At 38.4% G+C, this 60,948-nt stretch overlaps 3 protein-coding genes across 17 annotated transcripts; 2 read left to right on the forward strand and 1 right to left on the reverse strand.

The window, feature by feature from the left end:
- The first annotated feature begins 4,041 nt into the window (after nt 1-4,041).
- On the forward strand, nt 4,042-18,587 carry CCT8 (chaperonin containing TCP1 subunit 8). 2 transcript variants are annotated; one of them, XM_047721384.1, is made up of 16 exons: nt 4,042-4,199; nt 6,854-6,944; nt 7,825-7,904; nt 9,178-9,327; nt 9,758-9,938; nt 10,047-10,108; nt 11,209-11,346; nt 12,210-12,388; nt 13,328-13,394; nt 13,474-13,561; nt 13,643-13,758; nt 14,464-14,535; nt 14,613-14,777; nt 15,088-15,207; nt 17,950-18,054; nt 18,362-18,587. In XM_047721384.1, exons 1-15 carry the CDS (start codon nt 4,140-4,142, stop codon nt 18,040-18,042), a joined length of 1,662 nt encoding a protein of 553 aa, XP_047577340.1. In that variant the 5' UTR covers nt 4,042-4,139; the 3' UTR covers nt 18,043-18,054; nt 18,362-18,587. The 2 variants fall into 2 exon arrangements, with proteins under 2 accessions (XP_047577340.1, XP_047577350.1); XM_047721394.1 differs by lacking the exon at nt 17,950-18,054.
- A 1,103-nt stretch (nt 18,588-19,690) lies between these two features.
- Nucleotides 19,691-49,845, reverse strand: USP16 (ubiquitin specific peptidase 16). Of its 13 annotated transcripts, XM_047721305.1 has the most exons (19): nt 46,427-46,545; nt 45,492-45,534; nt 43,376-43,477; nt 41,480-41,658; nt 37,469-37,572; nt 36,604-36,707; nt 35,494-35,678; nt 34,824-34,919; nt 34,101-34,231; nt 33,700-33,787; nt 32,545-32,623; nt 30,662-30,753; nt 30,262-30,318; nt 28,938-29,114; nt 26,364-27,024; nt 25,202-25,296; nt 23,924-24,010; nt 20,227-20,383; nt 19,691-20,130 (listed from the first exon to the last, which is right to left on the reverse strand). In XM_047721305.1, exons 3-19 carry the CDS (start codon nt 43,434-43,436, stop codon nt 20,006-20,008), a joined length of 2,478 nt encoding a protein of 825 aa, XP_047577261.1. In that variant the 5' UTR covers nt 43,437-43,477; nt 45,492-45,534; nt 46,427-46,545; the 3' UTR covers nt 19,691-20,005. The 13 variants fall into 13 exon arrangements, with proteins under 13 accessions (XP_047577261.1, XP_047577270.1, XP_047577285.1 ...); XM_047721314.1 differs by lacking the exons at nt 45,492-45,534; nt 46,427-46,545 and adding an exon at nt 49,701-49,839; XM_047721329.1 differs by lacking the exon at nt 45,492-45,534 and having other exon boundaries at nt 35,494-35,675; nt 46,427-46,563.
- Nucleotides 49,846-49,939: 94 nt separating this feature from the next.
- RWDD2B (RWD domain containing 2B) lies at nt 49,940-60,524 on the forward strand. 2 transcript variants are annotated; one of them, XM_047721409.1, is made up of 6 exons: nt 49,940-50,091; nt 55,009-55,185; nt 58,426-58,652; nt 58,751-58,818; nt 58,942-59,304; nt 59,916-60,524. In XM_047721409.1, exons 3-6 carry the CDS (start codon nt 58,446-58,448, stop codon nt 60,148-60,150), a joined length of 873 nt encoding a protein of 290 aa, XP_047577365.1. In that variant the 5' UTR covers nt 49,940-50,091; nt 55,009-55,185; nt 58,426-58,445; the 3' UTR covers nt 60,151-60,524. The 2 variants fall into 2 exon arrangements, with proteins under 2 accessions (XP_047577365.1, XP_047577374.1); XM_047721418.1 differs by lacking the exon at nt 49,940-50,091 and adding an exon at nt 50,808-50,915.
- The last annotated feature ends 424 nt before the right edge of the window (nt 60,525-60,948 follow it).

Consider the following 60,948-nt stretch of genomic DNA (forward strand, 5'->3'; position numbering starts at 1 on the left):
ATGCATGCTTGACAGAAACTTGTAACGCTGTGAAACAGACATGGTAGTCTGAGGCTCAATGTTCCACAGCCTCACCCCTACTCCATAGATAACAGGCTAAGAATGGGAGGTTTAGAGGGAAATAAAGACATAAAAGTCACCTATAAGCAGGTGGGTGCTTCTTTGCACTGCCCTGGTTCTCCCCAGTCATCCTGGCCTGCTGCTTCACTTCTTATTCCCCCTGATTGGAAGGAATGATCTGGTTTGCTGGGTGACTGACATGGTACCAGCTTTCTTGATTACATGGAATTAATCCATTAAAAGTCTATCACCCTTTTTTCTGTTTATCTACTGCAATTCAGTGCGAAGCACCAATCATGGACAAGCATGTCTGGGCGTTCAAACAAAGCCACAGCCTCCAAAGTCCAGTGATACTCTGAATCCCAGCTGCCTGACTCCCGTGGAATTGTTTCCAAACATGGAAAGGGAGCACAGGTTCCTTAAACCCAACAAGATTTGATTAACACAGAAAACAAAGAGACACATTTAAATGTATAAAGGGAAATTAAGAGATTTTAACAAGAAAATTGAAGTAAAATAATAAGCCCAAACAAAATAAATCATAAAATCCAAACCCAGGGAAACCTGGGTGGTGCAGTCAGTTGAGTGTCCAACTCTTGGTTTCTGCTTAAGCCATGATATTGGGGTCCTGAGATTGAGCCATGGGCCAGGCCCTCTGCTCAGTGCAGAATCTGCTTGAGATATTCTCTCTCTCTCCCTCTTCCTGCCCTTCCCACTTGCTCTTGTTCTCTCTCTCTTTCTCAAATAAATAAGTCTTTTTAAAAATCCAGACCAAATAAAAAGAATTAAACTTTAAAGGAAAATAGTGAAAAGTAAGATACAGGGACATGAAATAAATAATACAAATAGAAAAATAAAAATTAAAAAAAAAATAGAAATAGTCACAGGAAACAATTGGTGACCTGAGTCCTTATCAAAATTCTGAGTTGGCTTAGAGGTCTCCAGCCAGTAGTGGACCTGTGGGGGCAGTTCAGAGGGAGGCACCACTGATCTTCCAGGCCTTTAGATGGTGGAAGCTATGTTTTCAGTTGGCACTTAACAAGAGGGACCTGAGTTCTTAAATCAAAGTAACAGAAACCTACAGTCTCCTTGGCCTTTTGCAAACTCATGGGCAGACCCTTTTGATTGCTCTGTTTTGTTCTCTGGTTTTACAGCATGTACGTCTAGATGGGAAGAACAGAGACCACATCTCCCAATTCTTGGCTCTTCTATTCTGCACACGCATTTGGTCATCCATTAAGTCTCTACTCCATGCCCATTAATAGGTGCTGGTGACACAGCACCCACCTATTGGTTAGGAAAGATTTTAACTAATTTTGTCATTACAGTTGTGACAAATGGTATGAAGGGGAAACACAGAAGCTATTAAAGTAACCAGTGGGAACTGTCTTGAGACTCATCAAAGTCTTTCTAAGGAAAGTTATCTGTTTACTGAAGTACAATTAACTCAGCCAAAGGGAGTAGAAGACCATTCTAGGTAGAGAGAACAGTAGAGGCTAATACCCTGAGGCAGAAGAGTAAAGCAGACAGGATGAACTACTATTATGGCCGAGAGAGAAAGCCAAGAAGAAGACACATGTGAGATAACCAGGGACCAGGACCTAGGGCTTGAAGCCATATTAAGAATTTGTTATTTTCTATTCCAAGTGAAGAATATTTGACCTACTATTAGGATCCAGCAGAAATTTTGTCCTTCAGGTTTTGATTCCATAATGACGAATACACAATTTAACCCAATTAATTAAAAAATCAATGAATTTTTTCATCTAAAAAGCATTTTCCTTAGCAATTAAATCAATTTAATTCTTTGGTAAATTACCATACAGAAGATTTTAATTGATTTCAATTCTTTCCATTTCCTTTCAATTTGCTAAAATTAATGAGATTGATTTTTTACTGTAAACTTTCCATGGAAACTTGATTCATCAATAGTTGTTGTCAAGTTTAATTTTCCATAGTACTTATCAAATTTGATTTCTTAGTCATTTTTAATAAAATGTCACCAAGTGTCATTTTTAACCCCTTTCAGTTTTATTTTGTGTTGTTATGCTCATAAGTAATGCTCTGAGTCAGATGAATGAAACTTTTTATTTCTTAGCCAATCCATAAGAAAATCTCCAGTTAAAAAAAGAAAAGAAAAGAAAGTTTTGAGTTGTTCTGTTATTCCAGACTGATCTATTGCAATGGTTCTCTAACCTTTCAGTCTTGGGATTCCTTTACTCTTAAAAATTGAGGTTCTCAAAGAGCTTTTGTTTATGTGGGTTAAAGCTATCAATATTTGTTGTATTATAAATTAAAAACTGGCTTAAACAAAAATATTTTTTATAATTTTTTTAAGATTTTATTTATTTATTTGACAGAGATCACAAGTAGGCAGAGAGGCAGGCAGAGAGAGAGGAGGAAGCAGGCTCCCTGCTGAGCAGAGAATGCGGGACTCTATTACAGGACCCTCAGATCATGACCTGAGCCGAAGGCAGAGGCTTTAACCCACTGAGCCACCCAGGCGCCCCTATTTTTATTTTTATTAATTAAAAAACTAAACAAAAAAACTGGCTTCTCATGCCCTTTACATTCAAACTATTTTAATCACACACATAGTGAATTTCTGGAAAACTCCCCAACTAAAAAAGCACATGTCTTAGTCTTATAAAAATCGTTTTCTGCTGAGGACCCTAAGGTCTTGGCAAGCCTCAGACCACACTTCGAGAATCCCTGATCTCTTACAATGTTTCCCAACAAGTGGTTAACACACATCAGTTGATTTGATATGGCGAAAAAGTTTTTATTTCAATAATTATGTATTTTAAGTGCTTATTAGACGTTATTACTGATGATACACTTGATGCATCTGAGTATTTCTTAAGGCACAGCAAATCTGTTCCCATTTTAAAAATATACAGTTTGGTAGTGTCCGAGTCAAAGGACAAAAGTCGAGTCAAAACGTTCTGCTTCACGTTTTCTGTATTTTCCATAAGAGTGGGTTACTTTCACAGAGCGAAATTATTTCTAAAAATATTCTATTATCATTCAACCTTTTTGAAATCAGCCATATGGTGATGTGGGAAGACACAGAGATTGGGTTTTAAGATCCTGGGACCATAAAAAAGATTTATATTTCCAGAAGAAGCAGAACAGAGGAATACAGGTAATGGTTAAGAACCCGTATTTTGTAATCAGGGTGTGGAATCCTAAGCTTAACGTTTCTAGCGCTGTGATATTGAACAAACTACCATTTGTAAACGTCGGTTTCCCTGTATCAGACGGAGATGGTCATAGCTAACTCCTAAGAACGACCACTAGCTGAAACACCGCACATCAACAGCCGAGGCTGGCACACCGGAGCATTCGGTGTATAGCTTTTCCTACAGATTTTATTTATCGCCCTCAAGTCACCAGCGCTTCCCACATGCCCAAGACAGAGCCGACGCCCAGCGAGGTATTTCGAGGGGGAGGAGAGCAGGTGCTCTGCCTCGGGAAAAAAAAAGGCACAACTGGAAAAAAAAAAAAAAAAAAAAAAGATTAAAGTACCATCATTAATCCTTTTCACAGTGAGGAAATCATACTGAAAAATTTCACAACGGATATTTATATCAAATCACCACAATGTATATTGCGTATGTCTTGCAATTTATATGTTATACTTCAATAAAGCTAGGGAAAAAAAAAAAAAAAGCACAACTGCCCTGACTTTGGGGGTGGGTCTGGGAGACTTCGTGCAAGTTAATCTTAAAAGGAGTGGGTTCCAGGTCAAATATGGCAAAAACCAAACGTCCCGACCTTGGAGTCTCAGCAAGGGGTTTAACACCCCGAAGCCAGTGCGCTAGCGGACAAATCAATGGTGCGCTCTGCGATCGGCCCAATCGATCGACGTGATCGAGGATCGTCAACTCAGTTCTGGCTGCAGACGCTGTTTTTTCTCGCGAGGCTTCAGATCGGGATGCTAGAGAAGAGGCGGGTCCAGTTGGAGAGAAAGGAGGAGCGTGAGGTCGCCGCACGCTGCGTCCCCAGGAGGCTTTGCGTGCCCCTCTCTTCCTCTGGGATCTTCTGAGCGAGCGCGTGAACGGCTACCTGCAGAGGCCATGGCGCTTCACGTCCCCAAGGCCCCGGGCTTTGCCCAGATGCTCAAGGAGGGGGCGAAGGTAAGGCATGGAGGAAGAGGGAGTGAGGTGGGAGAGTTGCCGTAGCGCTGCGGCGGCCGAAGCGAAGGAGAGGGGCCTGCTAACAGTCTGGGTGTGCTCCCCGAGCACAGCGGTCGGAGAAAAGGAAGATTCCAGAACGGGAGGTGTCCTGGGGGGAGGGGGGAGGCTTGGCCGCCGAGACCCACGGGCATTTTCGTTCCTTCCGTTCCCTGGGAATGGTCGAAGGGGTAGAGGCGGCGAGAGAGAGGCAAGGCCGGAGGATTCGCGTCCTGTGCTTCCTATGCGGGCAAGCGGAAAACCGCTGATGCGTTTTCTTCCATCCCTAAAACGGGGCTCATTCGGGTCTCCGCCCGTAAAGGGTGTTTTGAGGGTGAAGTCGAATAACGTCGGTGAAATGCTTCGGGAACCACGAAGCCGACTGACACAGTTCAGGGAGTGGGATCAGTGATCTGAGGAGAGGACGGGGACCCGGTTCAGTCCTGGACAGTTTTCCTTCCGTGAGGGATAGAGGGAGGGCTCCTCGGTTCGCTTGCAGTAGTTCGTTATGGTAGGAAAAACGTTACTCTCAATCCAGATGGGTTTTGGTCCCAACTTAGATTAGCTGGTTTGATGTAAAACCTGCCCTCAGCTCTTGCTTTCGTCTCTAAATTAAGAAAAGGATGGTGGTACCTTTGAGGTGTAACTCTCTGACTTACTGCAAGTATAACGGTCGCCCTGGACTAATTAAGACTTTTTGTTTTGTGGTCAGATCAGGAACATCATTTCTAGAGCAAAAGTTCTTTAAAATATCTTCAGATACTACCAATAAGTTTGACTCTTGTATTCGAAGTCTTCCCTTTTTTGTCCGCCAAATTTCCTGTACCTGATTAAAGAAATACAGATCATTGTGGTTTAGTTTACAGTAACAGTGTTCGGGAACTAGGTTCCTGATGGCAGAATACACTTGGGATAATATGAGTATATCGAATGTCAGGGTTGGATGTAAATACTAGTAAAACGGCTTTGCTGGTAATGACATTGACTATTCTAAAAAATGAGACTGAAGATTTTTCATAGTTTTTATTCTTTTGAGACTATCAAGTAAGGATAGTTTCAGATACTGATAAAAGAAAGTATTGTAAAAGAAAAAATAGCAATGACAAAAGATTCGTTAGAAAGTACTGTAGTAGGGAATGACAGGAAGTAAGAAAGTCGGCCCTCCCCCCACAAAAAATGAAGGGTCATGGGTAGATAGAACAATTAAATAAGATGTTCAAGGAAGAACTCTTAGCTCGGTACCAAGTGACAGAAGGGACCAGCCAAGATTAAACAGGGCTGTGTACCAGGCTGAGAAACCTGTAGGTACAAAGTCCCTAAAGATGAAGTGACCTGTTGAAAACGGTAAGAAACATGATGGGGTTGAACCTCATTAAGGGAACGCAAGAATGGTGAGAGAGATGAACTTAGAGAACCTGTAGTTCAGGACCAGAACATGTAGGACCTTTTAGCCCGGAGGAAGGGTTTACATTTTATCCTAGGAGTGAGGGGAGACCATTGATGGAATCTGATTTGTGCTCACATGGCTGTTCCTCAGAATGGGTGAGGGGAAGAAGCCAGCAGTTAAGCTGGATCAGACTAAATGCTCTTGGAAGAGTTCAGCTCTTGACTCTGAAGACAGTGCTTCTAAAGCAGTGGTTATTAACCTTGTGCAGATCACATTCCTTTTATGAATATTATAAAAGCTACACCTTGTGCTCCGGAGCACAACTGTCTCCTAGAACTACCCATGATGAAGGAAATATTCTGTATCAGTTCTGTCTGCTTGATCTTAGCCAAAAGGTGAGAAGCAGTGTATCAGTTCTGTCTAATACAGTATCCACTAGCCTCATGTGTCTGCTGGACACCTGAACGGATTGAGAAACTGAATTTTTAATGTTAATTATTTAAACTGCATGTGGTTAATGACTACTAAATTGAGCATAGCAACTCTAGAAAAATGCTCACTGAACAAACAGGAGGCTCATGAAACCCATCTGAGGCCATAAGTAAATCCCAGTTCTAATCGAAATCCAGTGTAAAGTTTGAGAATTTTCACATTGTGAGCAATTCAGCAGTTTTTCAACATGGATGAATTAGAATTGTGTTCCAGTTCACAGAAGCACTCAGAAGTCCATATAAACATTTGGGGGCAGATATGTTAAGTGGAAATTCCCAACAAACGGAAAACTGCTGGTTTTCTAATGCTCAGATTCCTAACACAATCAGAAAAGTATTCATACCATGTTTTCACATTTAGTCAAAAGTAATGATAAGCTCTGAAAAGGCATTTTTACCTGAAATACCCTCATTTGCGTTCACTGATCAGTCACAGCATTCTTTCCTGCACTTTTCACTACATTTTAAAAAAAGAAATCATACATTTTATGTTTTGATGTGTAAGTGGGTACCCGTGGTCCCTAAAAATGTCAGTTTATTCAACCAGTGAGCAAATTTATGAACCATTTATGAATACCAAACACCATGCTTTCCTCACATAAGCCTTGCTTGATTATTCTTTAAGCAGTCCTATATGTAGGTGCTATTATAATTATCCCCATTTTAAGATGAAGAAAAACCTTGTGTTTCACTCTCCTGTCTAATTAGAAGGAGGTTTTGTTCTTGTTTTTGTTCTACAGCATTTTTCTGGATTAGAAGAGGCTGTGTACAGGAACATTCAGGCTTGCAAGGAGCTTGCCCAAACAACTCGTACAGCATATGGACCAAATGGTAATTTCCAAATTCATGTTTTAAAAGATGCAGTAATCAAATTTTGTGTACTTGCTTCTTCAAACTACTTAAGGATATATACATAAAACTGAGTTCTAGCCACCATACAGAAGTAATTTCGTAGTTCATTGCCACCAGTGTAGTGTTTTCAGTTTATAACCAGCAACTCAGATCTCTTTAGAAAAATAGGACTCATTGTTACTTTTTGTCATTAAGATGATAGAAAAATTATGGTGCCTTCACTATTGAGATGATACCTAATGTAAGGAAGAAAGTTCTCTCTTGCCTCCTACCATCAACTGAATTTAATTGATATACCTGTATGGAAAGCAATAAAACTCTATTTTTAAGTAGATTATTTTGGTCTTTGTACATGTTAATGTAATTTACATTTATTAAACAAAAATATGAGAAGATAGCCTCCCTAATAAACAGTAGGAGGTTGGAAAGGACAGGAATGATATGGGAGTACGTTTAGGCTCATAGTTTTTTTTGTTTTAGTTTTTAAAATTTTATTTACTTACTTATTTGACAGAGACAGCAAGAGGGAACACAAGCATGGGGAGTGGGAGAGGGAGAAGCATACTTCATTCTGAGCAGGGAGCCCAATGCGGGGCTTGTTCCCAAGACCCTGGGAACATGACTTAAGACAAAGGCAGACGCTTAATGACTGAGCCACCCAAGTACCCTTAGGCTAACATAGTTTTAAAGAGTAAATAATACGTGTCAAATTTTTATAGTTATTTTAAGAAATAGATACAAGCTTATATTTCTTGACTAGGTTTTTTGGGGTATTGGAGAAAGATTTGAGTGATAATGAATTTCTCTTTCTAAGTTTTTTCATCCCTTTTTCTTTTTTTTTTTCTTTTCTTTCTTTCAGGAATGAACAAAATGGTTATCAACCACCTGGAGAAGTTGTTTGTGACAAATGATGCAGCCACTATTTTAAGAGAGCTAGAAGTAAGTTATTTCTTTGAAGCCAAGAAATGTTTTGGTGATGTCAAAAATTAAGTATAGGAAAAATATCTTAAGGTAATAAGGAACTTTTTTGCCCCAACTTCAAATTTATTATATTGATTTTCTTAATTATGGAGTCTTTTTTAGTTTTAACATCTCACCACTTGATTTTAAAACCTCACAAGTTATTAATTTATGGAGAATTTGTTGTGATAAAAGTATATTTGCTAATAATCATATTAAATTGAGTATGTTGTCTCATTCTATAGAGTAGGACACTGAAGTGAATTATTCCATAATGCAGAAATCGCTAGTACTTAAAACAGTGATTTTAAAAAAAAACACAAACTATTTCTTTGGCTTTGTGAAAATAAAAGTTGGTGGCATTTTGCTTTGTTTACCTACAGTTTTGATGTTAGAGTCTGTAGAATAGGTAACTGCTGGCAGGGTTGTGAGAAAGGTCTGGCACCTGAACATCAGAGAGCCATTCCTCAGCTAGCTGCTTTGTAGCTGAAAGATATTTTCAACTTGAAGGAATTTTCTTGAACTTCGTTCTTAGAGCATTAGAGCTTAATCTTTTCAGATGAAACTGTAAGTATGTTAACATTTCTCTACTTGCTTAAATAACAATGCATTTTTAAAATAATATGGTGAACAAAACAAATTTAATTCCATAAGATGTTTACGGAAGGACTAGTCATTGTGATTGTTAATGTTGGATAGTAAGATGGTCTCAGGAGTTATTCAGGGATGCTGGGAACATTGCCTTAATAAAACTGTAGTGATGGGGAGCGTGGGTGGCTCAGTCAGTTAAGTGTACAACTCTTGATTTCAACTCAAGTCTTGATCTCAGAGTCTAGGGATTGAGCCCCGCATAGGGCTCTCAGCTCATCAGGGAGTCTTTTGGGGATTCTTTCCCTCTTCTGTCCCTCCCCCACTTGTACGTGCACACATGCTCATGCTCTCTCTCAAATATGCATGTAATTTCCTGAATCTTACGTGCAGAGACATCTGTACTGGATGACTGACCATCAAAGGAAGATGCAGTTTTAGGTTGTTTTCATTTGTTGTGATGCATTTGTGCTGATAGTCTCAGAGGGATTTGGATTGTCTTCTTGTGACTACACTATAAGTAATATGTAGCAGTATGATTGAATGGAGCTACCTAGCCCATGGGGAGATTGGAGTCTTAATTTAAGAGGGAATGGAACTGAAAAATTTTGTGTTGCTTAAGGATCATATGTTTCGATGTTTAAATTCAAATCCTTTCTACCAGGTGCAGCATCCTGCTGCAAAAATGATTGTAATGGCCTCTCACATGCAAGAACAAGAGGTTGGAGATGGCACGAACTTTGTTCTGGTATTTGCTGGAGCCCTTCTGGAACTAGCTGAAGAGCTTCTGAGAATTGGCCTGTCAGTTTCAGAGGCAAGTGTTCATTTTATAACGTACTCCTATTTAATTTGTGCCCATGTGTACACACACTGTAAGAATCATCATTGTAGTAACAGTTTACTTGCGCCACTTCTTGGAGCACACGTGCCTTACTTGTAGTATCTTATCCTATTCTTACAAGAAACCTGTGAGTATAGCCTTTTAAAGTTCTATTTTATTTTAGATGAGGAAAGGGAAATTTAACTTAGAAAAATCTGTAAGTGGCAGTTGGCATTCAAATTTGGGCCATCACAAAAGCCTAAACTCTTGATGAGTAGGCTATGCCGTGAATGCTTATTCTGAAAGTATACTTCGCCATTTTATTTGGAAAACCAATACCCATATTTCTTGGTTTACCAAAATCTGTGCTTTATAAAGTCATGTCAAAATTACGTCTTTTAAGGAAATGTTTTTGCTCTTTAAGGTCATAGAAGGTTATGAAATAGCCTGCAGAAAAGCCCATGAGATTCTTCCTGATTTAGTATGTTGTTCTGCAAAAAATCTTCGGGATGTTGATGAAGTATCCTCTCTGCTTCATACCTCCATAATGAGTAAACAATACGGTAATGAAGTATTTCTGGCCAAGCTTATTGCTCAAGCATGTGGTGAGTATATTGGTAATGAAAAGCTCCAAAATAAAATGTCTTAATGAAAGTAAGATATTTTATCTGTTGTTCCAAAATATCTTTTGATATGTCTCATTTTCTTAACAGTGTCTATTTTTCCTGATTCTGGCCATTTCAATGTTGATAACATCAGAGTTTGTAAGATTTTGGTAAGTTTAGAAAATGCATCAGTGTTGTCTACAAAGGTCAGTTACATTTTGCAGAAAGAAAAAAATACGTTGATCCAAATCTAAATTTTACCCCAGGTTTTGTGCATTTAGGACTTTGTGCCTTTTGAGCTATCATTTGTAACTTTTTATATTCGTAGGTTAAATTTTTCAAGGGTGTTGATGTATTATCTCCTGTGTAAAGTTATCTTTCCATGACAAGTTGAAGATAGAGAACAGTGTATAAACAAAATATTAACATGTCTTATATTCTTCATATGTGCTGAATTAAAATAATAAACTTAGAAGCTAATTTCAAATGAGATGAAGTTCAATACAATATTAGAATTCACATCTTAATGCAATACTAAGAGTATTTATTTAAAAAATTGTGTTTCCTATAGGAAAATTTAGAATTTCATTTGAGTTTAGCTTATATAAAATACCTGTTGTGTATTTATATAGATGCTGTGCATTTTCTGACTCCATGCACTACCTTCTCCTCCCCCACTGAATTGTAAGCCCGTAAGATCAGAAACTTTGCTTTGTTCCCTCTTCTATCCCTGGTACTAACAGCTGTGCCAGCTACATTGGCACCATGTATTAGGTGAGTGAGAGAATGAATGGCTCAGAGCAGTTGTTCTCTGTCTTTGGTTGCTCCTGGTGCACTGAAGGCCCTCCGCCCCCTTCTTTTTTTTTTTAAAGGTTTTTATTTTTTATTTATTTGACAGACAGAGATCACAAGTAGGCAGAAAGGCAGAGAGAGAGGAAGGGAAGCAGGCTCCCTGCCGAGCAGAGAGCCCGATGCGGGACTCGATCCCAGGACCCTGGGATCATGAACTGAGCCAAAAGCAGAGGCTTTAACCCACTGAGCCACCCATGCACCCCAGCCTCCACCCCCTTCTTAACAGTGGCTCATTTCAGTGATTTCTACCTTCAGCAGACTCGTGCTTTCTATCCACCACCCCATTCCTTAGTCCCAAGAGTCACTGCCTTAATCTTACTTTATTTAGAAACAGGTCTTTTGGGTACATGTAAAATCAACAGCTGAGCCCTGATGTTATTTTAATGAGATCACTGATGATTTTTATATTCAATCTTAGGGCTCTGGCATCTGTTCATCTTCAGTATTACATGGCATGGTTTTTAAGAAGGAAACCGAAGGTGATGTAACATCTGTCAAAAATGCCAAAATAGCAGTGTACTCTTGTCCTTTTGATGGCATGATAACTGAAACTAAGGTATGTAGACTTCAAAACCTTAAAGGTAAAAATTTGACATTGCCTTTTCAGATTAATGTTTTATGATTCTTAAGTTTTCAGGAAGAGATTGCTCTACTGCATAATTATTGAAGATCAGGATTGTATTTGTTTCATAGAATCAGACTCCTATTCTTTTTTGGATACCTAATTCGCATACTGAGTTTGAAATATGAAATGGTAGCAGTATAGTTTACGTGCTCGCATACAGCTCTTGACTCCTTGTGGTTCTTGCAAGTGAAATGCTCCTGGAATGGGAGTACTGTCCGCTCTTCATTAATATATCTAGAAGTTGAGATCCTGTAGCATCCTGAAACAAAAACATGCTAATATATGAAAATGATAGGTTTGTTTAAAAAAAAAAAAAACTTAGAAAGTTTTGAAGTTCTTGTTTGTAAGTCACTTCCATCCTTGTCCCTAGAATTCTTAAAATCTGATTCGATGGTTTTTAAAGTGTCACAGGTTACAGATGGGCCATGGGGAGTCATTTTAGAAAAGAGAAAAACTTCAAGAACCACAACACAGTGCTTTGGGTACACTAATTGACCTTTGTTAAAAGTAATGGCAAGACCACGTGCCTAACATATCTGGAATAACAGTGTTTCCCCAACTTTACCAACAAAGCGCCTGTCGAACAGCAAAATGCATCAGTTTTAGGAGTGGGGGGCTCTAGTAATAAGCTGAGTTTCTGTGAGTTTCATACACACTTCGTATTGTTTCATAACTCGTGTGTAATTATTTTCATATTTTTTTTCCACATCTTTATTTAGTACAATATTACTCTGTGACTTTAACCACCAAAGTAGTAAAATGGTTCTAAGGAGCATGCTTGTTTGTTTTGCTAGGGAACGGTATTGATAAAGACGGCTGAAGAATTGATGAATTTTAGCAAGGGAGAAGAAAATCTCATGGATGCACAAGTTAAAGCAATAGCTGATACTGGAGCAAATGTCATCGTAACAGGTGGCAAAGTGGCAGACATGGCTCTTCATTATGCAAACAAGTACAATATCATGTTGGTGAGGTGAGAGCTGCATTCTATTAACTTGTATTGTAAATAGCCTTTTGATGGTGAAACACCAAACACCTTCAGTACACCATGAATTCATGACTTAAAAAAGGGCAAGTTGAAGACATTGGATCAAATAATAGGATTTAACTTGATCTAGAGGAACAAGAAACACCTGTGAGAAAACTTGAATTTATACTGAGAGCTGAAGGACCAATCAACAGATACTGTTTGAAGAGAGAGCAGAAAAAGCATTCCAGGCAAAAGCCTCAATTTGAGAAACCAGACTCAAGCCTGGGGCAGTCTAGATATGGGATCTGGAATGTAACTTCTAACCCATAAAGCCATTTATGGGGACAGGAGACAACTTACCTACCCATTCCCACCCCTCCCAGCACCTGACTGAATATGCAGTGTAAATCTCTTCTCTTCCTCGGGGCTCATGCGATTGCCAGAGTAAGGGAGAAGTTCTCTATATACCAGGCCTGCCTTAGTGTTTTAGGACTATAAATCCTGACATTCTAGTGAGACTTGAACTCTCCCAATTCCAGAATAATGCCATCTACATACACCTATGTCTGGATTGCACTGTGTAGTCCAGACCTGTTGAACTTAAATTCAGAATCAAGAATGTGACTAGGGGACCAATGTAGTTTCCCTTTTTCATCTCTGCATTTTGTTATGTTATCTGATGGATTTAAAACTTCTCTTAAGGGGGGCGCCTGGGTGGCTCAGTGGGTTAAGCCTCTGCCTTCGGCTCAGGTCATGATCCCAGGGTCCTGGGATCGAGCCCCGCATCGGGCTCTCTGCCCAGCAGGGAGCCTGCTTCTCCCTCTCTGCCTGCCTCTCTGCCTACTTGTGATTTCTCTCTCTGTCAAATAAATAAATGAATCTTTAAAACAAAACAAAACAAACAAAAAAAACTTCTCTTAAGGTCTTTGGGGTTTTTTTAAGGTTGAATTCAAAGTGGGATCTCAGAAGGCTATGTAAAACAGTCGGTGCTACAGCTCTTCCTAGATTGGTATGTATTTTGGACAACATTATAAAATGTAGTTGAACCTATTTGAATTACTTTTATTACAACAGTCGCTTTCTTTTAGACTCCTCCTGTCCTTGAAGAAATGGGACATTGTGACAGTGTTTACCTCTCAGAAGTTGGAGACACACAGGTGGTGGTTTTTAAGCATGGTATGTAGAAATGGTCAAGTATGTTTATGTAAATGTAGGGCGTTAATTTGCTTGTATTAATCTATTTAAATTTCTTGACAGAAAAGGAAGATGGTGCCATTTCTACCATAGTGCTTCGAGGCTCCACAGACAATCTGATGGATGATATAGAAAGGGCAGTAGATGATGGTGTTAATACTTTCAAAGTTCTCACAAGGGTCAGTATTCGCAATAATCTTTAATTTAGTACTTTGTAAAGCTTCAAACATAGCTGGCAGAGAATTTCAAAATGAATGGCTTACATAAAAGCAAAGTACCTTTTTTACTTAAGATTGAGGTGTTCATTGCTGATGAGTATATAGTTTTCTGAAATGATTATGCAAAGAAACAGAGCAAAGTAACTTAACTGTTAGAAAAAGTTAGCTTATGGTTTTTTATTTTAAATGTATCTTTAGTTGCTTAAGCATTATTCTTAGTGCTGTGTCCTTTGAAATGCAGGTGTAAGGTATTGTATGCTGTTCAATTCTTAACTTTGGTTCTCCCCCCGCCCTTTTTTTTTTCTTTTTTTTTAAGATTTTATTTATTTGACAGGCAGAGAGAAAGGGAGAAGCAGGCTCCCTGATGAGCAGAGAGCCCGATGTGGGGCTCGATCCCAGGACCCTAGGATCATGACCCGAGCTGAAGGCAGAGGCTTTAACCCACTGAGCCACCCAGGCGCCCCTCTCCCTTTTCATACACCAGTCACTATGTACTGTAAAGTAATTTGCCCAAATCACTCCATTGTATAAAATTTGTAGTTAGAATTTGTGTAATAGTGCTTGATTAAAAGCTCTATTTTAGAATCTAATCTTCAAATCTGAGAGGATTAGAAAATTATGAACTGCTTCTTAGTAATTTTTCTTTTTTTTAACTATGTATTCTAGGATAAACGCCTTGTTCCTGGAGGTGGAGCAACCGAAATCGAGTTAGCCAAACAGATCACATCATATGGAGAGGTATAGCTTTCTCTGGATAAATTGACTTTTTCGTGGTCCTTGAATAAAATACAGTGCTAAACACATTTTTGTTTTAGACATGTCCTGGACTTGAACAGTATGCCATTAAGAAGTTTGCTGAGGCATTTGAAGCTATTCCCCGGGCACTGGCAGAAAATTCTGGAGTTAAGGCCAATGAAGTCATCTCCAAACTTTATGCAGTACATCAAGAAGGAAATAAGAATGTTGGATTAGATATTGAGGTATTTAAAAAACAAACACTATGAACTTATTTTGTAAATATAAAACATAAAAATGGAAGTAGTAAATTTAAAAGGTAAAGTTATTTGGAAAATGTTCTGATTTATAAGCAAATGATTTTCTTAACAAAAGCTTTGACAGTTTGTCTGATTGTTTTCCTTAAATAACCTTTGTTTTATAGTGTGCGTAGGGGAGTACTTTCACCTGGCAGCTTCCTACATAAGGAGCCGTGTGTTTTTATTACTGCCCTAAACACATTTTCACTTTCACCAATTTAAAGTGAAAAAATGAAAATTGTTTTTGTGTTGACAGGCTGAAGTTCCTGCTGTAAAGGACATGTTGGAAGCTGGTATTCTAGACACTTATTTGGGAAAATACTGGGCTATCAAACTGGCTACGAATGCTGCCGTCACTGTACTCAGAGTAGATCAGGTGAGTAACAAGAAATTTTGATCTTTCAAAATATTCATTTTCATATGGTTCAGTAATGTATTTTGATTAGAACTGGTTATTCTAGCCAAAGGTCTATTCCTTTATTTTTCGTTGTAGGTATGTTAATAGTGCCCCCTCAAAAAGTTTGGGTTTTTTTCTGTTACAGTTTTAAATTGTTTTTACTATATTACAGCTGCAGTGAATATCGTTTCACTGAAAGAAATTTTTGCCATTCTTAAACTGGAACAGATAAAACAAGTTTAAGTTCATAGTTTTCAGATATTTTTTAGCCTAGAAACCCATTTCTACAAATAAGGTGGAGAAGGGAGTTCACTGTTTCATAATGTGGAAGGGTCCATGAAGCCCTGAAGCACATGTGCCACCAACTTTAAGGAAAATGGAACTTCTGGTTGTCCATGGAAATGATAGGACTTAGGTGCATAGAATTTTTTGCTATGACAAATTAAGTTTTGAAGATCTAAAAGAAAAATGTTAAAAATCATAGTATTTCTGCCTTTTTTTTTTTTTTTTTTTTTGGTAGGGGGTGGTGGGAAGGATACTGTGGCAAAGAGGAAAACGATCAAGACTATTCTAGGTTCAGATACAAGCCTGAATTCAGAGGAGGTTTTTCAAAAGGTGTTTTCTGGTACACAGTGAAATCCATTTTCCTAGAGAGTTCTAGAACTGATTGTTAAGCAATGAGTTATTTTTCAAGTACTTAATAGAAAATTGTAATTGTGAAGGGGCATGGTTATAAAAATCCATTAGGTGAAAATCATGCCAAATGAACCTGGGGAGAAGCAAGTTATAAGTAGAAATTAATGGAAAGGAGATTAAAACATTCTGCCGCAGTAAAAATAACTTTTTTCCTACTTGTGGTCCGGGAGACGACCAAAAAAAGGAACTGGATATCTAGTTTCAGCTCATTGGAAATAAACAGATTGAATGTTCATGTCCTAGATTTATTAATAGGGTGTGTTTATATCTGTATCAAGTAGTTTCCAGCATAATATGATTTTGGAGTTCTCAAATAGTTATAATGCAAGCCGAAGAAAATGGTTGCTCTAAAAGTTACATTAGAAATAGCAGGGGCAGGAGAAGCTAAGTACATTGGAAGCAAGAAGTAACCTGGAATTCTAATAGTGGAAGTTCCTTAACTGAGGAACTTCCTGAATGTCAGTTACCCAAGTGAGACAGTAATACAATAATGCAAGTACCTGGATCACAAAGATACTTCACAATTTTGGTTTTAAACTGGGAAGCCTGTGTTTTGTTTTCTAGTAGAGGGGGATGTTCACTGTGTATCTGTGAACTTTTTTCAAATACGTACCTGAAGAACCCATCTATCAGTAACCAGTTTGCTACTGTAATGAACTTACATTCCTTAAGATTGTTGTAAATAATATTCATGTAGTATATATTTGGGAATCGAATTTTAAGTGCTGAAGAACGTAGGGCTGGATTCATCTTTGTTCAGTGTTTATTTCACTAGTTCTGAAATTATAGTCCCTAAACCAACAGCATCAAGATCACCTAAGAATTTGCTAAAAGTACAAAAATTCTCAGAGCCCCTAACAGGCCCACTGAATCAGAAACTCCGGGAGGAGGCCCAGCAGTCTGTTTTTTTTGTTTTTTTTTTGTTTTTTTTTTTTTTTTAGATTTTTTTTTTTAATTTATTTATTTGACAGACAGAGATCACAAGTAGGCAGAGAGGCAGGCAGAGAGAGGGAGAAGCAGGGTCCCTGCTGCGCAGAGAGCCCTATGCGGGGCTCGATCCCAGGACCCTGGGATCATGACCTGAGCCGAAGGCAGAGGCTTTAACCCACTGAGCCACCCAGGCGCCCCCCAGCAGTCTGTTTTAAATAAGCTCTTCAGTGACTGATGCCTACTAGTAGTTTGAGAACTGTTCTGGGTTGTTTGGTTTTATCAAGCTCTACTCTGGTTCTAAACTGTACCTAATAATGCCTTTAATTCCGTCTGAATTTAACCTCAGTTAATAAAATGTTGTATGGAGAATTTTAAAGTTTAGGGGCGCCTGGGTGGCTCAGTGGGTTAAGCCGCTGCCTTCGGCTCAGGTCATGATCTCAGGGTCCTGGGATCGAGCCCCGCGTCGGGCTCTCTGCTCAGCGGGGAGCCTGCTTCCTCCTCTCTCTCTGCCTACCTCTCTGCCTACTTGTGGTTTCTGTCAGATAAATAAATAAAATCTTAAAAAAAAAAAAAGAATTTTAAAGTTTAGAGTTCCTATAGAAGCTTCTGAAAAGGGGTGCTGATCTGTTGGAAGTGGTTTTAAAGATGTTTTACGTTTGTGCTGCTTGAGACACCAGCCAAACCCCTTGATGTTCTACAGAAAGAGGTCTCTCAGTCCTATAAATTTGGGAAGCAATGAATACTCTTTTTAGTTTAGACATTCAGAATGTACATTAGAATTTGAGAGTTCTACTTTGAGGAAAGCCATCTAATTTAATTTAGCTTCTCCAAATTTGAGCCAAAGCTGCCACTACCTCTTTTTTTCTCCCAGATTAATCCTTTAAAAATGCTAGATGGTCATACTTAGAACATACTTGATTAGTGCATTCTAGACAAACAAGGGGCTTCTTGGTTTTAAGTTAACAGAAAACTCTACATATTTGGATAATTGTTTATGAATACACACTTCCTGCCATTTGAATGGGTTTCACAGGTACTATGAAATTTCAGTGTTGAACTTTTATATATATTTATATTTATGTACCAACCATTTAGATTATAATGGCAAAACTGGCAGGTGGACCTAAAGCTCCTAAACCACAAGGAAATTGGGATAAAGATGATTGGCAAGACGAACTTCATATATAAATAGCAAATCAGGTGCCAAACAGATTTATACAGTAGTGCATGCAGTTATTTTTCTCATTTGGTTCATAGGGTTATTGAGTTACTGAAGTGCATGTCTTAGAATGCCCTTCACTAACGTGTGAATTTGTTGCTGTTAATGTCCACAAGAGCATTGCTGGAAGCTAACAACCCTGTGGTAGTGTCACATATGCAGTGTGTAACAGATGGCTTCTATTGAGAGGATTGTTTCATCTTGAATCAGTCTAGTATAAAAATACTCTTTCTTTTCATTTTAAAGGTAGACTTTATGAGAATGTGTTTGTGGTTTTTGTTTTCTTAGATCATCATGGCAAAACCAGCCGGTGGGCCCAAACCTCCAAGTGGGAAGAAAGACTGGGATGATGACCAAAATGACTGACTGGCTTAGTTTTTACTATAGTTGAAGACTACATTTGTAGTAGTAGTCTAGGAATTGCCTGATGTTTTCATATTTTCCTTAAATTAAAAAGTGTTTTGTGTTTATATCCTCGGCTGGATGATACAATAAATATGTTGTTGGTATCAAAGCCTCACTGTCTGACGAGCACTGTTCTTGGATGTAAATGATCTGTTTGTCTCAACCTTGGTAATGAAATTAGCTGTGGAACCTCAGGTAAGCCACTTAAGTACTTAGGGGCCAGTTCCAATATACATCTGGCCTGCCGCCCGTCTGGAACACAGCCACGCTCATGTAATTGCATATGGTCTGTGGCTGCTTTCTATAAGGAAATGGCAGAGTAAAGAAGTAGTGATAGAGACTAAATGGCCTACAAAGCCATATTTACTATCTGTCCCTTTATAGGAAGTCTGTCGTCCCCAGACTGCTGGATTTAAATTTTTTTCACAGCTCTGCTCTGGGAATTCTAAGACTTGAGTGAACTTGTTTTAGTAATAATGCCTAACTTAAAATACAGTCCAGTAGTAGAATATAAAGATATTTGTAATGCAACTGAAAATCTATCTGCTAATACAGATAAATTAAGCAAGTTAGTTTTTATAAGGTAGATATTTTTCCTTAAGTTCAGTATGGAGTTTTGAAAAAATAACATGAAAGGTTAACTGATTTTTATGGGACATGTGCTATTATGTGTATTGGTTATGTAAGGTCTCCTAGTAACAGTGAAATTTTATATTTTAAGAAAATTAAAATTTATATTTTGGTATTTAAAAATTTTGGAAGCAGTAGGACTCACTGGATTTTAGATAAAGTTAGCAAGTGTTAAGAGTAATGGAAGTTTAGTCAAGCTTGGTATCCTTAAGACTCAGGATTATAAGCAATGTAGCAATGCTGGCTGGCTTGGGAAAAGGACACTTTTCTCTGGCATGCTAGCATTAAGGGGGACCTGGTATCAAATTACTTGAGAGTATCTACCTTGGATCCATTAACAACTGCACAGAACAAGTGTAGTTAGACCCACACCCCAGCTGTATACACTGTATGCCATCAGAATTGCAGATAACAGTATTTCTTCCAAGTATATACTACTGCCAATATCTAATGTCTATGCTTAAATAACCAACACTTTTTAAAAATTCACTTGGAATTTCATTAACCAGTCTGAAACATTTTTTTAAATGTTACCTGCTAGGGTAAAAACACAGCTTAACATCCTCCAAGTAATAAAACAAGTTTTGGGGGTAAGTCAGTTTATTGATGTTATAACCCACCACCCAGACATATTTAAGCACAGAGGACTTAAGGAATTCAGAATCCTTTCCAGAAACTGGCAGCAAGAATAAAAACCACTATGACAATACAAAACCACTGTAAATTTTTAGGTGTCTTCCCTTCAGTATTTTAATAAACATGATTTCTTCTGGCATGTGTTTTAATTTTAAGTGAACGTGATTTTACAGTTAGTCTTTACTTCTTTATTATTATTATTAATTACAGCCATTTTAAAAGCCATAAGCTTGTTTCTGGAGGAAGCACTCTTTGAAACTATCACAATACTCTCTCATAAAACAGGAGGTACGCTTGTGAGTTCAGTACTTTAGTTGTAGGCACAGCTTGCACATGTGTATCACTGATGTGAAACCACTGCCCTTTGGTTGACTGCATTTCAAAATCTGTCGAGAGAAGTAAAATTAAATGGGAAGATTCAAGTTCATTATTTTTTTGGTTTTGCCATAATCTGAATACCAGAATTTTCCAAGACCTCTTACCTTGTGGAATATCACCATGGAGAACAAGATTCGAGAGATGACTATTCGCAGCTCTGGCCTTGGCATAGGCAGTATAATGCCCTGACCTCATGGTACCGCTGTGTTCAACCACTCCATATAAGGAATACAGTACTCTTGTATTTTCTTCAGCCACATTCTTTCAAAGTGAACAGAATTCAAAAGTTAATTCTAGTCCCATTTACAGATGCCAGGGGCAGGATCAGTTCATGCAAAGGGTTTCTAACCTTTACTTTGAGAATGTAGAAATCCTAAGTCTGACCTTGACTACTTTTTCCCTACCTTTACCCAGCCTACTGAGTAGTGTCACACCATGGCTGGATGTTTTTATTGCTTTTATTAGAAAGTTACCATTGCTGTTTCTCTGCTAGAATCATAAACCTGAGGCCACTTGCAATTGCAGTTTCCTGGTATAATTGAACTTGCCAGTTTCTATACGAGTCCTGGGCTCTGATAATTGCAAAATAACTCAATAGCTCTACCAGTCCAGTTCCTCCCCAGACTAAGTCTTTTTTAAGATCAAGAGGCTCACATTTAAAAAACTGAGTTTAAAAAACTCCCCCTTAAATTTATATATGTCCCTTAGAGATTCAACTTCTCAAGTGTTCACTTTCACCATCTAGACCATGGAGGCTGCTTATTCTAAGATACTATACATGCAGTAGGGCAGACTGGTGATGAGGAAAGGCATTCTCTGAGTTAGGGGCCACTTTCAGACAACTTCCAACTTAGGTTCTCTTGTAAAAGTCCCGAATGTGCATCACTGTCCTTCCAAACTATCATCTCTTTACATCTATGGCCCCCTATTCACTAGAAAACTTCATACTTTGCCCCAAATTCTGTCTGCTCTTCAAAGAGTTGCTCCGCTTCCCAGGGTTTCTGCTGCCATCCTGTTTTAGCTGCCACACCCAGGACTAAATTCTACAATGCATCCTCACTTGGAACTGTTCCACTTCAAGTCTTCCTATTTTTCTAGTCTCAGCCCACAACTCCTTTCATTCTTCCAGTTTTCATCTCACCTGTCTCCCCTCTCTCCAACCTAACTGAATGTTCCAGTCCTTTTCTCCTGGCTGATGAAGCCTCTCCTGGCCTCATTCCCCAATCAAATCTGTGTCTTCACTACTCAAAGTGGCAATGGAATAGCACTGTCAGCACAGACCACCACCTGAGACCTACTGATACCCAAGTGACATGCACATTAAAGCTGGAGAACTTAGACCACATGCATCAGTCTTACAAATCATCTTACATACACCACAGCTTTGCGAGCACACTGGTCAGAAAATTCTTCTCTGAATCTAACAACAAACCCTTTCCATCCCCACACCCAGACAGCTGCTATTGCTAGGAGGCAAAATTACACACCCTGTGGATTGGTAAATTTACAGAGGACTAACCGGGATCTTCCATGTGACTACGATCTTGTAACTTGTTCCTTAGCTCTCTAGTTCCACAGATTGCCTTCACAGCAACTGGCCTGCACTTCCACCACTCCTTTAGCCTCTCCTTATCCCCCAACCCTTTACTAATCTCTGCAGTTGATCTCACCTCCCACTACAGGAAAACCAAGATAACAAGCTATTCAACTCTAAACTGCCCATTCTCAGGAAGATAAAGTATCTCTTCCTTTTGTTCAGAGACTATACTCCCAACTTAGTGTTACTAAGCTCTTCTCTTCTCCTCCAGGGTCCTGCTTAATCAGTTCTCTCTCTTTTCTGTATCTTCAATGAGTAAATTTTCCTCTTGGCTTACCAACCTACTTAAGTCTCCCAGGCTTAACAAAATCACTGGTCCACCATTTTCCTTTTCAATAAAGCCTCTGATGTATCTACAGGCTTTATTTCCAATATTCTCATTCAAGTCACCAACACTTCTTTAAAAATTTACCATGACCCCTATACCATCTAATCCACAAATACTTTTCTTTTTCTCTGATATTCTGACACTGAGGCCCCCTCATCCTTTCCTTGAAACTTAAACACGGGCCAATGACATTTTAGGCAAATAATAGATTCCTAATGACCCTGTGTTTGAACTAATCCAACTACAGGTATTTCTGTTTACCAGCAAAAGTGGCCCTGCCCCATGGTGATCCAATGAAAATAATAACAATTCACTTTACCCACCAGCTCTGAAATACCTTTCTTGAAGAATCCTAAATTGGGAGGCAGGAAAAGAGAATTTCTATCATTTCAAATTTTGCCAATAAAAACTTTATTAATGTTGATACTGAGGCATTTGGAATCTACAGCTTTAATACTATAGTTTCTCTATCCAAATTCTTCAACACGGAGATTTGCTGAGATCGTTGGTAGTGTCATCCTCTTCTTCACATGCCTCTTGGGCTCTGATGCTCACCGGAGTTGTCATTAACCATCTCTTCAGTTGTCATTAACCATCTCTTCTCTTTTTCCGTGCTCTACACAGGAGATCCTATCCTGTTTTAACCACCAATGAACTGATTTCCAAATCTTTATCTCCAAATCTCACCTCCCTGCCTCAGGGCTCAGGCCTCAGGCCTCAGATATGTACATCCAAATGTTTTCTTAACAAAGCCCCATGAGTATTTAAAAAATATATGAAAATGTATCCAAAACCAAACTCATTATCCTTTCTCCACCTCCCAACCTCTCTTCTTCCTGTATTTCCTACCTCAGCTAAATGCTACTCCCATCGGCCCAGCTGCCTTGTCACTCATCCGGGCCTCAGGAATCATGCTCAACGCCTCTTGTGCTACCCTTACCATCCATCTCAAGGCCTCTTCCTCATCTTCCAAACCAATCCCATCATAAGTCTGGTTAATTTTACCTCCCAAAATACTTTTGCAATCTTGCCTTCTCTTAACCTAGCTGAAGTCCATTGACTAAATTTAGTCCATTGACTAAATTCAACATCTTCACCTCCTCTAATATGGAGACCCTGCCTCTCTTGTCTTTCCCTCTTAAAATCCAACCTCCTCCATGCTTCGGCAAGTCACATGCATCTAGCTATGTCACCCCACTGTTTCAAACTCTTCAGTGGCACCCTACTACACTCTTAAGAAAGCCCAAGTTCCTCACCATGATAATCCTCCAGGCCTCATTCCCACCTCACTTCTCTGGTTTCACGTCCCGGTGCTCTCTCGGCTTTATACTGCAAGCTCTACAACTGCTCATACTGCTAGTCCCTGGTCCCCACCACATCATTTTACACATCTTTGCACCAGCTGTTCTGTTCCCTCTGCCTGAACTACTTGTTTCCTCTTGATTCATCACAGTAACTCTTACTCTTTCTTTAAGTAGTGGTGGAGGTGTGGTCTACTTCACAGAGCAGACTTCCCTGACCCACCAACAACTGGGTTAAGTGCATACCACCCCGCTCTGTGTATACCAGTCTTACACTCAACCATATTAAACTGAAATTAATTACCTGCTGATCTTTAGTCTTGTGCCCTCAGCTCCCAAGACAATGTCTGCCACAGTAACAGAGATTCAAAAAATGTTTGAACTAAATTTAACAACCTAATATTCAAAATGATTCATCACAGATCTTGAAATTATAATGGTACAAAGATCAAAGACCCATTCTACTCAGTCATTCTTATCAACTTCATACTTACGTGAGTTACTATTGGAGTATCTGGTAAATAAGCTATGATTTCCCTTCAAAGGATTGTCCCAAAAAGACCACTTGCACTTACCTTACATTTAAGGGTACAAAAAGGAGCCAAATCTAAGATTTCCGGAAATTTTATGTGTTTGTTAACTTTGCGTAGGTTAAAACCAGCCTAAAAAAAAGGAGAGATAACAGATTTCTTTTCCTGGAAAAGCTGTACACATTAAATAAACTGTAGTCTTACTCTGATGCACAAACCACCACCAACACCCAATACTAATTCAGTCTTCTCAGGAGACTCTTTTCTTTCTGACCACTAAATGATTTCTGCTAGGTGCACACCACACACACACCCCAGCATGCATTAAGAAATGTGCTCCCAGGGGCGCCTGGTGGTGTGGCTGGTTAAGTGCCTGACTCAATCTCAAGCCAGACACGATCAGCATGTTCACGGTGGTATGGCCACAGACTTGATCTCACCTCAGGTCCTGATCTCAAGGGTGTGAGTTCAAACCCCACACTGGGCTCCACATAAGGCTCATGGAACTGACTTAAAAAGAAAGAGAGAGGTGGGGGGGGGGGGAGAAAAAGAAAGAAAGGAAGGAAAGAAGGAAGGAAGGGAGGAAGAAAAAAGAGAGAGAAAAAAGGAAAAAAGAGGAAAAAAAGAAAGCTGCTCCCCTGAGAAAATTCTCAGTGTTTCTGCTCTAGCCATCCAGAAAAGCCAGATTAGCTCAGAGTTCTGAGTGCTTAAAACTCAGCAATAGCAGAATACTTTTCTGTGGAGCACATACTCCAGCCTCCTTTCTAACCAAGCTTAGTGGAGACCCACCCAGCTAGTCAAACCCGTTACACCACCCACTGGAGGGAAATGTTGTAAAGGTACTTTGGGAATTTGGAACTTAATTTAAAACTTGTACTGCTTACAACAAAAGTCTTCCAGAAAAGACAGGGTCGCCAAAATGATGAAAATCCAAGGTATCAATGTCTTTTTATGAAGGGTCAGTAAAAATAAGGTACCAACCACCCAAAACAGAAATAGTATCACTAATTTTCTAATTGTGAGATACAGCTAGTAAACTGGACTTTTTTTTTTCTTAACCTGAGAAAAGGTTTAGAGGAAGATGCTAATTTTACTAAAAAGACAACACGCGTTCTACTAAAACTGAGGAAGGATTGTGCCTAATGTCTCCACCTTGAGAGGCATCTTCATCTAAGCTTTTGTCATGCCCAGGTATATTTCTTAATTTTTTTTTAAAGTTAGAATTACAAAACAACAGAAAACCAAAGAAACACAGTCATGTGGTAAGATAATAACAAAGCAAGTGTTACCTATTTAAAACAAATTTGAGCTAAAAAGGGGTACCTGCTGAAATCTCTTTAAATGAAGAGTGAGAACAGGAGGAGCAAGAGAAATTAGCATCTGCTTTTTCGCATTGGTATAAACATGTTTCCTTTCTCCTAAAGAAAGAAATTTTAACAGTGTGAAAATCATTTTAGATTTCTAGAGCATTCACATTTGCTATAGTATCATTTTAAGCATCTAACACAATCGATTTATCTTTAAACTTTCTGGAAAGGACCAGATAATAAATATTTTGGGTTCTGTGGACCAAGAGGCACAACCAAGGACATTTTGTAGGTATCAGTAAAAATTTCCACAAATTCCCACATTTTTACTGCTGTAATTCAAAATATAGCAATAACTGAATACAAGTACCATTTACCAAGGAGAACGGTACTGAAGAGATACCACTGAATCAGTTGGGGCTCAAAGTTAGTATTTTCTACCACCAAATCATTTTCAAATGTTCATCAGTAAAAAACATTTCTAGACACCATACAAAAACCTGACTGTGAACAACAGTTGGCCAATGTCTGCTCTAAAGCAAACTGAAATGCTATAAAATCAACACAATTTACTTTCTATATTGACATGCAAATAAATAAAAACCTAGACCTTTTTTAAAAAAGTTTCGATAATTCTAGTAAGAATCCTTGGGACTACCACAATCCCTCCTTAACCCACTTACCCAAGCTCAAAATGGGGGTGGGGAGAAAGAGAATTATCACTATTTTTCTGTTCTATATTTGAGGGAGACTAGAAGAAAGCACTGTCCTCCCAGTACCTTGCACTGGGCATGTCACAGGAGCGCACAGATGAAATGAAGTGGAGCTCCCTGCATGAGGGAGAGGAGGGCCAACACAAATGCTGCCAGGAAACCGAGCAGACTAAGAGAGAGCCGCTATCTGTGAGGAGCCTGTTGCGATCACAACTCAGTAGGATGATTCACCCCAGAGAGGTGCTGGAGAGCAAACGGTCCTACTCGTATCTGCGGTTCGGCTGTCACAGAGTATCAGCCACTTTGGTCTGTTTGTTCAATCTTCTGTTAAAATATTACACAGGGGAGGGAACTTACTGATGCCGTGCAAATCCCGATACAATTAAGATAGCAGTATTCTACCTGTTCAGTGCAAAATGTGCCCCCGAACATCACTTTCCCTTCCAGTGAGAGAATCTAAATTACCTTTTATGTTTGCCTTTGGTCCGCTAAACTGTCTCCGGGTGCATACTTCACAAAGCAGCTTATTTGCATCTCGAAGTTTCTCATTTCGGGTGAACTGATATAAACAATGTTGGATTGAACACTCATCGGTATGGAAAGCTTCCCTGTTCGCAAGAGTACAGAAAGCAGTTTCTGGATCTTCGTTTACGACTTCATATATCTTGGTCCCAGGAGAATGACTTTCATTCAGAATCTCTATATTTATTTCGTCAGGTTGAAGAACAGTATTCAAGTTAAGGTTTCTGAAACCACTGGAAATGTCCACATCACCACTCCCCTCTGTCAGATAGGCACCATTTAAATTCCTAGTACAGTCACCGGGAGAAGATGCCAAGACATCCAGATCATTATCCATGTTGACATTGTTCATATCTACCTCTTCTGTGGATTTTTGATTGTCAGTTACACTTTCTACCATTTTTTCTTGGCCATTCAAATCTTTCTGATTAACACAATATTCTTTATGTATAATTTCCTCTTCTGAAATATGGTTGGATTTAACATCCACTTCTCCCTGAAGCGACATTTCAACCTCACATTCATTATCTTCAGGATGGTCAATGGTACAGATATCATTTAAATGAAGAACTTTTCCTTGAATTTTTTGTTGCCTTCGTTGGTTCTGTGCAAAAAGCATGAAACATTAAAAAATAAAACTAAAAAAAGAAGAAAAAAAAATAGAAGAAAAAGCATACGTGTACCACATCAGGTTTTCTTGTTTATCAAAAAGCTTATAAGGAAGAGTGCCCTCCCAGAATTCTGATCCTAAAAGCCCCTTTACTATCAGGGATCAAATAAATTATGAAGAAAGTTCTTTCACTGAAACCAGGAATAAACTATCACCAATCATCAACATATTGTGACACGGGGGGGGGGGGGCAAATGAAAAAATGAAAACATGCAAGACATAGTCTGTGTTCTAAGGGAAGTGACCAAGACAGGGTAGTAGACTAGACAGAAACTGCCAAATCGAAGCAGCCAAGTAGGAAACCACGTGGGGAGTCTGACTACAAAGAGAGCAGGAAGCAATGTATCCATGTGAGTTACGATTATCAGGTCAAGGTTGTACTGAGGGAAGAAAAAAACAAACTGAAAACTCCAGGATGCACAAGTACAGGACTGTTTTGGGCAGGATGGAGGAAAACATCCCAGGAAATAAATGGCCCCAAATTAGAGAGGAAGAAAGGAAGCCTCACGAACAGAGGACAATAAAGGGCTTCCCTCCTAAAAGCATTCTGATCTGCCATTTGCAGCCTATTTACAAGCAGAGTGGGGAGAAAGGCATTTCATCAACACTACTGTCACTGGAATGCCTACAGACTCAAGGTAAAATGACAGTCCCCATGCGGCTAATCTGTAATACCAGAAGGCTGAAGGACACACACAGGACACAAACATTTTCCAGTGTGCCTCAGCTACAAACAGAACATGAAAGAAAAATGGAGAAAGGATATAAGCAAATACTGCAAAGAAAAGGGAACACAAATGGCTCAAACATAAAAACATATTTATATTAAAATAAATGGAAAATAAACTGCATTGAGAAATTATTTTCCATCTATGAAACCAGCAGAAATCCAGAAGTTTGATAACACACTTCTGTCAAGGTTAAGGAGAAACAGCAAATCTCATTGTTGCTGGTGGAAATATAAATCGGTATAGCCTTTGTGGAGGGTAATTAGGTACATCTATCAAAATTACAAATGCCATCCCTCTTCTCAAAATGTGCCGTACTGACGACAGGGGTAGAGGAGTCTTCACTGCAGCACTGGTTATTAGAGAGCACAGACTACAGACAGCCCAAATCAACAGAGAAACAGTGAAATGAGCTATGGGACATCTATAAAGCCGAATACTATACAGCTGTTTAAAACAACAAAATCTTTGTGTCCTGAAGTGGAAAAATCTCCAAGAATCCAACTAAGCAGAAACAAAACACAGGATCCAGAACAGTGTGTATAATTTCTTTAAAAATTAGGAGGAAAAAAGACTACATATTTGTATTTGACCATATTTTTCAAAAGAAACTCCGGAAGGACTCATACGAAACTAATGAAAGTGGTTATCTATGTCATGAAAGGACAGAGTTGGAGGGGTACTTTGTGCATCTTTATATATTTTTAAATTTTTGAAAGCCAATGTATTAAGAACTCAAAAAATTATTAAAAATGAACTAAAACTCCTAAAAGTTCTCACAAGTATGGGTGTCCAGGTGGCTCAGTCAGTTTGATACCCATCTCTTGATTTTGGTTCAGGTCATGATCTCAGGGTCATGGGACAGAGCCCCACAAGGGGCTCCATGCTGGGCTGGCATGGAGCTTGCTTGGGATTCTCTTTCTCCACCCCCTACCACCTCCCCCCTGCCCACCCCACCCCAGCTTCTGCTCTCTCCTTCTAAAAAAAAGAAAGGTCTCACAAGCAATACAAGATTTAAAAAAACAAAAGCACAACGTTTTCTTTTGGTCATTCAGACTTCAGACTCAATAGTTGCAAATATAAAATTAGAAAAGCATAGTTTTCTTCCTAGTTACCCACCTTGGCTTGCTTTTTGGCTTGCTTCTTTGCTTTCTTCTGTAAGTGCTTACTTGTTCCCAATGGAATGTCACTCCTTTCTTTGATATAACTATCATTGTCTTTCTCCTCCTCACTCTCTTTATCTTCATCTTCCATCGTCTTTTTCAAATTTTTATCATTTATACTTTTCTTACCACTCTTAAAATATGAGCCAAAAATAAAATTTTACAACTATTTGGTAAAGAGATTTCATGTTACCTAAATATTTTTCTACTCCTATTTCATATTGGTTTTACTTTCTACAATGTTTGAAAATATATCCAGGACAAACTCATTCATCTCAAATACTAGAAAGCAATCTTACATACTGTAAAAACAAGCCAACAAACAAAAATAAAAAGGCAGCTTCTCATGCCAGTAAAATTGAAAGGAGTATCATGCATTTTATTAAGATATGTGCTGCTTCCTACAGTAATTATGCCCCTTTCTGACTGCGCTTTCTGTTTATCAGTGATTTGTTTACTTGTCCCACTACAGGCATTCCTTTTTATCCTTTTCCTTCTTTCCATGTAAATGAGAATTTTAGAAAAAAAGAGAAAATAAAGTAAATTTGGTAAGACTTTAATCACTAAGTAGCACTGATTAAATAGACCCTGAATTCATATGAAGCTGAATAACGATTTATCCAATATTCATAACAGGCTTTCTTTTTTCCAACCACTAGCTGATGAAGCCGAATTAATATGGCTTAAAACTGAGATACTATCTATTAACATACATGAACTGAATGAAGACTGTAAGGGATTTATGTTTAGTCTTAAATAACGAAAAAAAAAAGTAATTTTTAGTATAAAGAAAACACTTTCCCTATAGGTCTACCAATCGAGCTAATAATCTATAAAGAATTCTAGACACACTAACTATACTTTTTTATTTTTTTATTTATTTTTTTTTTAAAGATTTTTATTTATTTGTTTGACAGAGATCACAAGTAGGCAGAGAGGCAGGCAGAGAGAGAGAGGAGGAAGCAGGCTCCCTGCTTGAGCAGAGAGCCCGATGCGGGACTCGATCCCAGGACTCTGAGATCATGACTTGAGCTGAAGGCAGAGGCTTTAACCCACTGAGCCACCCAGGCGCCCCACTAACTATACTTTTTTAAAATAAAATAATATTTACCCCAATTTCTATTCAAATCTTTAAAATTCTTCTGTCTCAAATACATTTAAAAAAATTCCTCCAAGAGCTAATGTACAAACTTGGGAAAGAGTGACAAGGCTTCCCCCATAAAATCTAACACAGGGAGGAAAAAAATCTACTTAAACAAAATACACTCAGTAGGTCTTACCTGATCATCTAAAACTGGTAGAGACAAATCAAGGAAAGATTCATGAACCAAGGAGACCTTAATCAACCAAAACAGATAAATGTAAAAAGGAAGGAAAAGATTCATTTTAGACATTATATAGTAAGATTATGGTAGGGGGTTACATTTTAAAATAAATTCTTAACAAAATAAAAAATTACAGTGTTGAGGGCTTTGGGTTAGGAGAAATAACTTCAAATGTTAAACTAACTTCTTCCAGGCAAAAGGAGTGCTCACAGTCCCAGGAAAGAACTCTGAAGATTTGCACAGCCCAAGAGATAAAACCTTATGAAACTAGATACTTCTGTTTTTTAAAGACACAACCGATGAAAGAGTCTATTAATATTAATGAATAAATCCAGTCCACATTACATCAACTTACAGTTCTGCATTCATCACACATGATTGTACTAGTTAGTTCACCACCAAAGATGCGGTCCACAAAACTTGGTACAGATTTTTTCTTTTCATAATCTAGAAGGGGAAAAAAAGTTTATCAATTACCCTTACATAATTAACAGAATAAGTTAAAACTATTTACTTACCTATCTAACCTTAAAATTTTATTTTTAATTTCCTATCCCACAGGTTTTCTCTGTTCATAATTACCATTTTATTTTTATGCCGTAGTCAGCAGCAAATACTCCAGTTTTGAGCATAACACAATTTAACACAATCATGTCTCATGAAAAAGAAAAAGTTCTTATCCTAGATTGGGTCAGTGGAAAATAAACCATCCAAGTCAGTGAGACCTTCTACATGTCAATATCCCACTAGTAAAATGAACAGATGGGGCCAAGCTGGACGATACTCTAGACAACTAGATATTATTACTAGATATCTAATAATATTCAGCAGCAAACTTAGGAGAGAATGCCCATAAACTTTTAAACTCTTAAGACTGAACTCCATTCAAAATCAAATCAAAAAACAAAAAAAAAAAAACACTGGGAAAATGTTTCAGACAAAATCTTCTTTTTATTTTTTCTATGTTCCCAGAAATAATCTTCGTAAGTTTAGAATAAGACCATTTTACCACCTGGTCACCCAATTTTCTAAATACATGAAATATATAAGCCTTATCCAAATGGTTAGTTTTATACATTTATACAGAAATACACTTGATGACAACAGCGCCAGCAGGGCAGGATTCTCTCTGCTACTGGCCTGGCCCTAAAGGACACTAAAGAGGCAAACAGGTGCTATGTGTTGATTCTAAACTGTGCTTCAAAGGGGTCCCTGGCTGGCTCTGTAGAGCACCTGACTTCTGATCTTAGGGTCCTGCATTCAAGCCTCACAAAAACAAAACAAAACAAAACAAAAAATCATGCTTTACAATATAGTAACCACTAGTCACTTGTGATGATTTAAATTAAAATTAAATAAAGGTAAAAATTTAGCCCCTCAATTGCCCCAGTGATATTTCAGGAGCTAAATGGTCACATGTGTCTAGTGGCTACTGTATCAGCATAAATACGGAAGAGTTCCATTATCACAGAAAATTCTATCGGACTGGTCTGTGTTAAATCTTTAAATGCCACACAATAATAATGAAGTTGGCTCCATGATTAACAAACCAGCTATTGACAATTCACACAGACAAGTGTAACTCACATATCACTGCTCATTAGAAATATAGTTGACCTTTGAACAACACTGTGTTGAACTGTGTGGGTCTGAACTTTGTGGGTCCACCTATATGCGAATCTTTTCAATAAATACAGCACAGTACTAAAAATGTATTTTCACTTCCTTATGATTTTCTCAATAACATTTTCTTTCCTCTAATTAACTTTATGTAAGAATGCCATACATAATACATATTACAAAAAAAATACATGTTACTTTTCTTCTTAGGTTATCAGTAAGGCTTCCGGTCAACAGTAAGCCATTAATAGTTATGTTTTTGGAGAGTCAAAAGTCATAAATAGATTTTCAATTGTGCAGGAATGGGGACGGGAAGAAACTGGTGTCCTTAACCTTTGCATTGTTCAAGTGTCAACTGTGTAAGCTTTTGAAAAATAAAACTGTGATCTCATTTTAGTTCTATCTTTTTAAATTCCACTATAATACTGCATAAAAATACACCAAAGTTAAATTTTTCAGAAATATTCCCCTTTGGAGTATAAATAATTTTTCTAAAATCAATGGTGATAAAGAAAAATTATGTTAGTAACTGAATTTGAAATAAAAGTGCCAGCAATCTTGTCCTAAGTTACAGAAGAATTCAACTATAGTGTGTTAGTTCAAAAAGTCAGACATTACCTTTAACTTTATTTTTTAGTTCTTCATCCAATTTTTCAGTAGAATTACCAAATGCTTTAAGAATTCCTTTACTCACTCTCTAAAAGTAATAAAATGGATATATATATACTATTAAATTTTTAAAGTTTTATAGTTATTTTCCTTAGAAAATATGTAATCAAGTCAAGAAAGTGATCAAGAATTAGCTCCCCAAACTTACTGAATAAAAATTAGTTATTTCTAAGATCACATTTTTGAAATTAATTCAAGGAGCTAAAAAAAATTACAAAACAATCACTAACCCCTACACAAAGGCACTGTCTTACTTTAAGATTTTAATCTATTCAAACCAAAGCATCTGAGCTCATGCCCACCACCTTTGGAAAGACCACTGAAATATTATGTCCTAGAAGCAGACTGTTTAAATGAGAGCTATAGGGGAATCCAGCATTCAAAGCCGAGAGCCACCATTACGGGGTGACCTTGAACCAGGTCCTGAATCTTATTACACCCTAGCTTCACAGTCTATGGAATGAGAAAATGATTAACAGCATCCACCTCAGAGAAAGGTTGGGAGGACCAAGTAAGATAATTCACATAAGATTCTAAAAACAATGCTTGATATAAAATAAGAGCAAAATAAATGTCATCACTAGTCATCCCTTGTTATTACTCATATTACTATTATTAATTATACTCAACATCCCCAAATACATTACTTTACATCTGGCAATTTACAAACATTTAAAAACATAACTACATTCCCTGACTCTTAAAAATGAGCATACTTCCTAGACTCAAAAAGCTGTGTTAAATCACACTCAGAGTAAGAGTAAGAATGCACTGCAACTGGGAACTGTTTTGGGAGAAACATTTTCCAATACTCTGGAGCTCTCCTGGCATAGGCTAGTACAATAGAACAGAACTCCTAAAGAATATTAATGCCCTAACCACCAAGGAAAACAGAGCAACATGAAAAGGAGAATCATGTCTAATTCTCTACATTCGTTCTACTGATTAAAATATACCAGTTGAAAACACTGGTGTGGAAAAAAAATTTTAAATATAATGGCCTCAATAACTAGTTTTCATTGCTTTAATAAGCCTTCAGATGTTAAATTCTGGACAAGTTAATGAAGATGGGATTATAAATTATACTGGTCAAAATATGCTAACTTGTTGTTCTTCTGCTCTCATTCCATCCAATAAATATCGAAGCAGCTCCTGGCTGTCTTGTTGCTGATAGCCTTTAAACCGTACTGCTCTACAGAAAAAAAGAAAAAGAAGAAGAAAAGACAGAAAAACAATGATGAGTCTACTAAAATATGAAACTATTTTTACAAAATCTTAGGATCACATTCCAAATCTCAGAGTAATCTACTTTCTTAAAATTTCCATTCAGTTTGACAGACCCTTAGTAAATTTAATTTTCACATGAAGTTCATGTTTTTTAATCCAACTGAAATAAACCATGCTGCAATATACATACTGGATTGACTTTAATGCTACTGAGTTTTTCATATTATTTCTCAGCATCTTACTGATGCACTGAAAACAAAATCAAAGCAGATACTCACTTTTTACAGACCTGAGAAAAGAGTTCTTTAGGTGTCACGATTCCCTTTTTGGTCTCTTGCATCTCATTAAGAAACTGGCTCAAGGCTAAAGTAAGAGGGCCTGGAGGCTCAAGGTTTATTTCTAAGGGTTCCTGAATATGGGAATAAAAATTACTTTCTTCAGTCAAAGTTTGGAATCATTTATGTTACCAAAATGTAGCTAATCAACTGCTATTGCCAATGTTCCTGATAGAGCTGTCACATTTAAAACTTCCAAAAATGTACATCAAAAGATGTAGAAAGTTTTCATTGACTACTTATGAAAAAATCAGTTCTACTGTTTTAGTTTTAGAGTATCAGGAGTAGACCACCTAAGAACTGAAAGAGCCAGAGCGAAATGTGAATAAAAAAATGGATAGGATAAAATTCATTTTACTACACACAATTTAAGCCACCTGAAAAGTTGAAAATAATAATGCATGCCTAAGGCTTCATGCCTATCAACAGCTTTCCCAAGAATGACACCAAACACCAGAGCACAGCAAAACATTGCCTACATGTAGCAAATAAATCTAAAGGCTTACTCTATTAGCCTGAAAATGTTTCACTCAGTAGTCTAAAGTAAAAGCAAACAAAACAAGTAAAAAAAGGTGAAAATGAGCATCAATTCTTTAAAATAATTTAGAATGCAGATATTCAGAGAGGAGAATTACTGATTGTAAAAGAAAATCTTTAAGTACATACAGTTAGTGCCAAATCAGGAGGTTCAATTTTTACAATTGTTCCAGACATTTTTACTTCTTTTAGTAGTTCTCTCAGCACCGGTGTTTGTGACAAATTCTGGAATATGGGATGGAAAGAAAAGGAAACTTATTTAAAATCAAATCAAATATTTACTTTATCACTAAAATATTTAAACAGTTTAACTGTCTATCCTATCAAAACAGAAAATTATTATCAACACTGCAGTCTTTGTTGTATCTAGCTCAGGAAACAAAAAGTAGCAGCACGCTCTTTTCCTCCCACTTTATCTGGCTCATAAATTCTTCAGTTCAGAGCTTACTCATCACCCCAAAAGGGCACTGCCTACTATCCAACATGAAGTAGCTACATTACCATTACCACCACCTGTAAGTAGGCATTTGTTTCTGTACTAGGTTATCCTGTGCTTACCCAACGTTTGAGTACGAGTTCCTTGAAGCCAGGGGCAATGTTTATTTTGAACTCTAATGCACGCAATGCTTAGCACAGTGTTTTACTGTCATATAAAGTCAACAGTTCCTGAAGTATTCTTCGAAAACCCAGAAATAAATTACTTGGGGAAAAAATTAATACTATAATAAGAAGTATGCAAGAACATCCTATAATGTGAGGAAAAAAAGTTTTATAAAGGGAAAAAAATTAACATTGGCACCTGCATAACTGCATTGAAGAAACATGTATTTCCTAAATTACTGAGTCCTTTCACAGTTATTTGGGAAGCAGCATTAGTGGAAGGATTTTCTTTAGTCATGTTTTCCTTTTTTTCTCGCTCTTGTTCATTTTTACTCTCCTTTTCTAATTTTTTATTTTCAAGTTCAATGTTACCATCTTTTGCTGCTTTAAGGGGGAAAAAAAGAGAAGAAAAAAGAGATTCAGCAAAATGTATGATACAACTATACCAAATGCAAAGTTATACTTGGGACAGAGTACTATAATTTGTGAAATTTTACCTAACATCATTATTCCCATCTGTTTGATTTTAAATGTTTTCTAATAAATGTAAGTAAATTACCATCACAAGAGAAAAACCAATAAAAAATATTTGAAAGTGATGGAAGCATTAGTTTGACAATGAAACCAACACTGTATGTTTGGTATAAACCTTCCCCTTTTTACTGCAAGACGTTTTTTCAATAAATGAGCACATCCTACCTTATGAAATTAGAGTATAAAGCAATCAAGAATGTGGACATGAAATATATTTTAAATGAACAGGTCAAAAATGACCCTGAAGTTAAGAACAAATAATTCTGGCTGGGCAAAGATACTTCTGTGACTGTAAATCAAAACGAGTCTAAGCAGATGATGTATGCCAACCCAATCAACTTAATTATGCATGAAAAAAAACTGAGAACTATCTGGCCTTCACTTTTGTATTATCCAAACACAAATGTAACAAAATAAATTCAGTGTGAGGCAGGCCTCTCTCAAGCCCCCCTCTACAGAAAGGGCATCACTGCTCATTACTTCAGACTCATCACAGACTCTAACTAGATGATTTCTCAGATTCCCTTCCCACACAGTACAATAATCTATATTCCCAATGTTTTACATTCTTAACCAAAATAGTTTGTTTGAAATCAACCATAATTCATTTTATTCAGGTACATGTAATGCTGAGCAGTACAGATACATTAATGGATAAAGATACATTAGTTAACATTATACATTAGATAATTAAGCTAAATTAACATTAAGTTAACATTAAATAGATAATATTAAGTTAACATTACAGCGTACATTAAAATACAAATGATTTTACCTGATTTTGGAGTTGTAATACCAGCTTGTTTTCTAACATAATCAACCACCTGACCCAATCTGTTTGAACTACAATACTGGACCTCATCATCACATAGGTAACACCTGTGTCCCAAAAGAACACAGAGAAGAAAAGTGACAAACACAACCATAAAAGGAGACAAATTATAATTCTTGGAACCCAAAATGTGTAACCACCAAATTATTCTATTAAAGAAAATGAAAATAAAAACTCTATGGTTTCTTGAAGAAGATTACCCATGTTAACTCTGGTTTACTATTAGTAAAATTAGCCAGAACTGTGGCTACATACAAATACTATGGGAAAACTTCCAAACCATTTTACTGAAAATGGCTAGTTACAATATTAGAGTCAAAAGTTTTTTCTACACATATTTCAAAATACAGACCTACATCATTAAAATTCACAAGTTTTAAAACTGACAGATGATGTTCTGTGAACACGGCTGTATAAATGTTTTTTAAAGATGTGAAAATTTGTTTTGATGTTACAAGAAATACATGTACCAGTCTGACATTTATTTTCACGCAAATTAATTGCCAAAATTTTACTATATTCTCAGTTCATCTGAAATTTGTATTCAGTGTTTCAAATTTTAAATAATAACCCACCACATGCCATTTATAATATCACAAGCAAGAAAAACAAACGGGTGAAGATTCACGTCTTCTACATGCTACAATTTCTATGTGTTTACAATACGAAGCAAAAGGTTCTCAAATATCACATTCTCAAGCCTTCTGAAAGTGACAGTATTTAAACTTTCTTGCTCCTTAAACATCTCCATTCCCCAATATTTCAAATAGTTACCAGTCAAATGATAGGCACAAGAGCTGAAACTTACCATACACTCCAGTTGTCCAAACTGAGAACCAGACAATGAGGTTCAGATCTTGGTGTCATATAGTGCTTCAAGGCATGCTGCTCCTGAGAATCTCTGCCACAGCCCTAGAGAATCATAATCATAAACCTCGAAGCCACAAAAGTTCACAAAAAGAGAATTCATAATTCATAATGCAAAAGAAAATGGCTTGAAAAATTCTGTCACTCTTACAATTCTCAAATAACACGTTAGACTCCAGAGAGAGTACCAATTTTGTGAAAACCTAAGTACGAACAGGCAACTGAGAACATCTCAACAAGAAGGTATTTAGGAACAGTGCATTCAAAGTATTCTTCCTCACCAACTTATCCTTTCTAGTCCCAACTAAACCACGTTAATGAGCCATTCACTAGGTCTAGTGTGAGCCACTTAACAGCTTCCTAAGTATTTTCCTAACTTTGACTTTTTCTTCACATACATATTTTTTCAGCTTAATAGTATCTGAAACAAATTTCTGTTCATATACTCAATTCAAAATTATGAATTGCTTTCAAACTTCTTTTTATTACTTTTTTTTTTTAAGATTTTATTTGTCAGAGTGAGAGAGAGAGAGAGGCAGGCAGAGGGAGAAGCAGGCTCCCTGCCAAGCAAGGAACCCCATGTGGGATTCAATCCCAGGACCCCAGGATCATGACCTGAGCCAGAGGCAGACGGTTATAACCAACTGAGCCACCCAGGCATCCCTGCTTTCAAACTTCTAATTAACAAACCTAATACCATCTGACCTCACCCTACTTTCTGGAGTTAACTTTCCTATTGTCCTATATCAAATCCCACCCAGTTGTCAAGGTCTAGCTCAAAGGCCACCTCTTCTCAGAAGCCTCTGTTTATCCTCCCAGATGAGAAAACACTGTATTCTTGCTGTAAACAAACTCCTACAAAACATGGTGTAAATTCCTGGTGGCATTCCTTATGTTCTACTTCATATTAAAGTTGTTAATGTTTATATCCTTCTTCCTCTGAACTATAAATCCTGAAGATACAAAAACAGAATTAATCTTCTACTACCAAAAAAAAAAAATTAGCAAATGGAAGGAGGTCAATACGCATTAACTGAACAAGCAAATGGGAGATTTTCACCTACAAGATGTATAGACTTAGTCATAAAAGAACATGACCAGATTTTCTGTCTTTTGCTGGCTAAATCACTGTTATGAAATATATCTTCACTATGCATCTATCTGAATCAGGCCACAAACTCTCTTAGATTGCACTACAGAAGTGGTCCTATTTCTCTAAAGCTAAAAATATACCTCAAAGGGGAACTGTTTATCAATGGCTTCTAACCTTCTATGGTATCAATACCACTGATTTAATTGATCCCATTCAATATTCAATGCTAAAATAAATGATTATTAATTTTGAAAAAAAGTTTTCTTAACACCATTTGAGATCATTTGAAACTTAAGAATGAGATGACTTGTCTTAAGATAGCAGTTGAGAGGGCGCCTGGGTGGCTCAGTGGGTTAAGCCTCTGCCTTTGGCTCAGGTCATGATCTCAGGGTCCTGGGATCGAGCCCCACATCGGGGTCTCTGCTCAGCAGGGAGCCTGCTTCCCCCTTTCTCTCTCTGCCTGCCTCTCTGCCTACTTGTGATCTCTGTCAAATAAATAAATAAAATCTTTAAAAAAAAAAAAAGATAGCAGTTGAGAATCTCTTGCTAATAGTGCAAAAGGTGACTATAGCAGGACGAAAGTTAACAATTAAGAGTGATATTATCTTACCTTTAGGAACTAAATAGGTAGCAAAATAAAATTTATAATAGGAAATGTATTCTGGAAAAGGTAAAGTAAAATATATTCATTCTCACTCTATAAATTTAAGAGTTTCAGTGAAAACCTTTCAAATACAAATAATAAATGTGTTCTTTGCTAACATTCAATTTATTTTTTAAGTAGGCTCCACGTTCAGCATGGAGCCTAGTACAGGGCTTGAACTCATGACCCTGAAATCAAGACCTGAGCTGAGATCAAGAGCTGGGTGCTTAACCAACTGAGCCACCCAGGATGCCCCAACATTCAAATACTTTTAAATTGTCTGACTGCAATGAGATAGCACTATTCTGCTATCAGAACTGTTAAAAATAAACTGCGACAGTACTAAACGCTAGCAAGAATGCAGAGACAGTTGATCACTCATACAGACCAGGTAGAAACATAAAACATTAACGGACACTCTGGAAAACAGTTCAGCAGTTTCTTAAAAACTAGATATTCAAGTAGTACATAACAGTAATTGCACTTAGACATTTTTCCAGAAAAATGAAATTATAAAAATTTGTTTACAAATGTTCATAGCAGCTTATTTGTAATCACCAAATTTGGAATGAGAGCAGACCAGATGTCCTTCAACGGAAGAATAAATAAACTGTGGTACATCTATAGCATGGAATACTACTCAGTAATAAAAAAGAACTATTGATATACACAATTTAGGTAACTCTTAAGGCAATTATGCTCAGTGAAAAAGCCAATCCAAAAATGTTGTATACTGTATGATTCCATTTACATAAAATTTTTGAAATGACAGAATTTTAGAAATAAGGAACAGATTAGTGGTTGTCGGGGGCTTGAGGGAGAGATGGCAGTAGGGACATGGGTGTAATTTTAAAAGGGCAACATATGGGGTGCCTGGATGGCTCAGCTGGTTGAGCGTCCACCTCTTCATCTCAGCTCATGTCTTGGTCTCAGGGTTGTGAGTTCAAGCCCTGCATTAGCCTACTTTAAAAAGGGGGCAGGGACATGGGCAACACAAGAGATCTGTGTAATTTGACAGTACTTGGTATCTTGACTGTGCTGGTGGAAACATGAATCTAGACAGGTGACAAAACTACACAGAACTTAATACACACGATCGCACATGCACAACATACATACACACAAATAAGAAGTAAAACTAGGAAGAACTGCTTAAAATTGATGGACTGTATCAATATTAACATCCTGGTTGTGATATTATACTATAGTTTCATAAAATATTCCACTTTGAGGGCGCCTGGGTGGCTCAGATGGTTAAGCGGTCTGCCTTCGGCTCAGGGCATGATCCCAAGGTCCTGGGACTGAGCCCCCATCGAGCTCCCAGCACAGCAGAGTCTGCTTCTCCCTCTCCCACTGCTCCTCCCAGCTCCCACCAGCTTATGCTCTTTCTCTCTCACTTGCTCTCTCTCAAATAAGTAAAATCTTTAAAAAAAAAAAAAGTTCCACTGGGGGAAATGGGGCAATGTATATAGGGATATCTCTATATTACTTCATATACTATATATGAATCTATAATTATCTCAAAAAAAAATTCCATTGAAAAGAAAAAAAAAAAAAAAGTCCTCTGCCTCATCTTGAAGCTTCCTGACAGGAATGCCTACCAGCCCAGTAGCCTAACATATGAACTTAACTTGCCATCAATAACGGACAAAAAGACCTGACCTTTGGTACCATGGCAATACTGTGAGCTGTTCTGCCCCTAGATACCATCCATGCCAAGATCCAGGTACTCACTCCCCCAGCTGCCATGAATGTGGCCTACTGACAGCTCATAGCTCAATCTATGCATCCCCAGGAATTATCCTCAGTGTAATGAAGCTGCCTTGCCCAAGGTTAGTTCCCCTCCCCAGCAGCATCCCACAGCCAGTATTTAGTCCATGCACAAGTACAAAGGCCTGGCCCCTTCACTCAGTTCAGGACACCTCTGAAGACCAGAATTCATTATGGGATCAGCTGAGGCCCCATAGTACTGCCTCTTACTTCAACTTCTCCCTCTGCTTAATCTTGCCTCCCTAACTCTCTTCCTGGTTGTGGTACTTGAGAACACTATCCAATAAACCATATATACACAGACCTCAGTCCCCAATCTGTTCTCCAGGAAAAAGGACCTAAACCAGCTGGCAGCCTACTCACCCAAACTGTGGTTTTACATAACACCTTCTAAATAAATTCAAAGAGTTTTATAAAATCCCATATTGATCAAAACCGAAGCATACCTGATGCCCACATTTAAGACATAGCCAAATTGAAGGGTTTTCTTCCGTTTCTTCTTCAGATTTATCTTTTATTTTATTGTCCGTCTTACAATCTTGGCAAATATTCCATTCCACATTCAATAAAGCCCTTTTCAAATTACCTTGTTCCAATCCTTTTCTAATGTGTCTGCACATAGGTTCTATTAAAACAAATAATAAAGGAGTATGTGAGATAAAAATGGCTTTCTGCAGTTAAACTCAAAACTTACCCTTCATCTGAACTTCAAAAATGAATTTATAAACAAACTGTTAGATAATCTGAAAGCTTAAATTTCTGTTCGACATTTGAATATTATGATGATGTGAGAAAGAGATTCTATACAAATTTTAAATTTTGGCTTTTTGAAGTCCCAGGTATAAACACCACCTTCCCAAATTCACTTCAATTCATTTATCTGTTTCCTTTAAATTAAGGCCTTTATCATATTAATTATTCTCTTTATCTTAAAAGGTTCATGAAGAAGGTCTTTTGTTAAGTCAACAATATAACCATCGCAAGCCCAGCACCGTGATGGGGTCAGAAAACCTAAAAAAGACCAAGCCACAGTTCTTCTCTTTGAGTAGTATTCTGGCAGAAGCAGATAAGTAAATAAACAAAGGTATAAGAATCTCCAAAATGTTAAAACAAACAAGAACAGTATCTCCAAAATGTGCTACAGCAGTACATAAAGGGCTAAAATCAATGAAGGTTACCTAGACTAGGTAACATCTGTACAGTCTTATTTATAGTGAGAAAGTTTTCTGATATTAGGCACTTATATGAATTTGATATTGTGCTAAATGTTTTTGCATACATGATCCCATTTAATTCACACATCCCCCTAAAAGAAAGACACTACTATCCCCACTGACAGATAAGAAAACTAAGATTTAGTGCCCAAGATCACATAACTACAGAATGGCTATGCCAGAATTTTGGACTCAAGTCTTCCTGACCTCAAAGCTCACACTTTAAACTATAAACTCAGGGACTGAACAACTGAAAAGGCCATATTCCACGAACAAAAGTATGAGGGTATAAAATATCAAAGTGCATACTGTCTCCTCAGACTGTCATCTCACACATGTGTAAAAATGAACAGCAGGACCTGAGCCCAAAAACCCTGTTGGGACCAGATCAGTAAAGGGCTCTGCAAGTAACTCTAAAACACCTCAGTTGTTTCAGGGACCCAAGAGGTTCAGAAACCAGTCAAGTGGCACATTTAGCTTTTTTGTACAATGAACTTAACCAGCACCCAGAGAAAATAAAAACAAATGAGATCATATAAAAAACTACTAAATCTCAATAGGTAGTTAAAGAAACACAAACTAAAAAAAGAAAATACTCTTTTTCAACTAGACAACCAGCAGATGTTTACAAATGATACCAGCCAGTGTTGATAATGTTAAGGGAAATGGGCTCTTTATTTCACTGGTAGGGGGCCTGTTAGTAAAAAAAATTTGAAGGGCATTTAGCTATGGAAGCAAAAGAGCCTTGAAAATATTTATGCCATTTATTTCAGCAATTCTACTTGTAAAATCTGTACTAAAAAGATAGTTGGATGTGCAAAGAGATTTAGCTACAAAAATGTTTACTATCACTGCATTCATATCATTGAAAAGTTAAGGATTACCTAAATTTGTGTTAGCAGTGGGAATTACCTAATTATGAAATATGTTCCCATGGTCCTTTACATCAATGGAGTATCATGTCATTAAGAATATCAAGACTATTAAATGACATGTAGATAAAAACATTAAGTTAATATGCAAATTAAAGAACAATAATGTACACTTTGATCCCATTTGTACATATTAAAATATATGTCCATTTAGGGATATAAACATAACTTTAAAGATTCAATTGGTAAAATATACCTAAAGATTCAGAAGAATCATCAATTGGAACAGTTTTTCCCTTTGTCCGTTTCTTTCCCATGTTGGCACTTTATGGATTACTTACTGACACAAAATAACAATCTAGAAAACAAGATAAAGTTAGCTTGACAAAAAAAAAAAGTATGTTTTATATTTCTCTAGGCGACAGTAACTAAGCCACATATTTTACGTCTATCACACTTTATAATTTACAAAGACCATTCACATATATCATCCAGTTTTCAGTAAGAATTCTGAAGTAGACAGGAAAGTGTTACTCCTGTTTTTCATAGCTTAGAAAACTGATTCTTAGTAAGATTAAGAGTTTTGCAATGAGTGTAAGAGTCAGGAAAGAATCTGTGTCTTCTTATACAGATCTTTAAAAGTCTCAGCACTTTATACTACCGGGAATTCAACTTTTCATTACACAAATGTGGAGTGGTGGTGGCATTTTGAAACAGAATAATGTCGCTTTCGCGTAAGCTATCTTTCTTAACTTTGCAGTCTATGCAAATCAAAGTGATAATTTCTCCAAGAAAAATATGAAATAATTCTGAAGATAATCTACTAAAGGGAGTTAGAAAATTTACAAATTTCAAAGCCAAATATAAAAAGTGATCCACCGTTCCACATTTTCCATACCAGGATTCCCTCTGGGTATTAGCTAACTGAGAATTTATAACAACTGCATTCTCAACTGTTTACATTATTATATTACTGCCAAAATCAGTTTGGAAGACTATAACAAATCTAGCTGCACATCAAATCTTCATCTCCTCAGTCAACAATTCAAAATTAGAATATATGAAAAGTGCTGAAAGTACATACAGATCTACCTAACTTTAAATGATAATGATTCTGAAAACCTGTACTTCACTTCAAATAACTTAGTGTCAAAATCACCTGGATAACTAGAGTAATTATTTTACCTGGGATGTTTATTAAAATTCTGATTACATAAGTGGAAATCAGGACCTGGGAGACAGGTTTTGAAAACACTTCCCAATTAATTCTGATACTGAGCTGTCATCCTGTCGTGGCTAAGGTCTTAGAAATATTCCTCTTTTAGCTCTTACTTGTTTAGTTAGTTAATTCAAAAAGGTTTATATGAAGTGCCACATCTAGTAATAGTTAAACTTTCCAAGGATCATCTAAAATTTAACACAGCTCCATGTTTACAAAATAAACGAATTAACTAACAACAAACAAAATAACACAAAGTATACAGGCATATATAAAACTAGGGTACTTTTTATGTACACTTCATACCCCTAAAATAACATGTTACATAATTTATCTTCTCTAGAATTAGAGATTTTAAGGGGGGAAGAAAACAGTACCCAAGTTCTTGACTCAATCCAACTCCCTGTAATCTGTGCTGCATTCCAGTACCAAATACATATAATAATACCATTTTCATCATATCCATGCTTCTGACCTGTGCATTTACGGTCCCTTATAAATTGTCCTCAGTGCTCTGGTAATCCTGATTCTCATTACTTCTCAGCAAAGAACCAGTAAAGTTTACTTATACCACACTTTTTATCTCCAAAGCCATTTCATAAACATTATCTTATTTGATTTTACACAACCCTTTAAATGGAGCGTTTTACTAAAGGAAGAAACTCAGAAACAAAATGACCAAAGATCACAGAGTGGCAGAGATGAAATTAAAACACAGATTTTTCAGTTCCAAGACCACCACTCTCTGCATTACCGTCAAACCAGTCTCTCCAAAACACTGTGGCCCCACCTCTATGACTTTGATTTCTAGCTAGGATGTTCTCTCCTCTAGCAAAATCTTACCAATTCTCCAAGATGTTCATTTCAATGAAGCCTTAGGCAACCATTCTACTATAAATAAACCTCTCAACTTAAGTTTCCCAACCTTTATAAGGTGCACTTTTCCTTTTGTCCCCTAATCCCATGGGCTACTTCTTAGATCTTTGACCTGGACACGTGTTATTTCTCTATCTGGAATCTAAAGTTCTAGGAGAAAGAAATGGTTTTAGGCATCGCTTCTGAATTGCCTAAAGCATCTAATATAGTGTTAGTACATATAAAAATACTTCCCAAGAAATACTGCTTGCACTGAAACAGAAAAAGAGCATAGTACCTGAGATATAAAAGACGATTATAAGGTGCATAGGTAGGTATACCTAAGAATGAAGCAAACAGGTTCCGGTGAAAAACAAAAAGGTAAAGAATTTAGAAGTCTCCAGTAGTGAAGACAGCATTAGCAAATCTGGTTTGAGGACTGCGGTAGCCCAGACACCAAAGAAAAACTTGACAACTGTAACTACTTCGGTGAGAGGACACTTCAAAGCTTTGGAAAGCGTTACAATAAATCATTAGCCGCTATAAAGGGCATCAAATAAACCTAGAAAAAAGAGTGGCAAGTACCATCAGCTATAAAACATCAATAAATCTTAAGTTTTTCAGGTGAGTTCATATGAGAGCTTCTCAACCAAATTACTCTTTACAGGACTCCACACAAAATTTAAATCAAAGTTGGTCTTGCCGGTTCGCATACTAATACAGTTCCCTTCCCCTCCCAGTCCTCCCCTGCCTGCCCGATTCCATTAAAAATGGAAGCGTTTGTAAAACTTTGTCCGCAGATCTTAAATATGGCTTTCAAGTTTGGCGTATATCTGACCTACCCTAGGGTCACTGAATCGTTGAGATGACAAATCCTGCTTTTCCTACTAACCACCACACGGACGCGGCAGCAAACCCAACCCCACCTGTAGGGTGCTCCTGGCCGCGCGGCGCCCGCCACACCTCCCCTTCCCTTCCAACTGCTCGGCACCCACGGGGGAGCTTTCGGGTCCGGGGTCGATCGGGGCGCCAGCACCGACAACTCATTGGCCAGCTCCTGGAACTGACAGGACATGAAGCCAATGAGAACGCGGTACCGGGCCGAGGCCGGGTAACGTGCTTAAGGAAGAGGACCCTTCGAGAAGAGAACCAGGTCAAGGCAGGAAATTCGGGCTCTCAAAACGCAGGAAGTTATGCGAGCGGTGACTCCGAGTCAGTGGGAACAGAACTCACCCACGGCGACAGCGCCCATAACTGCATCCCCTAATGAGCCTGTGGGCTGGGCAGCCAGCTCTGTCTTCCTCCCGGTGACGGATAGAGAGCGACAGAGCTCAAGCCAGACTGACCCCTAGAAAGCAACAACTTCCGGTACGTGGCATTATGGGAGGTGGCTTAGTCCCAGGAGCCTGCGGCGCTGACGCTATTGCATTGGCGCTTGCGCGCACTTCCTTCCGGAAGTTCAGGTACAGCCACCTGGAAGAACCTGGCTGGCAGTTTTCCTCACTCTGGTGTAATTATGGAGTTGTTTAAATGCTTCGGAAGCATGAGTACCTGGTGGTGGTCAGAGTATTGGAGTCTCCTTGTTGGGTTACCTTATTCACGTTACATCTGAAGGCAGGCTAGGAGGGTAACATTTACATTTCACGCTATTCCCCTTATTCTGCCCAATCGCCTTCTAAATGCTCAGTACGTAATTGTCTTGAATTAACCTTGCCAACGGAAGGTAAAATTTTCTAACATTTGCTACGTGTTCGTTAAAAAACAATAAGTGCCGCGCCTCCTGTGCAATGAATTAAATGAACACAGGCTCGTTACCCTGGGGTTTAGTCTTTTACAAAAGACACAACAATCGCTTGGGGGGAAAAAATGCAAGCGCCAGTAGAAAAATAGGCAAGGGATAGGAACAGGTAATTCACAATAAAAGGACAACTGGCCATAAGAGACAGGAAGAAATGTTCATCTTATTAGTAATCAAATAAAAGTAGATTAAGAAAGCGGCATCCTGACCTATTAAATTGGCCAGAGTAACAAGAGTTGCATTTGACTCTTCTGCTCTTTATCGCTGATAGAACTTTTTAACTTTCTTCACTCAGCACACAGGCTTTTTTCTTCTTCTACTCTAAAACGCAGTCTTAGGGACATTGTACCACTCGCTTCCTCTGCCTAGAATGCTGCTCCCATTATCTTCTGTGGTTGCTGTTTTATTGTAATTCTGTTTACAACTTAAAAGTCGCTTTCTCATAGAGATTGGGCAATCTAGGTTATAGAACCACCTGATCACTCCCATCACTTTATTTTATGTCACTACCCAGCAATTACCACTATCTAGTATTTTTCTTTCAAATTTACCTATATATTTCTTCCCCCCCCACACACACACACTCATACATACACAGAAACATACAAATTTAATGGGACATCTCATTTATCTTGGTTATGGCTATCTCTAGTACTCAGAAGTACTCAGAAGTATCTGGAACATAGTAAATGCTTACTACATACTTATTAAAGGACAGTCATTAGAAATGAAAAATTTTGCAAGAGTGTTCATAGTAGCCTTACTCATAATAGCCAGAAACTAGAAACAGCCCACATTTTTAACAAAATAATAGGAAAACTGTGGTATACTCATAAAATGGGATTCTAAGCAATAAAAAGAAACTGTAAGGCATAAGAACAGGGATGAATCTGTAAAATATTATAGGGGCGCCGGGGTGGCTCAGTGGGTTAAAACCTCTGCCTTCGGCTTAGGTCATGATCCCAGGGTCCTGGGATAGAGCCCCGCATTGGGCTCTCTGCTCAGCAGGGAGCCTGCTTCCCTCTCTCTCTGCCTGCCTGTCTGCCTACTTGTGATCTCTGTCAAATAAACAAAATCTTAAAGATAAAATAAAATAAAATACTATAGTGGAAGAAGACTTACACAAAAGTACGTACTATGTAATTCCATGGATGTGAACAGGCACAACTAATTATGGCAGGCAAAAATCAAAAGTGGTTGCCTCTTGGGGATTTGGGTGGGGAATGACTGAGAAGGAGCATGAAGGAACTTCTAGGATGCTAGTAATGTTCTATATCTTAATAGGATTTAAGCTACACAGGTGTATGCATTTGTCAAAACTCAGCAAATATACATTAAAGATGTACATTTCATTTTTACCTCAAAATTAAAAATCAAACATTTGGGGCGCCTGGGTGGTTCAGTGGGTTAAGCCGCTGCCTTCGGCTCAGGTCATGATCTCAGAGTCCTGGGATCGAGTCCCGCATCGGGCTCTCTGCTCAGCAGGGAGCCTGCTTCCTCCTCTCTCTCTCTCTGCCTGCCTCTCTACCTACTTGTGATCTCTGTCTGTCAAATAAATAAATAAAATCTTTAAAAAAAAAATCAAACATTTGAATCTTAATGCTATGCAGGATGGAGTACTTAGGGAGAAGGATGCCAATGTGTAGAATTGCTTTGAAATGCATCAAAACAGATGGACTGATGAATGGATTAAATATAAATAAAAACTGGTAGAATAAAAGGTTACGATAGTGTCTACAATCATGACAACATCATGATTGTAGAACCTTAACCTTAGAACTATGGACAGTTTAAACCAGCAAATTCTTTGTTGTAGGGGGATATCTTCATCATTGTAGAAAGTTAAGCAGCTTCCCTGGACCCTATCCATTAGATGCCAGAAGCACCCTTCCAGTTGTGACAATTCAAAATGTCTTCAGATATTACCAAATGTCCCCTGAGGAGCAAAATCACCCCCTTTCTTTCCTCCCTTGAGAGTCACTTCACTACTGTAAAATTCTCTCAACTTTACTGCATGCTTGAAATGTCTCGTAAAAATTGGAAAAAAGGGGCGCTTGGGTGGCTCAGTTGGTTAAGTGTCTGCCTTCAGCTAGGGTCATGATCCCAGGGTCTTGAGCTTGAGTCCCATATCCAGCTCCCTGCTTGGCGGGAAGCCTGCTTCTCCCTCTGCCTGCCACTCCCCCACCTTGTGCTCTCTTTTTCTCTCTCAAATAAATAAATCTGTTTTTAAAGTTGGAGAAAAAATAGACTAATAACACTGAAAATGTCCACAAAACAGCAACTCAAAGATGCAGCTATGAAAATGTATGTACTAATCTTATTTTCATAAAAAAAGTTGTGCAAGTTATTGATACCTTATACCAATAAATATATTCACAAAAAAATCTTGAGATTTTTAAAAATGAATATGTAACATAAAGAAAAAGTGCATTCCCTCTATTTAGTTTGTGAAGAAAAAAAATCTATATTACTTTCATGGTGGATTCGCCTTCAAACTGTCCTTTTATTATCAGAGACATATTTCTATGCAATAACACAGTATTTCCTAAAGTCACCACGACCACCATCCAGGCTCACCTCTCCCTAACGCCTTGCTATTTAGGGGCCAGAAGAATCCCTGTTGTGTGGGAAGACAGCAGAAACGCAGAATAGGGAACCCCACTCTTACATACTTAATCCCAAGCTACATAAAACCGAACGGATTCCTACCCATGTTTGTATTTGAGGAGCGTTACTTTAATGGACCATTCCTTGACCCAGGAACCAGTGCCGTCTGATACTTCTCCATGGCAGTGGCAGCAGCTGAGAAATGCCAATAGAGTGGAATTTGAACTCTGCGACTGAGAGGCATATAGCATTGCCAAGAATTCCAGCCGCCGAGCACCTGCCAGGACCAAACAGCCGGGACCAATGCGCTTCCGGGGCATAGGGCCCCGCGCGCGCATGCGCCAAGCCAAGAGGGCGTTGTCTAACTTCCCTTGGGCCGCGTAGGCTTCGGATTGCCTAGCAGAGGAACGCTGAGGCTCCCGCTGGATGAGACCTGAGCTGTCCGTGCAGCCAGAAAATCCAGAGTTTCGCACTGAGGGGGTCCATGGCCCAGGTGAGTCTTCAGTCTACCGCTGCCCAGCCGAACCGAGGATTTCCCGCGTGGCCGAGGCCCGTGGCCCCCTCCGGGAGCTCGGCGACCTCGTGGCCCCGCCTTCCCACGCGCTACACTGCTCATTGGATAGAGCCGGCTCGGCTACTCCTGACCCCGCCCGCAGTCGGGACCTTCCCTTCCCGCACTCACTACCACCCGCCGGCCCTTTCAGTTGTTAGGGGCGACGTTGCCAGTGCGCAAGGTTTCGGCAGTGGGTCTGCGACTTGCCCGGTGTCAAGGCTTGTGCCGCCTGTAGCCGCTGTGCTCTGTAAAGTAAGAATCTGCAAGGAAAAAAGAATGATTCCACTTAGGAAACTCAGTTTTCATTCTACATTCGTACAGCTTTCACTGAAATCTTGAGTCCGAAGATTCTCTTCGAGGGGTTTTGTTTTGTTTTGTTTTGTTTTTTAAAGATTTTATTTATTTCTTTGACAGAGAGAGATCACAAGTAGGCAGAGAGGCAGGCAGAGAGAGGAGGAAGCAGGCTCCCCGCTGAGCAGAGAGCCCGATGCGGGGCTTGATCCCAGGACCCTGAGATCATGACCTGAGCCGAAGGCAGAGGCTTTAACCCACTGAGCCACCCAGGCGCCCCTGTTTTGTTTTGTTTTTGTTTTTGCATTGAAATCTTATCTACGAAAAAAGTTGGACAAGTAAATTATAACTTGTAGCATCGTTCCCACGGTTGTTCGCACACAGGTTGCTTGGCCCCAGACTTGTTTGCTGGCACTATTTCATCTTCCAGACCTCCAAATTCAGTGGGACTTTCTCCCAGCTTCACTCACTCAGTAAGTGACAAAACAAACATGCCTTTAAATATATGTTGGTTACTCCCAAAATTACATCTCCAGCCATATACCTCATAAATTGCATAATTGTACATCCAACTGTCTACTGAACATCTCTATTGAGTAGATAGATGTCTTAATAACACTTCATTACGTAGTATTTCTAAAATCAGGCTTCACGTGTCCACCATCTTCCCTACCTAAATGCCAAACCCATCCTTCCAGTCTCTTAATGCCTTGGATTCATTCTTACGTATCACATATAATATATCAGTAAATCCTGTTGGTTCTACTCTTTCTGTATGTCCAGAACTCTAATGTTGCTCACCACCTGGACTACCACATCCTAATCCAAGCCACTGTTTTCTCTTTACAAGTCATTGTAGTGCCTCCCTGGTCTCCCACCTTTCATCCTCATTCCCCTGCACTCTTCACAGCATCAGATGTGGGCCTCTCCATAAGTAAGTCAAACCGCTGGATGAGACCAGTAAGTCTCTGGATGAGACTTACTGGTCTCATAAGTAAGTCAAGTCTCTGGATGAGACTTACTGGTAAGTAAGACCACTGTGGTGGTCTTCCATGTCGAACAGAATAAAATCCAAAGTCCTGGCCATGCCCTCTGAGTCCTAACTTAAACTGCCCCACATTTCCTCTCTAACCTTGCCTCCTAAAATTTTGCCCCATGCTTAGTCGGCTCCAGCACCTGGTCTAGCACCTCCCTGCCACAAGGCCTTTGAACTTGCTGTTCTTCTTGCCTGGAAAAGGCATTTTATGTGTGTGATTTTTGAGATTTTTTTTTTATGATTTTTGATCATTGTTAGAGTCTCAGTGTGAAGGACAATGCTTGATACACAATAGGTGCTCAAGACACATTTGTGGATGAATATAACAACAGCAACCACTTTTACCATACTCTGTTGCCAAGCACTGTTTAAAGCATCTTCCACACACCATCATTTAGTCCTCACAGCGACCCTATCCTCCCCATTTTAAAGATGGGGAGACTGAGGCACAGAGAAATTAAGCCACTTGCCTAAGGTCACACAGTTGTTAAGTGCACGTTGGCAGTCTAAGTAGCAGAGTACATACTTAAACCACTAGGTTAAAAATACAAAATAAATTCATTTCCTCTAATAACCATCTAGCCATCTAATAACTTCTAATAACTAACCTCAACTTTAAAAGACTAGAAAAGATATTCATGGAACTCCAATGAGTTCATGGATTTTGAATACTTACATGGATTTTTTTTTTAAAGATTTCATTTATTTATTTAAGAGAAAGAGACAGTGAGAGAGAGCATGAGAGGGGAGAAGGTCAGAGGAAGAAGCAGACTCCCTGTGGAGCTGGTAGCCTGATGTGGGACTTGATTCCGGAACTCTGGGATCATGACCTGAGCCAAAGGCAGTTGCTTAACCAACTGAGCCACCCAGGCACCCCAAATTTTTTTTAATAACAGAGCAAATATATGTTAGGATGTCAAATGAAAATAGGATATAAAATTACATGAAGTGACTGGTTAGTAAAGAAAACATTGTGTTTAAGGAAGGGAGAAGTGTTTGCAGCTCTAACAGTTGTTTTTTTTTTTAAAGATTTTATTTATTTATTTGACAGAGAGAGATCACAAGCAGGCAGAGGCAGGCATAGAGACAGGAGGAAGCAGGCTCCCTGCTGAGCAGAGAGCCCGATGCGGGACTCGATCCCAGGACTCTGAGATCATGACCTGAGCCGAAGGCAGCGGCTTAACCCACTGAGCCACCCAGGCGCCCAACTCTAACAGTTTTTGAAAAAAACTCAGAGATGATGGGTAGTATTGGTAATATTTAAACTATTTATATTAGGATGGCTAGATGACAAAGCAGGGATTCCTGATCTGTTCGTGTAGAAGAGAGCTAATCTTCAGTCGCGGGGGGAAAAATCTGGGGTCAAATAGTTTTGGGATACTCAGCATACTAAAACTTCCTAGAAATTCACAGTCCCTTTTGGTATGTAACAATAAAGATTTTGAGAAGCCACATGCTAAAAGTGTCCCCATATAATTTACTCTCCAGATGGGGTTGTTTTTGTTTAAGATAAATACTAGTCGGGACAATGGGATGGCCAACTGTCACCCTGAAGAAACCTGTTAAACTTTGTGTCATTCAACATTTCAAGAACTTATTTAGGCACAAAAATGCTCTGTGTAATTTTTTTTCCCCAGCATGGCACTGATGCCTTGATAAACAATATTTTAATGACTTCAGTTGAAAAAGCACTGGGATTAGGAATGATGTGTTGGCATTAATTTATACTCTGGTCTGTGGAGACAGCCAGTGCATGCAAGAGTGCTTCCTATTTTCCTGATTGCTTATCCAGTTAATTGTAATGAACTCAACACCCCACCACACTTAGTCATTCTCATAGTCCTTAATGTGTTCTTTTTTTAAAATTATTTTTAATTAATTTTTTAATTTTTTATAATCGTATATTTTTATCCCCAGGGGTACAGGTGTGTGAATCGCCAGGTTTACACATTTCACAGCACTCACCATAGCACATACCCTCCCCAATGTCCATAACCCCACCACCCTCTCCTGACCCCCTCCCCCCAGCAACTCTCAGTTTGTTTTGTGAGATTAAGGGTCTCTTATGGTTTATCTCCCTCCTGATCCCATCTCCTTAATGTGTTCTTGATAGGACCTAATACAGTTATTGATCTGTCACTTGTGACTAACATACAATTCCATTTAAGTAGAATTGTTATTCTTTAAAACTACCATACAGTGAACTTGCTAAATTGTTGACCAAATACCATTTTCTAATATTAAAGAAATTATCCAACTATATTTGGATGGAGTAAAGAAGATGTAATAAAGGGAGGACATGTTCTCAGAAGGCTTGATAATGAATCATCCAAGGCAGCCTTTGTGAACTGGGTCCACTCTAAATATGTTGGCATTTTGGGCTACCAGTCTGTGAAACTAACAGCCAGATCATGAACTGGGATAAATTCACTCCACTAAGTGGCTGTCAGCGTCTTCAGCTAGTTTTCCTTCAACTGAGGGAAACCTAACACACCCCAACTCCTCTCAGACTGCAACATTCTTACCCAATCATGGATTATGAGAACATATTCCTAATAAATAGTTGGTTTTCTCTTGCATGTCTTCGTAGACCTCTGTTAGACACTGCATACAATATGTGTAATGACAATATGGAGCATGAGTTGATGGAGGCAGTGTCCAGGTAGGAGGAGTCAAGGTTCTAGAAGGAAATAGATATGCACTCAACTCTGAAATTTTGAAGAGATTGCATAATGAAGGGACTGTTTACAGAGGTGCATTATTGCCGCTAGGCCTGGAAGATTTGCTGGAGCTGAGGAAGAAGGGCTGCCCACAAAAGCTATGGTCTTAAGGAGTCATGACCATTGTCAGAATCCCACCTAAACAGGAAAGATGTAGTGAAGAAATACCCTGGCTTCTTTCTCCTCCCATCCTCCCCTTTCCTGCCAGAGCATTAGCTGAAACTAACCACAAGTAAAAAGAGTGGGGTGGTATGGGCTGCAGAGGTCCGTTTTTTAGAGTCTAGAGCAAGGAAAAGAAGGACCAAGAATGTGTTTCAGGGACAAATAAGTAACTGGCAGAAAGGAAAATGGTCCGAATAATGAGCCCCTGAATTAGGCCTTTGTAGTCAGGGTTGTGAGGAAGGGACAGGTTCAGGTCTACACTATTTTTCATGTGCTTTCCTGCCTTACAGACCTTTCTTCTCTCCCCACTATGCTTCCTTCTCCTCTTGTCTAAGTCTTAGCCTATATTTAGGCCTCAACTCAGGGTCACCTGGCTGGCTCAGTCGGAAAAGCATGTAACTGTTGACCTTAGGGTCATGAGTTTCAGACCCACATTGGGTGTAGAGATTACTTAAATAAAACTTTTTAAAAAAAATTTGGAGAAAGATTCAACTCAGATCCTGTCTCCTTCCTTAACTCTTTCCTGATAGCCCATTTCATTGACATGTACTCCTCTTAATCCCCACAATAATGCTTATACTAGTCATTTAACACTAGCCATTTAACACATTTAGCCTTTTTTATCTGCATTGTTCTGTATCTTACTAGGTAATAAATCCTGATCCTCAAGCTAATTAGAAAGCTCCGCGAAGGAATGAAGCATGAAGCTCTACATACAGTATTTACTCAATAAACATTTACCCAAAGATGAGAAGGAATTCCATGAAGACGCCATTAACCAAGATAATAGTGTTTGATTTCACAGAGTAAATTCTCTTTGAGAAGGTAAGACGTGTTTCCTTTGGAGCAATGGGACTGAGCTGTTTTTCTTTTCAGATGTGTAACTCCTTTTTTTCTAAATTCAGAAACACTACATAGTAATCCTAACACTTCAAACAATAAAGAAGCATATAAATTAGTCCTTCCTTTCTTCCTTCTACCCACATTTAACAAACTAATTTGGTGAATTCTCTTTCCGACTTTTTTCATGTGTGTATAATGATATAACAATGAATAATATGATCATACCTATTTATATTCTTTTACAATCTATTTTTTTAAGGTAACTATTGTATCATGAATATCAGTGTCAATATGTATTTTTTAATGATCTCATAATATTCTGTTTAGATATATATTTATTTAACTAACCTATTGTTGAACATTTAGGTCATTGTCTGATTTTTTTATTGTAGATAATAAGCAGTGAACATCCTTATAAACACCTTTTTTATATACTGTCTGATTTTTTCCTTAGATCAGTTTCACAGACTTAGATCAGCTTTCCTTATACCAAGTTTTTCTTCTATAACAATTATTAGATGTTAACCATCTTTGTGTGTATATGTGTGTGTATCTGTATGTGTGTATGTGTGTGTTTGCACATGCATACTAATTTAGTAAGTTAAAAATATTGTGTAGGAGGGACTTCCACTTTTGGAACAGAGTAGATGTATTTTTCCTAATTTGTCCAGCTAAATACAACTAAGGATCCTGGACACTATAAAACAAACATAAAAGACTCTGAAAAGTGAAGAGGAAAGCAGAAAAACCAGGGGAACTTGGGAGCCAAGGAAGGACACAATGGTGACTTCCTTGGTTATTCTTTTTTGCCTCAAATACCTGAGACTTGATTAAAGAAGCAGCAACCGAGAAATATCAAGGGTACAGACCAAACAAATTGTAAAGCCTTAAAAAGCCCTGCTCTCTCTAGCTAAAGTACCAAGAAATGTGCAGCTGAGCAAGATGGAAAGCACTTAGATAATAAACGTGCTACATCGGGTAAATACCAAAGAAAACACTGTGGCCTCTTCCCTACCACACCAGCAAAGTGCGCCTAGATTCTACTTTCACTGAGCTGTAATAACCACTTCAGTGCCCACTCCTTGTCAGGATGGTATTAAAAAAAAATGTGATTAGGGATCTAGGACTTTCCTCTTTGCTGGGTGAGAATGAGGACCTTACCAGGGTTTAGTGTCAGACCCATGTCGGATCCATGTCAGACCACTTGGGGAGCCTGTACTTCCCCTCTGATGCAGCAGTAACAAGGCATCCCACCTTCACCCTTCTGAAGTAATGTCCAAGAAGTCTAGTGGGGAGTCCAACTTTCACCAACACCTCACATTAACAAAGTGGCCCATCAACATGCTGTTAGTGGAGACCGCATGGGTAACAATAAGGAGGCACTTTCACCCCTCCCAGGCAGAAGCTCCCCTTTTTCTCCCTTCTGAAGCAGGGTTTCAGAAGAAGTATGCTAAAATGGAGGATTTGAGTATTTTTCAGAGTCTTATAATACCTAAAATGTCCAGATTAAATAAGTTTAAAAAAATCATCATACCAAAAAGAAAGAAGGTCTCAAACTAAGTGAAAAAGACAATAAAATAGATGCCAATGCCAGGATGTCAGAGATGGCAGGATTATCTGACAAAAGATACTATTTTATTTTATTTTTTTAAAGTAATTGCTACAGCCAATGTGGGGCTTGAACTCGTGACCCTGAGATCAGGAATTGCATGCTCTTCTTACTGAGCCAGCCAGGTGCCCCCGACAAAGATTTTAAAACATGTATCATAGGGGCGTCTGGGTGGCTTAGTGGGTTATAAATAAAACTTAGGGTGCCTGGGTGGCTTAGTAGGTTAAGCCTCTGCATTCAACTCAGGTTATGATCTCAGGGTCCTAGGATCGAGCCCTGCATCGAGCTCTCTGCTCAGCAGGGAGCCTGCTTCCCCCCCCTCTCTCTCTGCCTACTTGTGATCTCTATCTGTCAAATAAATAAATAAAATCTTTAGAATAAAAAAGTAAATAAAACTTTAAAAAAACCTATCTTAAAAAATTTTCAGTGAGCTTCTATTAAGAACTTCTATTAAATAAATGTTCATAATATCAAATGTGTGTAAATAACCCAGGGGCCCATCAGTAGGCAAAGAATGCAATAAAATATGACCTATTGACATGATTCAGTATGACAGTCAACTACTAGAAAGAATGAGATAAATCACTATGTACTGACAATGAATAGTTCTTTGATATATATTTGGAAGGGAAGAAGTAGGGAAAAAAGATATGTTTATATGATCCCTGCAGATACGTTTTGATTATATATCTCACTCTTTACATATACATAAACATTATACCACCACATATTTTCCATTTATGTATGTGTATAATGCCTAAAATATTTTGTGTTACTGTAACACCAAAACCCTTCAACTTGGATGGGAGACTTAGGAAGGTAGGGGAAGAGATCACCAGTTGAAACTATATCTTCATTTTTTAACCTTCTACCACTTGGATTTTATTTTATTTTTTTTTAAAGATTTTATTTATTTATTTGACAGAGAGATCACAAGTAGATGGAGAGGCAGGCAGAGAGAGAGAGAGAGAGAGAGGGAAGCAGGCTCCCTGCTGAGCAGAGAGCCTGATGCGGGACTCGATCCCAGGACCCTGAGATCATGACCTGAGCCGAAGGCAGCGGCTCAACCCACTGAGCCACCCAGGCGCCCCACCACTTGGATTTTATAACCTAGTACTTTTCTTTTAATGTTAACAGAGGTTACTTGAGCTGTGGGGTTGTTAGCATATTTTTTCTTCTTCACATTCTTCTGCTTTTTAAAAACAAATAAACACTAATATTAAGAGAAAAATATTAGCCATCCACAAAATTCTCTTACTTATTCTGTTCATTCTAGGTTTCCAAAGTAACCAGTCATAGCCTCTCTCCTGGCTATATCACTGATACGGCTTTTGACTACATAATTAGTTTACTTCAGTGAAATTGTTCATTGTGGTAGCTCAAGACTCCAGGTCAACTATCCAGATACAGAGGAATTTGATGCCTGGTTATTATTACAGTTTTATGACTTTCACTGGATTGGCCCACAGTTTGGATCCTTAGTATATTAACATTCATTTAAATTTCACGTTTTATGAAGATATCAAACACACTTTCATAAAGACCTATATTGATCTATTGAGTTCTCCCTAGGTTCTATTTGTAAAATATCTCTTCTATCCTTACCTCCTTAGAAATTTATGGATATCCAGAAATGATTGAGATTGAACAGGCAGAGGCTCAGCTCTCTGAGTTAGACCTGCTAGCCAGTATGTTCCCTGGTGAGAACGAGCTCATAGTGAATGACCAGCTGGCGTTAGCGGAACTGAAAGATTGTATTGAAAAGAGGACAATGGAGGGACGATCTTCGAAAGTTTACTTTACTATCAATGTGAAACTGGATGTATCTGAGGAAACAACGGTAATTCACTTTGCTTTTTGAAGAACTGAAAGCCTGTCAAGACTTAAAACACCACATAGGGCGTTTTCTTCTTTTTCTCTCTCTTTTTTTTAAATCAGGTGATGTTTTCTCTGGCCTGTATTCTTCCCTTTCAATACCCCGAAGTTCTGCCTGAAATTACTGTCAGGTATGTGACAGAAATTGGCCAACGTCAACGTTAAAATTAACCTGAGAATAAAAGCAAGGTTTAACTTTGTTCTCTGTTCCAAGAAAATTGACTTCATTTTTTATTCCTTATTTCTTCCATCAGATCAGTATCACTAAGTAGGTCCCAGCAGACTCAGCTGAACACAGATCTGACTGCATACCTGCAAAAGAATTGTCTTGGAGATGTCTGTATATTGAATGCCACAGAGTGGGTTAGAGAACATGCTTCTGGCTATATGAGCAGAGACCCCATGCCTTCCCCTGCTCCAGGAAGTACATTCCAACCAGTTGATCTCATTCTCACAAGACTGTGGATCTATAGCCATCACATCTACAACAAGTGTAAAAGAAAGAATATTCTAGAGTGGGCAAAGGAGCTTTCCCTATCTGGATTTAGCATGCCTGGGAAACCTGGTGTTGTTTGTGTGGAAGGTCCACAAAGTGCCTGTGAAGAATTCTGGTCAAGGTTTGCTTTCACAAATGTTGTATGCTGTGTCAATAATTTTATTAGTAAACAAGACACTAGAGATGTGGCAATTAGTATGTCCCTCGTATTGTACCTTATAGGGAATTCAGTCTCAAGTCAATGGATAAAATAGAACTCACATATAATCAGCATCACCCCCTTCCCTGACATGGTGCACACAGGAGATGTTCTGTAAATAGCTGTTTATTTGGGCCCTTGTCCAAGATGTTACGATCCTCTTCATTTCCATGGATTGGATTCTTCTTAGTGATGTGATAAGCTGTGCATACCTTGTGAAACAAAGGGGTTTCTCATCTTCTCATTTCTGTACTGACATCCTAAATGAGTTTCTAAGAAGTCCCTTTGGGAGTTTGAGATACAGCAGTTTTCACATTTGTAAAATGCTGATTTGAGGCAGTAGCAATGAATGAGTTTAGGGATAGGATCCTGACCAGCATCATATTTGATTAAAATTAATCCCTGTGAGATAAATGTAAATGTCTTTACTTCTGGGAAAAGGCATTGCTAAGTCTGTTTTATAACTTCTATTCTCAAAGCTCTAGAGGACAGAACATATTTTCAGTGTGTCTACTTTGAAAATTTCTTTTCAGACTCAGAAAATTAAACTGGAAGAGAATTTTAATTCGCCATCGAGAAGACATTCCTTTTGATGGTACAAATGACAAAATAGAAAGACAAAGAAAATTTTCAAGTTTTGAAGAAAAAGTGTTCAGTGTTAATGGAGCCAGAGGAAACCACATGGACTTCGGTCAGCTGTATCAGTTTTTAAACGCCAAAGGATGTGCAGATGTTTTCCAGATGTTCTTTGGTGTGGAAGGACAGTGACTGGCAGAGGAATAATGAAAGTTTTTGTCACTGTTGGCCTTTTGATTTCCCCCCAGTCTTTCTTGAAAGATGAAGTAATTTGGGGCATCCAGGTGGCTCAGTCATTAAGCATCTGACTTTGATTCAGGCCATGATCTCCAGTTGCTGGGACCTGGCGTGCCACTCAGCAGGAAGCCTGCTTCTCTCTGCCCTCCCCCTGCTTGTGTGCTCTCTTTCAGTCTCTCTCTCAAGTGAATAAAGTCTTTACTAAATAAATAAATTTTAAAAATAAAAGTGGATTTAAGTATAAGATATCAAAAGAGAGAAGAGCAAGTTAGATGGTCCTGCCTGTACTATATACTTTGAAAAAGACAATAAAAGCTGTAAGAGGGGTACCTGAGTGCCTGAGTGGCTTAGTTGGTTCAGCGTCCAACCCTTGGTTTTGGCTCAGGTCATGGTTTCATGGTGGTAGGATTGGGTCAGAGTTGGGCTCTGAGCTCTGAAGCGAGTCTGCTTGGGATTTCCTCTCCCTCAAATAAATAAATCTTAAAAAAAAAAAAAAGAAAGAAAAAGAAAAAGCTACAAGAAATTGTAGTTAAGGGTTCCTGGGTAGCTCAGTTGGTTAAGCATCTGCCTTCAGATCAGGTCAGGACCCTGGGGTCAACCCCACATTGGGCTCCCTCCTCAGTGGGGAGTCTGCCTCTCCCTTTGCCTCTGCCCCCTCCTACTCCCCAGCATGTGCTCTCTCCTCCCTCTCTCTCACTCTTGCAAATAAATATAATATTTTTTTAAAAAAAGAAAACTGTAGTTAAATGTTAG

The sequence above is a fragment of the Lutra lutra genome, chromosome 1, assembly GCF_902655055.1.
Source record: "Lutra lutra chromosome 1, mLutLut1.2, whole genome shotgun sequence".
In the NCBI taxonomy this organism is placed as follows: domain Eukaryota; kingdom Metazoa; phylum Chordata; class Mammalia; order Carnivora; family Mustelidae; genus Lutra; species Lutra lutra.

Coding starts and splice junctions, on each gene's coding strand:
- CCT8 (XM_047721384.1), top strand. CDS start 4,140: ATGGCGCTTCACGTCCCCAAGGCCCCGGGCTTTGCCCAGATGCTCAAG. Junction 6,945..7,824: donor TACAGCATATGGACCAAATG/GTAATTTCCAAA, acceptor TCTTTCTTTCAG/GAATGAACAAAATGGTTATC. Junction 9,939..10,046: donor GCTTATTGCTCAAGCATGTG/GTGAGTATATTG, acceptor TTTTCTTAACAG/TGTCTATTTTTCCTGATTCT.
- USP16 (XM_047721269.1), bottom strand. CDS start 46,240: ATGAGTTGTCGGTGCTGGCGCCCCGATCGACCCCGGACCCGAAAGCTC. Junction 20,384..23,923: donor TTTGTACCCTTAAATGTAAG/GTAAGTGCAAGT, acceptor TCACTTTGAAAG/AATGTGGCTGAAGAAAATAC. Junction 20,131..20,226: donor CCATGGTGATATTCCACAAG/GTAAGAGGTCTT, acceptor TTCTCTCGACAG/ATTTTGAAATGCAGTCAACC.
- RWDD2B (XM_047721409.1), top strand. CDS start 58,446: ATGATTGAGATTGAACAGGCAGAGGCTCAGCTCTCTGAGTTAGACCTG. Junction 58,653..58,750: donor ATGTATCTGAGGAAACAACG/GTAATTCACTTT, acceptor TTTTTAAATCAG/GTGATGTTTTCTCTGGCCTG. Junction 59,305..59,915: donor TGTGAAGAATTCTGGTCAAG/GTTTGCTTTCAC, acceptor ATTTCTTTTCAG/ACTCAGAAAATTAAACTGGA.